Below are 66,740 nucleotides of genomic sequence, written 5' to 3'. Positions count from 1 at the left end.
GGTACCAGTTGCTTTACCCGTCTTACCGGTTTACAAATACTGACGCGCGTCAAGTTTGATCGAACCGCGAATATTACGCGTGACGTATATGGCGTTCGAGATATACACGCACGCACCGACACATACGCGGCAGAGGTGACGTACGCGCGCGGATGTCGTGAACGGAGTCCGCCACCAAGTGTACATCGAGCGACAGGTGGCCCCTCGATCCCTTCTACTCCAAACATTTTGCCAACCTCGTTCCTCCACCGTCAAATTCCTTCTCTCCAACAAAGAGAGGAAAGAAAGGGAGAGAGATAGATAACATGCCTAAAACCGAGGAAGCCACGGACAGAGAGACCGACACTTTTCCAGCAATTCGATTCGCCACCCTCTGCTCACGCTTACGCTCGGTACAATGCCATCGTTGACTTACATTTCTGCCACGCGAATGTCGCATTACGTGTAACGCGGTTTCGAGCTACGTACCTCCACCGTTTCGAAAGCTACGTGTGCCATGCCAGCAACTATCGTAATTCGCCTACGAGAGGCTAGCAGATCGTGGCAGGTAGCGGAGAGCGTGTGCGTGTGTAGATTAAACCGATTCCCGGGAAGGCATATAACCTAACCAACCACCTGCTGTTAGTCTGATGCCCCGTACGACGTATCTTTCTCTCCCTCTTCCCTTTCTTTTATTCCCTTTTCTACTCCTCTTCCCTTCCACGCTCCCTTGTCCTCCGTGCCGGAGGATCCCCATCGGCTCTTCCTTCTATTCAAACGTATTACGGCACCGTGCAGGACGAACCAGCGTTAGTTATGCAAGTCGAAAAACGACGCGGCAAGGCCGCCCAGAACCACGATAGCGACCCCTTTCTAAAGGATAAAACGTTTCGCCGAATTGCTCCGAAACTCTGTACTCGCGGAGGTGGAAAAGACGGAGTCGAACCGCACGCCGTCCCTCAACGCCGCGATAAACACCGTATTCGTAGCAGGACGTGGTAGCTAGACGTAAGCATAGAGAGCAGACAGGAAAGCAAAAGGAAACTAACGAACCACGTTCCGGCAGAAGGAAAGGCCGGAGCGTTAAATTAGCTACCGCCAGGCTCCGCGATTTTTACCGTTCGACGCGTTAGCCCCGCTCGATTTCCAAGAGAAAGATGATGCAACGTAATAACGCTGGCTTGGCTTGGCGTGGTTTCATTTTACCGAATTAATTAGAAACCACCCGTCCGAGGTGGCTAATCGCTCGTTACCTTCACCGACGCGACGTTTCCAGCTTTCGGATCACGGAACGGCAGATCGCCGCGATAAGAGGAGAAAGGAAAACGAGTGTAAACGGAACGAAACGGCGGGGACGGGAGGAAGATGGACGTAAAACGTTTCGACGATGTCTCTCTTACGTCGAAGCGAAACCCACCGATCGCTGCGGCCGCTGGAGAACGCGGAAATACACGGGGACCGAGCGAGAGGGAGTAAATAGCCAACGGTATAGTGGGAACGGTGTTGATTGAACGTCGATTCGATTAAAAATCGACCTCGCCCCTGGCATTCGGTTGCTCGCCTTTGTCTACCGGCAGATCGGACAAATTCGCGTTCCCCGATTATTACTTTTTCTTTTTCTTCAGCTAGGAACAATCCGGACGAAGATATAAAGGTGCGCGTCCTGGTGATTGATTCGCGAGCAACAGCGACGCGTCTACCAGCTCGGATAGCATTAAGCGCCTACCGCTCGTTCTCTCCGGTTGGAAATTTATCTGGCTGTTAAATTTATTACCGCAAACCAATTACAATGTACGCGTACATAGGTGTGCGAGTGTACACGCAGCTGGAACGCGTTACGTGATCGATACTTCGGTGGTTATTCGTTATCGAGCGAATAAATTCGCTAGGAAGGGAAAAAATTCGTCTCTCGATGTTTCTGGTTAGTCGATGCACGACGATCGGCGTCTGTATCGTCAGGCCGTGGATCGAGGCTGCGAACGGTCGCACGATATCTAGTTGATTGGTAGTCGGTCTAATTAAAAGTGTACCCCGAGAGTTCTCGGCTGTCCTCGTTCGGCGTTTACCTCGTCCCGCCTCGCCTCGCTCAGAGGCGATTTGAACCGTTCAAAGTGGTCACGGTACTCGGGTTGCTCTATCTAGCCACTAATGACATAATCAGAACGCCTTGGGCGCCTATAAATTAGCTATGCCGAGTTCGTGGATTACCCTTTTCACCGGCTGGAAAGCTTCTCGCATCTACCTACTGTACGGTGTGATCGAGAAAATCCACCGATAGGTACGCGCCTGTATCTGTCGTTGATTCGCTCACGTGCTTGTGTAGAGGAAAATAGTAACTGTGTAAAGGAGGGGAAGACGGCACCGAGTCAAAGCACCGCCGAGGAAGACTCGTCGTCGTAAACGCGAAACAGGAAACATATTCGCGCGGAGAGGAGGGATGGGTGAATCGATCATATATCGAGGATAATAGAGAATCGACCTGGTAATATCGAGGCGATTCGAGGGAATCTAACCGTACAATTATCCAGGTTGGTTTCACCGAAAGGAAATCCATCGCGTGTTACGGCTAACAACGCGAAGAATTCGCCACCTCTATACGGACGAGTTCCAGCGGAAATAAAAATTTGACGCGATACAGACCAGTTTCTGCGTAACCGTGTCAGCTGCTGCTTACGGTCCGTTTGAGCGGTTACCACGGAGAAATTGCAAAGGTTAGGTAAAAAGCGAGATGGCCGATCGAGGACGATTAAGAGCGAGGCCCTGTCGAACGAAAATGAACGGTGGAACGGAGGGAATAACGGATAAGTTACAAGGAGAGAATTTCCCAGGAATCGCCGTATATCGTATAAGTCGACTTATCGTTGATCGCATCGATCGAACAGCGTAACGACGAATTTCCGTCGGAGGGAAGAGAGATGATTAAAAAAGTCGGGGAAGAAGGAGGCAAGGGCGAGGGAGAGAAGGCGCGGAAAGATGATTGGTGGAGAGTGAGAAGAGAGGTGCGGATCCTATCGGAAAGTAATTACCGGGCCGGTGGTACGATCGTAATTAATCAAATTCCGCGTAGGGATGACGCGACGAAAACGAATCGGCCTCGGGCCAGGAGAATCCATTAGCGAAACACGCGTGTCTCGCGCGTATTATTTCACGCAGCTACGCGTTGCGGCGTGCGAGAAGGGAACGAACCCCGCCGAACCAACTCTCTCGGCGAGCGAGCGACCTATCGAACGCGTAGTTGCCGCTGCATTAGCCCGACATTAGCTTCCACGTGACGCACGATCCTCCGATCTTGCACCTTAGACGGATCGACGGGTCAATCGAGGTCGTCACTCGGCCCATCTCACCGACTGCCTCCTTCTCGCCAGCAATCTACGCTCGCGCCTTCCTTGCCATTTTCTCAAGCCTTTTCAAACACGGAAGAGCCAGCCGCCAAGCGGCCGCTTATCTAGCGGCTCCACTCGCTAATGTTTCGCCTTCCACACTCTCCGCCAACTCTCCACTTTTTCCGCAACCGAACTTTCCTCGCAGCTTTCCTAGCGACAGGTGTAGCAGAGCGACGCGAATCGAGATCGAGTCAAGCGGAGGAGGCACGTCGCGGCACGCGCACACTTTTCGAACGAGATCTGCGTGGTTCAGCACGGAGTATGCACTTTCCCGGTGCAACGGTCGCACCAAGTGCATTGGAAAGTGCAGCTCGCACGCAGTTCCCCCCTCTTTGGCCCGTTATCGGTTACCTGCCTTATAGCTGGCACCGATCTGCCTACCGAGCATTCGCTTTCTCTCCCGACGCCTCGATGCATGTACATAGGTGCCTACACACCTATAAGTGTACGCACTTAAGCTCGGCTTTAACTTCTTTCCACCGTCGCGATGCGTCGCGGAGGGGGACAAATTAGAACAGCAGTCTGGCAATCCTCGTTCGAGGAGAAAGTGGGGAGGAGGAGAAATTCCAGTTGCGTAGACGCGGTCGAGAGGCCAAAGAATTTCGATAACGATCCCCGAGTAAAGTTCAATCAGTCGTTCCTTATACGCCCAGCAAGGCTCTACACGCTTTGGCATGCAGCACGAAATCCAAGGTACAGAATCGTCGTCGCCGATATCGCTCTCTGAATCGACAATCAAAAGCTGCGTGTGCAGTTATGCGACGCGTACCTCCTCTCCCCCTTCTTCGGATAGTTCCGTAGGGGAAAAACCAGTCATCGCCGGAGAAAGCAACATTTCTCGCGACTCTAAAACGCTGCAAGATAACGTCCTATTAATTCGTCGGCTGGTTAAACGTTGCACGCGTATCACGCGGTATTATCGCGTCCTCTCCGAGACGAGAGAGCGGGCAGAAATAACGGGTTGGATTTGCGAAAATCCTCGAGTAGATGGAAAGTCGCGTTAATCGTCGTGGTAATCCAACGCGATGCGCAATAATTGCGGAGAGTGGAGACGACGATGGGAAAGGTGGCCCCGCATCTCGCCGATCGCGTGTGTACAGACGCTAACGTAACGTAAGCTTTCCCCGCTCGCACACAAACACGCGCGCGTACGTACGCACGCATGCCGACCTTTTTACAAATCGTCGCGTCTCCGTTGAAAGAATTTTCGAGTTAATCGTAGAGAATTAATCACGGCCGATGGCTCGAGAAAGAAAACTGCACGATCTCTTACCTACTCTTTAATTCCTTTGTTTTCTACGGTTACGCAATTTTGCGATCGCGTGCATCGAGGAACAGCGTACAAGCACGCGCATACCCGCGACACGGATCAGTCATCGCTCCTGCTGGCCTGGCCGTTCTTGTTAACCTAGGAAACACCGTAAGGTAGCTGCTGCTGCAGCCAAGGATCTGCCTACTTGACGGAAACGCGAGGACGAAGAGCCGCGCGATCGTCTCGTAGCTCACCACCCACTAACGGAGCGGAGAAGAGTACGGAGTGCGGAGTAATCCAGGGACACGGGAGAAACTTGATAACCGAGGTTTATTTCTCCCGCTCCGTTGGCTACGTGGAAATAACCAAGATTTCCCCGCCTCGTACGATACCGTTTCCCGTTATTACACAATTAACCTACGATTCCGTTCCTCTCCTATTGATCCCATTGAACCAACGCCGATTCTACGGAAGATAGGAACGTCGAGGACTTTCTAATGGTGGTCGGTGATCGGCGATCGGAGGAATGAACCATTTTCTCGATTATTCCAGAAACGGAGTTAAAGAACGCGTAGGTACGCAGCCCGGCGGTTGCACAATTTCGCGGGACGCTAGGCGGGAGAAAAATGGAAAGCCGGAGGAGAACGGCTCGGCGGGGACGAGCAGCCGGTTTTCCAGCGTATCTGCTAGCCGCGATTCCACGCGATACCGGATTTGCATTCTACAGCGAGTATGGTTCGCGTGCTCGCGCGTCGCACGGTGGAACGGCAATTAAAAGGAGAAGAGAGAGAGAGAGAGAGAGAGACGCTTATGACTTCTAGAACAGAGAAGAAAATGGATTACGAGAGGGCGAGAGAGTAAGGTGTTTATAGAGGAGCAGGAGCGTCGTACAGAGGAGAACCGCGATCGCAATGTAGCGCGCGGTGGCTGCAGCGACCGGTGCACGCGAATGCATATACATATATCTCTGCCTCGTCGTTGCACTCGGGAATGCGGTCTATAGCGCGTAGGATCGAGAGCGGACGAGCGAGGAGAGAAACAAGAAGAAAGACCACGGCCAGACGGAGAGGCGAAGGAAGAGCGAGGGAAGGAGCGAGAAGCAAGGTGGAGAGAGAAGAGGAGGAGAAGAGCGAGAGAAAAGAGGGAGGGTAGGAGGAGAGCGTGCACGGCAGTCGTAAACGGCAACAATTGCTGCGGGCGTTGCCACTCAAAAGCTCGAGTGCCTAATGCCAGATGTCAGACGGTGGTTAGAGTCATTACGGTCATCACTTTGTACCGCGATACACGATGTGTACCGGCCGGCCGAGCGATGCGCCGCCATGCCGCGCGCATCTTCCACCTCTAGAAACGCGATCCTTTCGATCGAGCTAGCCCCGATCCCATTTACAGACGCGAACCTCCCTTCCATCCGTCCATCCGTCCACCTATGCTCCTCTATACCTCCGACAAATTTTCCCTAGTGCCGTCGAAATTCGTACGAGGCGAGAGAGAGAAAAGATGGAACGAACGTGCCCTCCTTGTTCGTCGTTAGAGGCGGACGCACACAGTCGGACAAAAGGCTCCGGCGGCTTAATGATCCTCGGTTGCCAGTTAGGATGGATAATGGAAGGCTTGCGCGAGGATGAATCGGAACCCGTGTCCTGCCACGTAGAATAGAGAGACGGATACCCGGCTGATGGATACGAATAGTTTTGCGCACGGACGCGCACAGTCGCTCGTATGTACCAGTATGCAGCACGCGTACTCTATTCACGCGTGTACAAACGCGAAAGTAGAAGGTGCCGACCTCGCCGGACCCGATAGAGAAGAATAGCCGCGAGCACGATTCACCGTGCTAACCTAACATTTTTCACTACCGAATACCTGCCTCGTACGGTGTACCTGCATCAACGTGGTTAACCCATTCACCGTCGCGTCGTGTCAGCCATATTTGGGCGTCCGCAACAACGTCGTGCTTCGCTAATGGTTGACAGTTTCGTTCCATTACATCTACCTGCGGACGCTTTCACCGATACGGTTTATCTTTCCGACTTTTCCGTCCTGTCTATGCGAACGCAGGATGTTAGACGCGGTGGCGGGAAAGTTTCTATCGAGGTAGGCGAATTCCCCGAGAAGGTGAGGGAGAATTCGACTCGCGTCGCCCGCCGCGGTGGGACTTTCGAAACCCGTTTTCAAGGTACCTATACGCCGAACAACGCATATCTGGTCTCTCTGCTCGCCGCTCCAACTCACAGAGTAGAGAAACAAAACGGGGAGGGGTGAAGAGGAGAGGAGAGGAGAAAAGAAGACGAAGAATCAAAGGGGTGGAGCCGGTACGGAAAGGGGATGGAGCGAAAAAGAAGCGGCCGGTTCGGCTCGGAGAGGCCCGACGAAAAATCTGTAATTATAATAATTACAGCGGAGCGGGCAACAATTATAAATCATCATTGAACTAGGCAACGAAACGCCAATAAAATATATATCGTACGAAAGTTTCGGGGCAGTGATTAACTTCTGAGTCGTGGTGAACGCGAACACGTCCGGCCACCTACCGGATACGTGCGTCTGCGGCCCACCGGTCAATTGAAAATTTTATTCCTCTCAATTTCGGTGTGCACCGCTTCTCCCTTCGACGCGGATGACAATCCAATCGGAGAGAAAAGAAGGCACGCGTTTCGCTCGACCAGACGGACGGACCAGCGCTCCGCCGCGCACGGGCTCCACGGCCCACGGATCACCAGTGTTTACGAATCACGGACGCTTTTCACTTCTCCCTCTTCTCCCTCGTAACCAACCCTCCTCGATAACGCGAGTAACGGGGAAAGAAATGGGTTATTAGCAAGAACGCGTAACGACTTCGTTATCGTAAGCAAACGAGCGCACAAGTATAGTATTACTTTCGGCGATTACACGGCACACGCGTAAGACGATCGTCCTTAAAAGGGGACACAGGAGGTAACGCGCACGCGTAATCCCGTTCGCGGGTGCGTCTCAAATTTCAGAAACGCGCGACGCGCGACGCGCGACGCGTTCGCGCCTCGAGGATCGGCGATTTCTCGAATTAGTTGGCCAGCACCGGTGGTTTACCTCTCTCCGGGGTTGTTCGTCTCTCGACTTTACGGAGAGGAACGCGCGCGTTACGCCGGCTCGGGGGATCGGCAAATACGCTCGCGCGCCATAAAGGTCTGGCGATCGTGCGCGGCTCGTAAAGCAACGTCGGCGTCCAGAGCAACTTGTTCTCGCTCTAACACCGCTTCGGGGAAGAGCATCTCGCCGCTGCTACAAAGAAAACGTTCGCTAGCTCGCAACAGGTTTCCCTTCGCCGCGCCGGTGGAACGCACCCCGGCCACGTGTCTTTCGTTCCATTCGTGCGGTTTTCGGCTCGAGGTCACCGACTACGCGCCTCCGGAGCGACGCTTTTCTCATTCACCTTCTTGTGCGCGCACCGTACGCGCGTGCTCTCTCTCGAGAGAGAGAGAGACGGTAGCAATGAAACCCGCCTCGCATGCTAATCAACGCGTCAAGAGTTTATTTCGACACTGACAACGGGTCAATTGTGCTTCGACCGAGACGAGTAAGAAAGAACAATCGATCACGTCGAGAACGGACGATCGAAACTTCCATCCTTGGAAATACTCTCCGGTACTATTACACGGGTCTACTAATTGGTAGCGAGAGAAATAGCGGAGAAACGCGGCGGTAACGATCACGAGTTTCTCGGCGTAACGTGGATACGTGGCTCGCGGGCACCGCGGATGCCCTTTCGACCGGCTCGTGCATTTACCGCAAACCTTTAACAACAAGAACGACGAGGACAACGACGAGGACAACGACGAGGACAACGACGAGGGCAACGACGACCAAGAGGACGATTGCAGGCGCCGTGGGGAAGCGGTGGAAGCCCGCTCGCCTGGTTCGCGCTATTAATTCGCGTCGTATCTCTCGCGGGGATCCGTCGTCGATCGGTCTCGGCGATGACGGATCAATTAGGAGACTTCGCCTGTCGAAGATCGACGAACGTCAATCTGTCGTGGAATAGGGGGATTCGCGGTGGTATGTAGTTGGGAAAGACAGCGTCGCTGCAGGTTACGCAAGGACTGCATGCGAAGAGATAAGCGAAGATAATTATAATACCTTGAGAAAGCAGCGTCCAACGGGCATATCCTCAGGTACGGTAGCGTTGTAGAGCGGCTTCTCGAAGATGGGCTCGTTGTCGTTGAGATCGTGCACCGTAACGCGCACTGTCGCGCTACTACTCAGGGGCGGACGACCCGAGTCCGTCGCGATCACCACTAGAATCGGCGCGGGATCCGCCTCGCAGTCCACGTGAGTCCTGGTCGATATTAATCCGGAGGTATCGTCGATGGTGAACCAGGTGGAGTTGAGCAGAGAGTACTTGATGGCGGAGTTTGCGCCTTCGTCGAGATCTGTCGCGGTCACTTTGAGAACCGGGGTACCTGGCTCGGAGGCCTCCAACAGGTGGGCCTCGTACCTCTCTTGAGCAAATTTCGGAGCGTTGTCGTTCACGTCCGTGACGAGAAGGCGAAACGTTCGAACCGCTCGCAACGGAGGCGTGCCCGCGTCGGTCGCCTCGACCGACAGGTCGTAGACGGGCTTCTCTTCGCGATCCAGCGGTCTCTCGACCACCACCAAGTATATGATGTTGTCCCTGGTGGCCAGCCCGAAGTGGCCTTCGCCACCGGTCAACGTAACAGTCGCGTTCGAATACTCGGTCCTCGAGTCGGGATCGCTGACCGATATCCTCGCGACGAACTCGCCCGGCTGGGCGCTCTCGCTGATCTTGGGCGTCGCGTCGTCCGAAAGGAAGATCACCGTGATCGCAGGCTGATTGTCGTTCACGTCGGTTACGCGGACCGAGAGGAACGCGCTCGCCTCGAGAGGCTGCGCGCCCCGATCCCGAGCCACGATCACCAGCTCGTGCCTCTCCTTCGATTCAAAGTCCAACGCCTTGTTCACGTAGACCATCCCGGTCTCCGGATCGATGCGGAACATCTCCTCGCGGTCCGATTGTCGTCGATTGATCGAGTACTCTATGCGGCCGTTGTCGCCCGCGTCACTGTCCGTTGCGTTCACAGCTAGTACCGGCGTGCCGACGGTCGCGTTCTCCGGGATACTCGCGACGTACCTCGTCTGGTTGAAGATCGGCGGATTGTCGTTCACATCCTGTACCGTCACGTTCACGTGCAGCCTCGTGCGTAACGGTGGACCGCCACCGTCCAACGCCTCTATCACCAAGTGGTACTGGGAACGAGCCTCGCGATCCAACGAACCGGTGTTCTGCAGATCTAAATAGAGCACGCCGTCGCGGCCACGGTGCTGGGACAGTCTGAACGCGTCCCCGTGATTCCCGGACACGATTTCGTAACGTTGGGTCGAGTACTGGCCGAGATCTGGATCCTTGGCTGGCGGCAGAGCCCGCTTAGCGTCGCGGGGCGAATTTTCCGGGAACTCCACGTCCACGTGATCCACCGGGAAGGTAGGAGCGTTGTCGTTCTCGTCGAGCACCTTCACCACCACCTGAATGTTTTGCGGCAACGCGACGAGGCTGTAGGAGGGCCTGGTCTCGCGATCCAACGCCACCTTCGTCCTTATCTCTCCCGTCGCGTGATCCACCGTCAAGTCGGAGTCGACCGCGGACCCCGAGACGGACACTATCAAGTAGGGCGGGCTGTCGGCGTCGATGAAACCCACCCTGGTGCCCGGTCGAGCGTTCTCCGAGACCTCCAAGTATCTTACGAGTTCGGACCACGTGCCCGGGGCGAAAGTCGCTCCCAGGACGAGGAACAGTAGCAGGTGCGGCATCCTGGTGCCTCCACCGCCGTCGCCTCCTCCACCTCCACCGTCTCGCGCTATTATCTCGACCTTTCCATTCCTGTGCGATTCCTCCGAGTATTCCTCATGCGGCCACCAGGACGATCTCTCTCCCCCTCTCTCTCTCTCTCTCTCTCTCTCTCCCTTTCTCCTCCTCCGTTGCTCGATACGCGTTCCGTTCGACGTAGCGAAAAAAAAAACCGGCGGAAGAAAGCGCGATCAACCGGCACATTAATCACCCACTAGCAGCACCACCACCAACCACAATCACGTTTTACCCTGCTCGTTCCTCCCGTGTAAACACTTCCACCGCCCCCTTCTACTGTGCGTTCACGTGTGTACCGTTCGCGGAGGCTCGCGAAACGCCGTGGAAATTCCTCTCGACCCTCTTTCACGTTCCTCTACACTGTCCTCGCTATTGCTGGAATATCCTCGCCTCGTTAGATCCACGCCCGATAAACTGCACGATCAACACGACCGATCGCGAACCCGCCGCGATCGTCTCGCGTCTGGAACGGCCTTCATCTCTCGGCTCCCGTCGGATACGCTCAAAAAATTCACCCTCCGCGCCTTATCTTCGCTCCACCGCCGAGATCTACGCTTCCGTTCCCTTTCTCATCTTCCGCGTGGCTCGCCGTTTCTCGTGGCTTCACCGATCCTCCTCTGTGGGAAATGCGAACGACCCGTCACCACCGCACTACTGGTCCGAGCAGCGGCGCAGCATCCAGCTGTGTTGCATTCGTACCGAAACAGCCTCGAGTCCCTTCCTTCCAAACTGTCACACGCGACGCACACTGCCTGCCACGACGAACCGCGAACGCGACACGAGCATAAAACCAGCGAAAAAATCACTCGCCGCTTGCCCGACCTCGTCGACGAACCACAACGCACTTCCTTCCCGTCGCGCGTATCGTACGACGATTTACTCCGATCCACTCTCCTCTCCGACTTCTCCTTTCGCTCGCTCTCTCTCTCTCTCTCTCTCTCAATCTCTCTCTTTTTCTCACTCTCTCGCGCGCTCTCTCTCTCTCTCTCTCTCTCTCACTCTCTCTCCCCCTCCGCTCTCTATCTGTATTTCTCTTTCTCGATGTGTGTACGTGTGTTGTCGGTGCAAGGATCGCGGGGACATACGATGAATCGAGCGAAACGCACGGACTCTCGCGAGTAGTTTACGTGGTCCCCCGAACGTGGCTCTTACTCTTTCTCTCGGGGCCGAAAGAGCAACGGCGAGAAGCAAACGCACAACACGAGGTGTCGCGTTCTTAGGCCCAGCGTCCGTTCCGCGCGGCTTCGAGGTTAGGCATGCACTGACATGGCGGCACCTGCAAGGCCTACCCTTCCCCTGACTCGCTCGACTCGGCTGGCTCGGTCAGGGGGACCCGGCTGGACCCAAACGGCGGCCATCTTGGAGAGGGGAGCTGTCTCTCTCTCTGCCTGCCTGCCTGCCTGCCTGCTTGCCTGCTTGCTTGCTTGCTTGCCTGCCTGCTTGCCTGCCTGCCTGCCTGCTTGCCTGCCTGCCTGCCTGCTTGCTCGCTCGCTCGCATGCCCGCTTGCTTGGGCCTCCCCCTCCCCCCTCGCACTTCTTCGTCTTACTCCATCTCGAGCCCATTCCCCTCCGCTGCTATTTCCTCCTCTTTCTCTCGCCTCACAGATTTCTCGTTTCTTTCCTCGTTCAGCTCGTTCGCCGCCTTCCAACCTACCTGAGCGCCCGGTATGCGAAGAACTGACTTACCATCGGCGCTCATTCCGCGGTCAGCCCTACGAGCCTCTTCTACGCCCGTGCCAAAGGTCCTGGAATTTCGTAACGTGACGAGAGAGATTCGGGATAGTTTGCATGCTGGCTACGAATTTTCGCTTCTTGCCCCGAAATCGTTGAAATTCGACGGACAGACGAGACGAGCGTGTCGTTGAACCAAAGGAAAGGGAGAAAAAAGATTACGAGGGGTGGGCTTCTTATCGTGTCCTGCAAACGCAGTTAGGTTAAGCTGCGAATCGCAGCGACGCGACGACGGTGTCCACGGTACGCGAAGTTAGGGGAAATTTGCATCCTAACAGGAAGCGGCACATTAATTTGGACGATCTGTTAACACGTCCCCTGGGAGGGCACGAGATCGATGTTGGCTGCATGATGCATGAGATACCACGCGCGACTCGATACAGCGTCTGGAACTGTTCGGTTTCCGGAATAATCGCGCGGTTCGATAATATATTTAGCAACGGTCCGTGCATAGATCACCGTGTGATTTGCCCGCGGTAGAGCGTAAGTGATAAATTCGCGCGTTAATAATTGCGCGTATCGGCGATGACTCACGACGACTCGCGGCAACGGGTGCCACGAAGAATCTAAAAGCTCGAGCCGAAAAAAAAGCGAGGAACAAATTAACGAATTCCTTGTAGAGGCACGCGCTGGAATTTCATATGCGCGAAGAATTCAGATTAGCGCGCAGCTACTTGCTACGTCGATATCTGGCGCGTTGTGCATTCGCTTCTGTGTACCAGTTAGGCGTCGAACTCGCCGGAAACTCGGCTACCTGTTCCCGCCGCGCCGTAGAGAACTCGCTCAAGGTTCGACGGCATGGCACGATCAACGGAAATGTCAACGTTCCAGCGCGAAATCGAGCTGGAACGAAAGGAAGATCCATCGGTCCCGTCGGCTCGCGCGACGCGTCTCTCTCGGGTCGAGGACCCTTGGCTCCTCTACCTGACTCTACGAGTAGGCAGATAAATCCGCCGCCTACTACTACTCGCTACGGACAATGCGCTCGAGACGGTGCATCATCGTTCGTATTGTTTGCTCAGCCATCGGCCACACGGCCCGATCTTTCGCAGGTGCTGCAAGGAGAAAAGAGATCCCGAACGCGTTGCGCTGATCGCGATCCTGCTACTCTCCAACCGTTGCCAAATTCCGATTCGTGCACCGAATATTAGACCGGAATAAATTTGCGTCTCCCGGCCGCTTTTGTTCTCCGAATCGCATACGTTTTCTCAACATACGTACATACCTCGCATTGATCCAAGCTCGCCCGAAACCAAGATATCGACGACAGACTCTTCTTCTTCTCCTCTTTCTCCTCTTCCTCGTTGTCCTCGTCGTCGTCGTTGCCCCCTCCGTCTTCTTTGTAGTCAACATTTTTTCTGGATCTTTTTATTTTCTCCGTGATTGTCCTCCTCCTAATTCTCCTTGACTCTCGCGATTCTTCCTTCTTCTCCTCCTCCTCTCCCGTTCCATCGATACTTTTTCTTCTTCGCTTCGAGGGGAGAGAGAAAGAGATTCTGCAACAGAAGTGCCATTGTCACCGTTCAAACGCCTTCCCATTAAAGAACGTCGGGGATTTCTACGAAATCTTTCCGGTGTACACCAATTTCGGCGCGGCATGGTGGCACAGCCGCTAGGGGAAAATTACAGAGTTCGGAAATAAAGGGAGAAAGAAGAAGAAGAAGAAGGCGAGGAAGAAGTGGAAAGAAGCAAAGTGGTCTGTCGGATACGAGGAAAGAGCGGGCTGCGATAATCCGTGGTCGAAGGACCGACAAAGCTCTCGTCATTAAGCGAAATGATTGCGATGGCCACCTACACCCCAACTTTGCTTGCAAGGACTCTTCTCAAACAACGACCGTTTGTCCGAACGAAACAAACTACCCCCGTTCCTCCGCGAAGCAGTACAATAGGAAAAGCACTGTTCTTCTCCGCTGAAAAATGTCCAGTCGAGCCAGAAGAAGGAGGAGGAGGAGGAGGAGATGGCGGTGGAGGAGAAGAAGAAGAAGAAGAAGAAGAAGTAACTACGTTTCTTGCGAGCGAACGTGCAACGATGGTATAAGCCGGACCGAGCGCGATCGAGTTACCAGTTTCGAATGTCCGCAGTAGTCGTGAGTGGCTCTAGAGTTTCGCGCTCGAATTTCGTGAAAAACGTGATTTCGAGACGCGGACTACTCGCGGGGAGAGAACTCGATGGACAATTTCATATTCACGCGTTGTTCACCGGTCTTCACTTTCTCTCTCTCTCTCTCTCTCTCTCTCTCTCTCTCTCTCTCTCTCTCTCTCTCTCTCTCTCTATGTCAGCCGAAGCCCGCAATGCATCTGGACTCGACCTTTCTTTTTCCAGTTAACTGTAACGAACCGTACTAATGTAGAATAATAGAGTGGGAAAAAAGGATGACTGGGAGGAAGACGAAGCAAAAGGGAAGAAAAGGAGGCAAGAGATTTCGTCGAGGCGTAGTAGAGGGGCACTGAAAATTGGGAACTGGTGGGGGTGATGGAGACCAGCCGCATAATGACAGGGTGCCTCGCGCCAAGGCCCCGCTAACGAACCGGCCCACGGGACCCGAAAGGGTCCAGGCTAGGAGACGACACTGTATTATTTTACCATTCCGGGGGTCGGGGGCATCATCAGAAATCATCGCCGAATCCATATAATCAGTAGACGGTTACGTGCAGCCATGATTTTAAAAGCAGAAGGAAGGGGCCTGAGAGGGGTAGAAAGGACGGAGGGAGAGAGGATGAGGCCTAATAAGGCGAACGGTGGTAGGTACTTCGGTATCTTCGTCCTCGTCCTCGTCCTCGTCCTCGTCCTCATCCCCGTGCCGCATCCTCCTCGTCATCCTCGTCTCCCGAACATCTCTCGGACTTCTGAGTCCTTGATACGAACTTATAGTACTCGTTGCGGCCACTAATGACACGGACCCGATAAAAAGTAAACCCCTTCTCTTCCTTCCTTTCTTTCTTTCCTTCTTTCTTTCTTCCTTCCTTCCTTCCTTCCTTCCTTCCTTCCTCCCTCCCTCCAGCACTCACTTTCTTACTCTCTCCTTCTCGCCGCTGTCTTGACGCGTTGCACGAAAGTTAGGCCTTAAAGCGTTCCAATGAGGTCGCAAATGTTCCGCGGAATGATTCTGAAGCGCGGAGACCAACCGTCCAAATTACGCCACACTCGGCTGTATACCTCGGACTCTACCCGGAAATCGACTGCAGGCAGAAGAACCAGAGATCACCGCTCACCTTCCGTCTTATTTCCAGACCAACGTGGAAAACTTGCCTCGTTAGTTTCAATTAACGTCGGAAGACGTCGGAAACGTTCCTCGAAAATTGATCGTCGACGCGCGAAAAGTTTGACGAGCGTAGGGCAACGCGGTGGAATCGCGGAAAAGCGTCGCGGGAACGTCAAAAGCGAGGCAATAAAGAACGATATGCGAGTGTACCGTGAAAGTTGATCGATAAAGATCTAAATGAAAGTTGTTGCTGGATATAAAACGCCTCTTGTACGTACTGAGCCCACTTTGCGTAGGAACGACCGGTTTCTTGCAAATCGAGAAAAACATCCACGTGTCGATCGGTTACTTCAATCTTTGGGAAAAAATTCGTCGGTGAAAAATTACGAGTCTGTTCCCTTGACCTGTTTCACGAATCGCCACAGGAGAATGCTAAACGAATCGATAAATTTATTCCATATATCTGCAGCCTCGAAAAAGCTAGCAAATCATCCAAAAATCCCGTGGGAGTGTAGAAAAAGGTGGGGTTGCGATACGTAACCCGTATCGACACCGCGACACGCGTTATCTCGATAATTAGGGGCTTTCTCTGGACCGAAATATCGATGTTGGAACCTTTCGAACTGGTCCCAAAATTCCATGGACCGTGTCAGCGGATCGACCGTGAGATAACGTATTGACAGACTGACCAAACTCTTTCCTACGTCTTTTTCTAATCTATCTTCGATACACGACCAGGACGACCACCCTTCCCTATATCTGTTCGGCTGTCGCTCTTTACCAAAATCAATTCGCAACATCTACAACCTTCTCCGTTTATCATCCACCGTACACGACCAACTTTAATAATAATCCAACAATTACAAACATATGCTCTTCTATTGATCGTAACACGACTGTTCAATCAGCGCGAGTCTCGATTAATTTTCAAAGTTCTAGAATGTTGCTAGACCGCCTACGGTGACCTCGTGATCCCCTTTCCCATTCAGATACACAGAAAGGTTCTCGTACAGATAATGCTTTAGCGTAAACGTTGCATATGGATACGTTAGGTGTAGGTACTCGTAAGCGGGAGTTCATAGGCCTCTGACTATCTGTCTTGCGGCTCGATGCTTTCCTTTTTCCTTTACCTCTCCTCCGATACATATAGGCATCCAACGTAAAAATACAACGTAAGCATACTTTTTTAGATTCTACCTGCATAAACACTCGAAAGCCCTATTACTCTTCCAGGCTACCGATATCGATCCATCAGGCTATTTAAATCAGCGATTAATTGCTTCTCCTGATATATCTCGTAACAGAGCGACTCTAGCCACCATTTCGAGACCCTTAAGCGTTTTTCTATACCTGCATAAGTATGTATATACATATCTAAAATATAAACTATATCGATTCGATAAACAAAACATGTATTTTATATAAGCGAATGATATTTTTCGCAGTTTCTCAATTTTCCTACGCGCAGAAATATTCGAAATCCAAGCGGCGATATTTTAGTCGAGGATCCATAGATCGTATGCTGGCGCGCTCTGACGAGAAAGACGTAGATAGCGTCATCTCTCGCGAGTCGAATGCACGAGTGAAATAGCATCGGTGGATAAGCGATGGTACAAACAGCAATGGAGGGTATAACAAATATAAAACAATTTCTTTTATTTTTCTCTTCCTTACAAAATACATATTTAAATATATTTAAACTTAAATCGTCGTATCCTAGAATTTACGGTTTTAAAGGTATAATTGGCCAATACTGAGGTTTTGCCTTATCTTTGTGTCTGTCAACTGTTGTCTGAAGGGCAGTTTCCATCGCTAATATCGTAGGACTAGCTTCCCCGTACAATAATTTAGCGTTGCTGTTCCTTGCGTGTATCCACGTAGCTCCCCCTTGAATACACCCATCCTCGTCGTCCTCTTTTGCTTTTTCAATCACCAATTCAGATTCCCTTCTCTGTTTCAATTCAATTTTATGTCTCATGCTTTGCTCCAAAAAACTCATCATATCTTCGTTTACGTGAAATTCCAAATTTTCAGTTTCTTCGTTAGACGCTGTTTCTTCTTCCTCTCCTTCCACGTTTCGCTGCTGCTGCTTGTACCTTTTCTTTTTATCCACCTTTGAAGAGCTTCCTTGAGCATTCTGGCACACCAATGATTTCAAAACATCTCTTAATCGTTGATTCTCGTGTTCCAGTGCGATGCAACGTGTTCTCCACCACGTTACGCTGTGTCTAAAATATTATTCAACTGAAATATTCAAACTCGACAGGAAAAAACCTGGACCACCTTGTGCACAGTTGGTAATTCCATCGACTAACCTTTTTTGCCACTCTTGAGCAACGGTGTAATTTTCCCAGAAAGAATTAGCTTGCATCGTATTGCCGATAAATTTCTCCTTGGCGAGAGAAATATTGCTACGCTCTAAAACGAATTCTCGATGTTTCGCAAGCTTAACCTCAAATTTGATTTGTTCGCGACGTCGCTTTTTCAAATGTCCCCTCTTTTTCCGACTTTTGCCACGCTTTATGGCAGCGAATTCCATATCTTACAATTGTTCCGTCCAAAGGAAAAACAAATTATCTTTGTAGAAATATCATTGTTTACACTTTCACGAGAACCCGCAAAAAAACTACGATCGACGAGACATCAAACGAAGAATCTCGCAAACCAGGACTTTACTCTACTAATTATTTCTTCGCTGACAAAAAATATCCGCGATACTCTAGTAATGCGAATTTTTGACATCGTGTTCCGATGAGAAAGAAACACACTTTCCAGGGAATTTGCAATATCAAAGGTTAAACGAATGATTTTTATTAAAAATATACAGTACTGTCCTGTGATTTTATACAGATCTGGAAAAGACATTTGAAATTAAGTGAAAATGACACGAGCATAAACATCGGTTGAAGTTAAAATACGCTGTAAATCGTTTCTGTTCGTTTTTTTTTTTCCTTTTTTTTTTTCTTTTCAAATTCACGTGCATCAAAAGTATCGTTAAGAACATGCGCCTGTATGAAACTACCTTTTATTTAGTATAATTACGGCGCGCGATCGGTAATCTCTTCCTAATTATAGTGAATTTTATAAATATCTCAAAATTCAACGCTACTAACAATAATTTTCGCTGTAACTTTGTAAATTCAAGGTACTGCTTAACATGCACACAGTAGAATTCAGAGTTTCACGATCGAAATGTGTGTTTAGTATCGCACATTTCGTTCGAAATGATTCGTTTGATACAAAGGATACGAAACACTTTCGTAAACTAGCATATTTCGTAGAAAGCATCGTCAGTTTCGTACGATAAAGTTCGTTAAAAGCCGGAAAGGCATATTCGTTGCATTGTTGCAACAAATAATGCTTATATGTTCACTTTGACACAGTCAAAAAAAAAAATAATGAACCTTACAAAATTGACTGCGATGTAGTACAACACGTTCCTTAAATTATGATAAACGACCGATCCTGGTCTCACATGTACGATAAGTTCAATCCACGTTCGAACGCCACTTCGTTAGCCCCGAACTTAACATTGCCACTTTCTGTACTATTTCTCCTCGAATTACTATTATTTCCATCAGCTTGGGCGTTATGGCCGAAAGCTTCGTCGTTTTCTGCATCACCAGCTGCAGATTCTCTGTTCAAAGATTCAAGGCCAATTATTGTACGAACGTTATTAGGTAACTGGGCCGCAACCGACATTAGTTGATAATAAATGCCCTCTGCTTTGGATAATGTCCAAGGTAACTCGATATGGAGTGAAAGATCGTTTATGTGCTGTAAAGCACACATGTGTTAATTAAGAAGAAAACACTTTTTAATCGTACAATTTCACATGCTTACCTTTAATATCTCCGTAAAACCATACTTATTTTCCATAAGCGGAACTTTTTCCGTATCTAAAATGGCCACACACAAAAGCAGGTGGAAATTTGGACATGGTAAGTTAGTCCACAATATTTCCCATAATTTCATTATATCCAACGCGTGGAATTCCCTTTTAAATAATACCAAAAGCCAACGGAAACAAAAGAACATATTGCCTGAATCATGTTTATTCAGGTAATTTGCTAATTGTGGATCTACAGTACTCAAAAGAGTATATAATTGGCACAATTGGGCTTTCATTCCAGCTTGATCCATCTCGAAATTGGTACTCTGTTTTGTGCGTAACAATTTAACGTTGATTTTCACTTTTCATCGATTATTCTATCTGAAAATCTATTATGTAAACTTACCACTTTATCCATGAAACCAACGAAGCACCAAAACGCGTCAGCCTCACTTTCCATTAAACATAAAATAGGACTGAGAAGATCGCTCATACCCTGAACGTATCCCAAATCGAAATTGTACATTACATAGGTCATAAGAATATCATACAATTGTGCTAAATGTGGATTGTTATCACCCGCATAATATGGATGTGTTCTATCCGTTCTGTTCACATCTTTTTCTAAAATTTGTGTTATACGTTACAATTGTTAGTTTCTATAGAAAGAAATTTACCGAAATAGTTCCGTGCTACCTATCAAATTTTTTCGATCCCGGTAATCGGAGAAATTGCTTTCTTGTGCCGGGGTCATAGACCTCCATTGTAACTTCATCATAAAATATTCATCAATCTTCTTTTTTTTCAGTTCGAATCTTTCAACATGTGTCGAGTTCCACGGGTAATAATTTAATAAAAATTTCCACACCTCAAAACGTAACGATGGTACAATACCCTGCAAGTTTTAACGCCTTCTTTCACGATTTCTGCAGCCATTTCTAACTACTAACTTGCATTTAAATTATATCTGTACAAACCCCACGAAAAATAATATTTTTTACTTCTTCTGGATTTGAAACTCTTCCCTCTGGATCCTTATATTTGTTCCACTGTTCTTGCGACAGTGGTGTACCTAACACAATCGTGTACATTTATATATCTTTAAGAATGTGATTTAATCTAACACTATTTCCACCGTACCTCTTGGACAAGGTGGTCTTGGTGGTAATGTCACACCCAATGCATGTCCCCCAATCACTTCATATTCCTCTCCAGAACCTACAGATACCGGTGGGTGAGGAACATCGATGGTAAGAGAACTGTTTAACAAATCTGCCACTGCTTCCTCAACTGGCCGTTTAGCGGGTTCTTTGTATACTACAATTTAAAATGGACACATGATTTGTCAACCAGCTAACAACCATATACGCGATATTATTTTCGATCCTTTCCTACACTTACACCAAATATCTGCCAGTTTACTAAATGCTTCCAATGTTGTTTCATATGGACGGTTATGTAGATTTTTCACAAACTTCCAAACATAGTCCGAAGTATTCTCTTGAAATAAGTCTAATTCCGCGAACGATCTAGTCAGTACAGACTGCACTTCGTCCATTACAATGTACAAGTTTCTATTCGTTCGAGACTTAACAAATTTAATGAAACCTTTCAAGGAATTTACAAAGCTTTCAGCATTGGATAACTGAAAGAAGGCAACATAGGTGGTACCATCTTTTTGCATAAATATGAGCTGTTGCCCCCTATGGTTCACACGAAAGGAGTTCAAATCTGAGAATAAAATTCTAACAGTCCTCGTACGTCCAAGAGAATCTGGTCCTTCCGAAGAAGTATGAGTACGTCTGGTATGAGTATCTACCAAAGACCACTCTGGGTCTTGATCTTGATTCTCCGATACTACAGAATCCTCTATCGGTTTCCATTCTATACATTTCCCAAAACTCTGCAATTTCACAAACAGATAATACACGTTGCTTCGATTAACACGTTGTATCTTATAACAGAACTGCTTACATATTCAACAATATTCAACGTGCCTAAGCTGTGAACCTCGTCTTCCCTTGTATTTGCACCTCGAAGAACAATTCCCGTATGAATGCACAGATCCTAATAAAAATGAATTATAAAACACAGAATGAGTAGAACTATTCGACACACGTTTATCAATACACCTGTACTATTTATATACTACATTGAGAATAACCAATGTCAGAATGAGAGCAAATCTTAGGATCTCGCTGACAGTGTCACCATCGTATTACCGAAATACAAGAATTTAACCGAAACACGTGATGACAACAACGTATAACGAACGTAGAAATAAAGATGAACGACATTTAATAATTTACATTTGTACACAAAGCCTAGTGACTTCTTAATGACATATCGCAAGTATTGCATGTGGCACGAGTGTTTACGTCATATACGAATTTGACAGAGCATGACATTCGAAACGCATTTAACATCGAAAAACACAATTACACCACTAATACAAAAACACCAATAACTTACAAACGGTTCTCACCTTTCCCTGTTCCGTAGGCTCAAACATTTTCAACGTATTTCTATATAAATGAACAGCCTGAACGAATTACGGCTGATTTCGTCGCATCCCTTCTACCGTCCTATAAGGTTACCTTCGTTCTCTCTTCCTCCGTTATATTATCTTTACTCTCTTGGGCAATCATGTATCTGCAGGGTACTACTGCTTACGAGGATACCTGTCTCTTTCTAGCGTTATTCCGATCGTAATAAACGGGCGGGATATTTTATCGTTGACTTTGATATGCCTTCGATAACCGAAAATCGTGAAAGACTTTTTAATAATTAAAGGAACTTGTTGTGAACTACAGATTCTCGACGGACACGAACCTTGCACATCAAATGCTAAAAATTCGCAACATACTACGTATGAGTAAGCGTTTAATCGCGACCTCTGTCATGAAAGTAACTCTTTCTCTCTTGCATTTGCTCATTCATTTCAACCATATATCGCATACGGGTAATACAAACTTTGCAACCAATTGAATATTACGTCTATGTCGATAAAATAAACTTTCAAAGTATATAGTACATATATACGCATATAGTTCATCGAAACTTTTTACAAAATTGTCAATTATATTTCACATTAGTTGTAATCTAAAGGACATCTATACGATAGATTTCAAGCTTGATAATAATTTCAGATTACCTTGAAAACACCTGTAAAATTGCTATCTTTAATGCATACTTGTGCAGTTTGTTGAACAAACTTTGTTCACATGAATCGTTTCACTCGAAGGAAATACCATTGAAAGGAAGACTTCACCTATTCAGCGGGGGACACTTATCAATTAAGGTGCTTGGTGATGTGTTACTCGTTACCTGTGCTCAGGCAAAGCGGTTAATCGCGATACAATACAACAAAAGGGTGTTATAGCAAGAGGATTCTCCTCGTGATATTCTCCTAAAATAAAACGATTCATCTCGGTAGATCACGTACATATGGTAGTACGGCATAGAAATGCAGCTACTACATATTGCCATCTTCTGTGAAGAAAAGTAAGCTACTTTTACCGCTCTTATGGTTACAAGATGACCGTTTTTAATCTTTGCATGTACCTGCGTCGTTTAGTTCAGAGCGTCGACAAGTTACGATATTAAAACGATGCATCGTTTATTGTAAAACATATTTTCTTCTCAAGGCGGCAGAAACATATCGCATATATTAACCCTTTGCACTCCCCAGGCATTCGATCCACTAGGAAACTGTTGAAAATGAAAAGTTCGATTTCGAAAAGAAATTTATTTACTTATTTATATTTCTTTCTTTCGTTAATTTGCTTTATTTCGTCGTGAATAAAAGTCCATGTCAGCGAGAGTGCAAATAGGTTAAAATATAAAAGAAACGATAATAAAAGGCAATCAGGAGCAATTCTTTTTTATATTAAGGTCTTTGTCACGTAGCGATGCGTCTGTGACAGTGTGATGCAATTATTATTGTAACTTAAGATGCATCACCGAAACAATGCACTTAATCGTTAGTCATCGATAATCGACGCTTACGCGTACTTTGCCTCTAACGTTACACTCACAGCTATTTCATTGTACATCTCTGACGTGGTGTTCCAGTAACCCGCCCAGTGGGTATGCGCGTGAAAATTTTCACGAGTTCGATACAAAAAAAAAAGAAGAAATATGTTGAAGTTAGAACACTGGAAGATAAAGATTATATCGTATCCTTGAACGGATCTAAATAAACATCACTCCGGAGGCTCGATTCCTTTGTTCTAATGCATCTAGCGTTGAAGGAGATATTCGCCTCTCGCAAAACAGTTGCATCAAGTACAGTTGCACCGAACCTCCTGGCCTGATCAACGTACTGCGTAATCAGAGCGATACAACAGTCGCTTAAATCGCGATACATTGTGTACGTATGTACAATTTTAATCGAACTGATTATGAAAACATCGATCCTCCCAATACCAGAGGGGAACTCGATGGAATTTATACTTCTTGTGCTCGTAATTTGTCGCTTGGAAGTCGGGCTTGTATCTAGATACGGACTCGTACCTTCAGATCGACAAATTGCGTGACTCCGGACATTGAGAAAAAAAAGGAAGAAAAAGCGAATAACTCGCAGCTACAACGGAGTAACGAGTAGGTATATACGTATGTAATTATACGACCATAATCGAAGATGTGGAATGCGAGAACTCGAGGCTTTCTTCTCTAAGTATCCATAAACTTAACGTTCGAAGAACTGAAGATGACTCTACCGACAGTAGGTGTTCCACCTCGCGAAGTGGCCTACCGAAGGTGGACAGAAAACTCTGGTGAAAATAAACGATCGAGCATATTCGTCGAACATAAGTTGAAAGAAACGAAATGGTATCGACAACGGGATAAGTAAAAATCACGATATATGTACATACATATACATATGTATAATGTTGTAGCATCTGCAATTTTGTATCGTGCGCATGCGACCAGATACGAGAAATGTGTGTGACTCATACATTGTAGTCGGAACGAGTTCTTTGGAAATTACGGAAAGATCATAGTCCATAAAAGTACGTATGTACTCTGGTAATTCTAACATCGCGAGACTGATGAAAATCGATTAAAATTTCGGAAATTTTAAGGCAGACCTTGAAAACTCTACCTTCCCACGTCTACGAATACGTATATACATATGTGTGTAAAAAATTTGTAAAAGTTCACTCGAGGTTCTTATCGTTTGGTACATTTCGCTATTCTTGGCTGGCATAATCTGGTACGCGCATGTTCAGTATTTCAACAACAGTGTCGAACAAACCGTTCTCCCAAAATAGATAACTAAAGCAGTCTGGTCTCTATTACGCGAAATTTGGCTCGGCCCGGTGATTATATCGAAATTCTTTCCGTATGCAAACGGGGGAATCGATACACGCTTCGCCGCGTGTTCGCGAAAGAACAGATAAAGAAGAAGATTTCGTAATTTAATTTCCCATATACACAGTTATCTCATCAACATAAATATGTTATTTAGTTAAGTGCACATGCACTTTGCGTATACACATCGGTTTCCTTCTTGGCGAAACGGAAACGTGACTAAACGTCGCAGTAAACGGATGCTTTTGATGTGAACTTCGATCGTGACTACTGCAAATCGTAAACACACTAATAACGGTAAAACAGGAACTCTACTTTGCGCTTAATTCTATTCAAATCGTAGGTGTATCGTCGATGCACATTTACCGGGAATACTTTTCGAAACTTCCGAGAAAGAGTTACGCTTCACTTAGAAATCGCACATAAAAGTATAGAAAACAAAAAAAAAAAACACTTTCCAACCGTTCCGAACAGTTTCTTGGAAAACGTATACCTACGCATTCAACCCTTATCGAGGGTTCGAATTTTGATACATTCCCATTGTCGTCGATACGTTCTTGGTTCGCTCCTTAAACGAAAGACAATCTATCGTTGGAATTTTATCGACACGCAATTCAGAAAATATTCTCCCGGTACCATGAGCCCTCCCTCCGAAAATGGAAGAAAAAAATGGGGAAATTTCTAGGAAGAAGCATCTCCAGTTGCTGTCTCGATTGCGCGCAGATAAGTCAGTGTAGAAAGCAAAACATAAAGGAAACTCGAAGCGTTCTCCGCAAACGCGTGGCATCAGCAAAAACAAAGAATCGCGCGCAATAAAATTCCATCTGAGCCGATTCGCGCATTTTACAACGGGAGAAAATATGCGGTTCCCTAATTTCCCTGTCGATTCGCGGAAAAACGTGTATAAAGTGTAATCGTAGATACGACGAAAGTATATGTACGTGTAAATCGAGCGTATGTATGCACATCTAAAACAGAAATGGAAGTAACGGTAGAGCAAGAATATCTCGTTTGCTATATACAAGAATTCATTGGTACACTGTCAAAGAACCCTGCAGAAGGAGTCCGACGTGACGTATACCCAGGTGGCATGTAAAAGCACTCGACATGTACTTGGATAGATAGAAAGAGAGAGAGAGAACGGTAGAGGAAGGGAGAGAGCAGGTACAGAACCGAAGCTAAACTTCGATCTTCATTCACAAGTACACCAATCCTTGTCTACGATCGTCTGGTGCACTAGTCGTGTCTCTCTCTTTGCACTCGCGATGAGTCAAGCTCGGTTCGCAGGTGCAGGCGCACCCGTCGTAGGTACAACCGCACCTAGCGCGAAACGGGTGCTAGAGTATCGACCCACAGCATGTGGTAACTCATTCTCCTTTCTCCTTCGTCCGTTTCTTTCTTGCTTCCTCCTGAAACGTCGCGCCTCCTTCACCTATCCCTCGTCTCCATCCATCTAATACAATTTTACACCTTTCTCTTTCCGTTCGCCACGAGGTCGAAATTTACCCGAACGTCCACGGGAATTTCAACTCTACGGCGAGCAAGCACATTGTTGTGCATGCGCGAGGAAATGCAGGAACGTGCTACCACGCCGTTACGCCCCTGTTCGAACCGCTACAACTTTTGAAACTCCCGCAGAACTTGAGAACGCGCGCACCGAACCTCCGGCCAAGTCTATCGCTGCTCCTCCACGAAGAATCGTAATGCTTCACCTTCGAACCACGTTGCGCGTCGTGCACGCAAATTACAAACAGATATTCCATCCGTCGTATCATTAATAACGAGACCCCGACAACACGTCCACCAATAACAGAACATTCGAAAAACTTCCAAGTCATTGGTGTTTCCTCACGGCAAGAACTCTGTCTCTATGTAATTTTCACGTAAGACCTCGCGTACCTGTGTACGAATGAATCTCGGCAAAAAATGCCAAGCACGATTTTATCCGCACTCGAGAATCTTGTACCGAACGTACGTTCGTACAAATTCGCCGAGATAGTATCTGTAAATTTGCTCGTCGATAAATAAGTAAATCCATTAATCCTACGTCGTCGATCACTTGTACTCTCGGTGTTTTGGAATTTCGTATACGAGATCTCGTCTGAACGACTCTCGGTGATTTTCACGCGAGATAAACCAGAGGAAAGAATAAAAGAGAAACTGGGAGGAAATTGTGGTTGTTCCATATGGCGGTGAGCATCGTTGTGAGCATTTGAAAGGAACTAGAAGAAAATATCCTGAGTCATCGGTGATGAAAGGGTAACGCAAAGTGTTCTGGAGGTACGTACTACTGGATATAGAGGCAAGGAGAGCCGAAGAAACTGTGAAGCGAGAGAGGGCCCCAAGGTTTGCAGTCGTCCCTGGTTTCGACTCGGACAGCTCAGTTCATTTGGTTGGTAGAGGCGAACGGTGGTGCATAGCAGGGACAGCTGATTCCGGACGGTGATGCGTCGTCGTCCGATCGTTTCTCTCGGCTGTCAGTCGCAGTTGATACCGCGGATCGGTTAGTCGGTGGTACCGCGAGTCGATTCTCGCTTATGCGTGCACGCACAGCGGAGACTCGCACTTCTCAACCCGGATCCAGGTTCCACCTTTGTGCGACGAATGCAGCCCTGCGATTCGAAAAGCCTTTCATCGATCGTGGGAAAAACGAAGGCGAGGATTAAACGCGCAACCTAACGATTCGTCCACGGCCTATCGAGCTTCTTCTGTCTCCTGTGATCGCTGTGAACCGACACTGTGCGAACAGAATTTTCACGTAAACAGTAGCACTGCTGTGCACGGCGGAGGAGTGAGCGAAGAAAGGGCGGAGAGGCAGAGGATGCACAGCGTTGTCGTCGTCGGGGAATGATTTCGGACGCTGCTAGGATACTCAAATCTATCTTCGGCCGTTGGTGAGAGTTTATTTCTTCTTTCGCTTCGTTTCGTTCTGTGTGTGCTTGTTTCTTTTATCATCTAAACCTCGTCTATAATAATCCAACACCCCCTTTTTTTTCTTTCTCCCCCGTCCTGCCTGAGACCTGTCAGAGACCCACTTTTCTCTCCTTTTCTCTCTGTTTCGTTCGCTTGAAACGCGAACCTTTCCATACAAAACCGACAAAGCGAATTTTCTAACTGTGTCAAGATGAAAATTTATCAGGACAATTGGTCATTTTGTAACGACAGATAGTGTGCGTAGTGTCGGATCGTTTTACTCGCTTATTACAAGATGACCCATTTATTTTCACCGACCTTTTTTCAATCCGTTTCTTCATTCCGCTACTGTATTACGTTCGAACACATGTTCAGTACGCGTGAAATAGCGTTGAAACAGTTGGTAATTGCTCGGTTAATACAGATAACACGTAGAACGAGTGGAAAGGAGAGGCATAATTTTGTGGGAACACTCGGGTGAATCATTCGTTGCTTTCTGCATTGTCCGTCGCGTGAACAACCACGTTAACGAAGGAAAATAACGACGTTCGTTTCGATCTTGGCAGGCGGTGTACTCGATGCTTTCGATGCACAAGATTCAATTCTACGCTGGCCGCACACGGTTCCCTTTAGTCGAGCTTAAAAATCGATCCGACGAATTCGAGAGTGCCAGTGCACGTGGATACGAAAACTCGTTGAGAAGTTTTCGTGTAACGGAGAAATTTTACGCGGCAAACGTTTCACCGCAGAGGCTGAATCAATGCTCTAACGAGCATCACACGTGTCCATCAAGGCACATTTATTCGAATTGGAGCATGCTCGCAGTTCTGTCAGCTTCGTTTCAAACCCGCAGAAGAGCGCGGTACGCTGCAAATATGTAACGGGCATAGACCCTGCCTTACGTTTCGTGGCCGATTTACGCGTAAGAGATTTCTATACTATAACGCGTATGCGAGTTTGTTGGCCCCGTGACAAATACATAGTATATCGTACGATCTGGACTATTTGAACGAGTAGTATTTGTAGCGCTCGTGGCTCAATCGTTTTAGTTTTCTTCTACGCGAATCAGATCGCACGTTCCTCGCTAATACGAGTAGTTATCTCCGTACGAACGATAGAGGGTAACGTTAGACTTTAGATTTTGTTAATTCCTTCTTGGATCGATCGAGACCGATTGCCAATTGAAATTTCACCACCTGCAGATATTATTCCGGGAAAAGGCGCACCTGTATTTCTCGTAAGTCGCGCATTCGTACGTACGTATACACGGAACCACGTGTTTTGAAAGGGGGAGCGCAACTTCTGGCACGTGGCCGCGTCCAATAGCTACCGTCACCTCGTTAATTCCGTGTACAAATGTATTTTGCAAAGTGTATTCCTTCGAATAGACAATTGCCAGGCATTCGGATATATCTCACTATTGATCTGCGTGTTCCGCATTTTAATGCCGCCCGATAATTACAAGTGCGTTATCATATCTTTCAAAAGTAACACGCGTGTGTGAAATTTCTTTCTTTCTATCAGTGTGTATCGATCGTGAACAAAATAAAGAAATTACAGCTGGAACGAAGTTGAGAAGAGGATACATCACGTGCCCCGCTTTGTTCATCGATTCGAACGGGATTTATTCACCTCTCGGCAATATGACAGATAATATATCGTTTGGTTAATGCACGACAATAAAACTGAAAAGGAGAGAAAATGCTGGCTCTAGAGGCAGAAAGGAGAAAGCTCTTTGTAGACGAACCCGTTTTGACAGTTCCAAAGTCCTTGCTTTAGATGCGTGTGATTCACGGACGTTATCCCGAGAATACATACTTTCAAAGCGATGATTTTCCTTTTTCTACGCTCGTTTGACCACCTACCATATATACTCGCAACTCTTTCTACATTATCCATCGCGATAAATATGAACTGACACGACACTCTGTCTGTTTCGCGTTAAACAGGAATCGGTGGATTTCGACGAGAAGAGAGAAAAGAAAGATGGACCAAATCTGGTTTTCGCGCGATAATTTATCGAATTTCGATCGAACCGGGTAAAGTTTAATCGGATGCTTTATCGTTCTAGCATCAACAGATGATGGCAGATCTAAAGAATCTTACTCTGAGCAGTGGAGGAGGATCTAGATACAGCGGCGATGAACAGGTGCAGTTCATTCCGGGTGGAAGTCACCAGGTGACAATTAAATCTCCTCCACCTGCTCTACATTTGGAGAACCTGAATAACGCTGTCCTCAGGTAAATACACGATCGTCGATCGGGCGAACGACATATTTTCCGAACATTCCAATTCTCAACGATTTCAAGTTGCACACGGGGCGTGTAATACTACGTTAATACGTGGAAACTTTTCTTCCAAGTTGAAGAATTAACTTCTCTTTAACCTTGAATCGAGGTAACACTTTTCTCTTGACTGGCGTAGCCATCGTGTATCGATATTCTGCTTTTTAATATGCGTTTCAGAGATACCTTTTCCAACAGTTTGCAATAACGCTTGTCAGCGTATTCTTAGGTCGCAACTTTTCCATTATGATAAGCCTACAAATCAAGCAGAGCGATGTCATTCGCGAAGGAAGTCCTATGTATACGATCGTTTGCACTTTCATCTGCAGTTCGGTCTGGTACAGTCTGACCTTCAATCCGTATCTAGTTGAACGATCCTTTGTTCAGTTTTGGATGCGGGCTATCTGGTATGTTAGCCGCGTACAATCCTTGCGTATTACAATTATACGTACTCCGATCTCTCGGTACTAAGGACATTTTTTTTAAACGCGAACTAACAGCCAAAGTGGAATGGTCGAATTCATCGGATGCCCCTCTATTTCTGTGAATTATTTTTACTTTCGATTCACGTAGATAAATCGAATAAGATTTCTATTAAGCCCTTGCCGGCACTGATAATGGATGAGAGTGAACATCGAACACGCGACTAGTATACCCGAAATACTAACCAAGCAAACGGAACTCAAGGTCTTCCCATTGATCGCGTTAACACTCTAACAAACACTTCTCACGGATTATTGCTTCGTTCGGTAAAATTTTCCATCGACACGAATTAAATTTGCCGAAAGTTCTGATAAGCTACAATTAGATAGCCACTTTGTATCCGTATGGAAACCGTACTGGTGCGTTTAATTTTTTGCAGGTGTACACAGTTTGCAATAGTACACATTTGACCATTTGACAACTAAAGATAAGCAAAGATCCACGAAGGGTCTGGTTTTCTCGGTAATTATTATATATTCAACGTTTATCCTTACGGCTCGAGTTAATTTCACAGCCAGTAACGATCGCGATATCGATTAATCCTTACATTTACGGAAACCGTAGAACTAGAACTAAGCGAGAGATTAAATTACAGACGTGATGAACCTCGTGTGCTTAACTCGCATGGCTTCTCGAATTCATTTTACACCGGCGTGAGCCACGTTCGGCAAGCGAATCTTAAGATTCTGCCGAATCACGAATCACGAAATATTTGACAGATAAGAAGAAAGGAAGCAGCTGTAATCGGAGAATCCTCGCCGAAAATCCTCCTCGAATGCCGTTCCTCGCTAATTCCATTTGAACTTGTTTTGCCGCTTTCGTGGAAAGAAACAATCGATAATTATTATCTAAGAAATCACACCGAAAAGAAACACGTGACACTTAAAAAGTGACACTTAACAACTAAAAGATTACTCTTGACGTGTCTCGAACGAAAGCTGTTTTCCTATCTGGTACTGTAAAGGTGTCGTTCTGTTTGTATTCCAGCGACTCGCAGAACAATCTTCACTGCAGCTGCAATGGAAGCGCGGCGTCGAATGGTGCCGTGGTTGCGGTCTGTAGCAGCAGCATGTTCGCGAGGAAAGTGCCGAACCATAGTCCAGGACAGGATGGGAAAAGGCCGGCAGTGACATTGTCGCATTTACCGAAGAGGCCACCGGTTGACATTGAGTTCAAGAATCTGGCGTACAGCGTGTCCGAGGGGAGAAAAAGAGGTTGGTCGTGGTAACGTAACGCAAAACAGCGATACATTTTTGTCGAAGAACGTATGTGTGAACGACTTAGCCGAAAGAATCAATAGAGATGTGTATACAGGCTGGTTCCTGTTTCGGTCCCGATGCACCTTCGAGGTGCAACTGTACTCGCTCGTAAAGAGGTCGGCCAGAGAATCCAGCTCTATCCAGCTTAACGAAATTTCTATGCCGCGAGTATAGTCTCTCGGTGAACTTGGCAAGATCGCGCGTACTCTTTTGCCAATGCGAAATATTACGTAAACGGAGGGGGCGTAGCTTATCGGGAAGGAAGAGGAAAGGTGAAATAAATAAATTTCACGTTTGGTACGTTTCACGTTGCAGGATACAAGACGATATTAAAATGCATAAACGGAAAATTCCGGTCCGGAGAACTGACCGCCATCATGGGCCCGTCAGGAGCTGGAAAAAGCACACTGATGAACGTTCTAGCTGGTTACAAGTGAGTTACGTTACCGAACGATTTATACGAGATACGTCACGAGTGGCATATCACGATACCTCGTGCTTTCAGAACGTCCCACCTGAGTGGTTCCGTTTTGATCAACGGAAAGGATCGAAATCTCAGGAGATTTCGAAAAATGTCCTGTTACATAATGCAAGACGACCGTCTCCTGCCTCATCTGACGGTTTACGAAGCGATGACGGTCTCGGCGAACTTGAAATTGGGAAAAGATATCAGCGCGGGTGAAAAGAAAGTGGTGGTGCGTACGAAGCGTCCCAGATACGAACAAACACACGAATCACCCTGGATGGCTTTACTTAACCAAACTATATTTAACGCAGATCGAAGAAATCATCGAAACGCTCGGCCTAAGCGACGCGAGCAACACACAAACTCATTGCCTTAGCGGAGGACAAAGAAAGAGACTATCGATCGCATTGGAGCTCGTTAACAACCCTCCGGTCATGTTTTTCGACGAACCGACGTCCGGTTTGGACAGTTCAACGTGTTACCAATGCTTAAGTTTGCTCAAATCATTAAGTAGAGGAGGTGATTGTGACAACTTGAATCGCCCAAATATTCTTTCTCCTCGTATTCTGACACGCGATTTGTTACAGGGAGGACTATCATATGCACGATACATCAACCAAGCGCGCGACTCTTCGAGATGTTCGATCATTTGTACCTTCTGGCCGAGGGCCAGTGTATATATCAAGGAAACGTTGGCGGCCTCGTGCCCTTTTTATCGTCGATGGGCTTGGAATGTCCAGGTTATCACAATCCGGCGGATTACGGTAAGCGAGAGTTACGATAAGAGGGAAAATTGGAATGTTTCACCACCCACCGAGTGTTCCCTCTAAAAAGAAAATCTTTTCACATCCAGTGATGGAAGTGGCGTGCGGAGAACACGGCGAATGCGTGCATAAATTGGTGATGGCGGTGAATAACGGTAAATGTGCCAATTACCAGCACCATCAGGCCACGATAAACGCGGTACAGACTGTATCGAACGACATAGCGAAAGAATCGCCGCAGCAGGAAACGAAATCCGAGACTGCTCTGATACCGAACGGTGTAGCGAAGCAACCGAACGGTGGAACGGTAATTAACATGCCAATTTCTTGCACGACTTCTCTACTGGACAGCGCGGAGAGTATAGAACAGAGAGTTGGCTTTCCAACGAACAGCTGCACCCAGTTTTGGATCCTCCTTAAGAGAACATTCTTGTCGCAAATAAGAGACATGGTCAGTACTCCCGTCAAGTCTTGCTCGACGATCGCTCGTTCGTTTGCTTAAAAAAACATGTTGTTCCAGACATTAACGAGAGTAAGGCTGATTTCCCATATAATCGTCGGGTTTCTCATCGGTGCGATTTATTACGACATCGGCAACGACGCCTCGCAAGTAATGAGCAACGCAGGCTGCGTTTTCTTCACGGTGATGTTTCTCATGTTCACCGCTATGATGCCTACCATTCTAACGTGTAAGTATATTAATCAGGCGAATCGTGCATTTCTTACACCCATACACCCATATTTTTTTTTTCCTTTTCCCAAGATAGTCCCGTCAGAAATGGTCGTATTCGTGAGGGAACATTTGAATTACTGGTATTCGGTGAAGGCTTACTATCTTGCGAGGACTCTGGTCGATGTACCCTTTCAAGTATGTATCCCATATAAAAAAGCTTTCGATTGCTCGTTTCTACATTTCGTGTCGTTCTTTTATTCCAGATTGTGTATTCTATAGCATACGTCAACATTGTATATTTCATGACGTCGCAACCATTGGAAGCAAATAGATTCATGATGTATTTAACGATATGTATATTAACAGCGTTAGTTTCTCAATCGATCGGTTTAGTGATAGGAGCAGCGATGAGTGTGGAGGTAAGTACAAACCGCGCTGATATTTCAAGATATCTCGTCGATACTGGAGGAGAGAAAAAAAAAAAGGAAATGTTCCTTCTCCTTTCAGAGTGGAGTATTCATCGGTCCTGTGTCGTCGGTGCCGATCGTTCTCTTCTCCGGCTTCTTCGTCAATTTTGATGCCATTCCAAAGTATCTCAAGTTTCTCTCGTACGTGAGTTACGTCAGATATAGCTTCGAAGGCACCATGATTTCCGTGTACGGTTATAATCGTGCTAAGCTCAAGTGTTGCGACGCGTACTGCCACTTCAAGAGCCCGACAAAGTTCCTCGAAGAAATGTCGATGCAAAACGCCGTCTTCTGGGTGGACGCGGTTGCGTTGACAGGTTTTCTCGTTACGTTGAGGGTGATCGCCTACTTTGTACTGCGACTGAAGTTACGATCTCTTCGTTAAAAGCATGCCAGTGGCCGAGGGATGATCGATCATCGAGAGGTCACCGTGTGTCACCACCGATTTACATTCGTCTCATCGTTTCGATCACACACTGAAATCCGCGACTACCGTTTACTTTCCTCGCCGAAAAAATAGTTACGCTCGGAACGCTTCGGTATCGCGTTTACAGAGAAGTATAGAATGTACCTACACGTAGATACGCGTACGAAAGTGTGGTGTGCGATGCAATATTTTCATTCTTATTTCTTCCCGAAGACCACTATTTTCTGAACACGCTGACCAATGTCTTACGTCAGGTAAAAACGGTGTCAGATGTGTAGTAAATTCAGGACCGCCTTTAGAACGTTCTTTTACGGGGTGTACAGTGCTTCGACGCATCGAATTTTTCGTGATAAAGTGCCGAGAAGTTGGTGGAGAAGCCTGTATTCTTGATAACGCGTTCCGTATACCGATCGTAGTTTGCGTGATTTCCGCTATGTAAATACCGTTTACGATAATCGAACGAAACATTCGACGTTTATATTTCACGGCAACGTGTTTCACGATTGTCGAACGTGTCTTGAAAGCGAGACTAACGATACAAGAGACAAAGAGACACGAACGAATCGTCACGCGTAGAACGTTTAGGCATTTCTAATAAACTAGAGTTACGCAAGAATTAGTTAGGAATTGTAAATCATCGATAAAATAGACCGTGAAGAGACCACCGTTGGTACTACACATTCAATCGAAACGCAGACATTTATAGCCAATTATTACAAACTCGCCAGGAGCCTTAGGCCCATAAAAGACTCATGGTCCCTCCAACGAGCGCGTGTACGCCACGCGGACGATAGACTTTTTTCGATAGATAAGCAATAGAGTTTACGAATCAAAGATTAGAGCGGATCCTTTATTGTTCTCATCGATCGCTGCATTCACTTACGATTAGTGTACGAGAAGGTACCTCGAAGATATACCAAATACTCGTGAACGACCAATAATCGTTTGACATATCGGACAAAAAGAATTTTTAACACGATCAAGCACCAAGAAAATATTTCATTTACTTCGTGTCCGATGATGCTTCGCGTATATCCGCGAGATACCTCGCAATTTCTACTAAAAATCGTTTCTTACGAGATCGCGAGCAATCCTTACCCGTCATATCGTCATTCCATTTATAGATCATTCGAGAATTATAACGTTTAAGGGACAAAGAGGAAAAAAAAAAAAACTCACACCTGACCAATCACTAGCTGCCTGTGCGTTTGCTTCTATGTGGGAGTGCTGAACATTGTTACATTTATTACGATGTAGTCGTTTAATTAGAGGGGTGAAAGAAGCATATTATTAAAGAGAAAAAAACAAAACAAAAGAAAATAGGCATGCGAGCAAGTGCGTTAATGAATTTAACGAGATTATTCTGGTTTTGGAAACTTTTACAGGAATTTTGTTCACGGCCTATGCACTGTTTATATCGCCACGGGTTCATTTACTCAACGACTGAAAGAAAAAATGAAAAAAGAAAAAAAAAGCTCAACAAATGTTTCATAGACTTTTCCTTTGATTTGTGATCTCATGGCATAGCATTTTTGCAAAAGTTGTAAGCAAGGCCGGATACAGAATAATCTTACTGTTATAATTGACGAACTTTATTAATATTATCATCGTCATCGTCATCCTCGTCGTCGTTATCGTCCTCATCGTCGTCGTCGTAGTTATTAAATCGAAATATTTTTATATTCCAAACGTCAAATATATGTGAATTCAATTGATTACTTTGCTATCTTGCTTAAGATAAACTATTATCTTTCTCTCTGCCGTTCAGTTAGGTTTATTTGATTTTAGCGGATAAGGGAGCGAATTGTATTCGAATTATAATTATTACATGTCTGTTATCTTTGAACATAATTGCAACGTAAATGAATGCCAGTACTTATCGCGTACATAGTTAGGTATTATATATATATATATATATACATATATTTAGAAATTCCCGAGAAGCAGTCTTTCGAAGTTACTTGTTTATCTTCTTTACTTAATCGAATCGTTTTCAAGCAGGTTCGAACCAATTTAGTTGTTTAGAATTACATTCAATTATGTCGAATAACGGATTTACGACCAGCGAACGATTTTTTTTCTATGCTTTACGTATTACTAGCTGTATCTAGCGATAGAAAGGTAATACGAGGGAAGAAAAAGTAATCTATCACGAATCGTAGAAAGATGGTGGGGTGGGGTGGGAGGTTGTCGAAAAATTTCCATATTTTTAGACACGCTGTATAATTATTATCGTTTATATTTTTACTTATTGTGTAACGTGTAAGCGAGGAGATGTTAACGGAACATGTAGACAAGAAACAACGACACACCGCGCGCTATACGTACGACAATTATTTCTCTTCTTTTCCATTTCATTTTTCTACCGTTGTTGAGCAATTAACAGTAAACATACATATAGGTATCTACATACATATACAATATACGCTATACCGTGATCAAGTGGTCAATATTACAGTTGACTTTTACCGTAAATTCGAATATCGTACAATTTTTTTAAATGTCATTCCGAATGCGTTCTAACTAATGGTAACATGGAATGTCTGTGATTCAGTATCGGCAAACAATTGTTTGGCGTACGAGTAAAAAGAAAAATGATAAAAAAAAAAAAGAAGAAATTCTATAAAATGTACATACAGGATGGTGTATAACATAAGGATTAATGGAAATGACACAAGAGTACGGTGATATTGGATAGGTGCAATAAGTGCGTAACAAACAGTTTATTTGTTTTCTCCGTTTCAAGAAGAAAAAGAGTGTCCAAACTCGTTTAGATCTTGGTTCCCGTCACATCAATCACCAAACGAAAGTGAGATGTACAAAGTAATCGAAACGAAGTAATCATTTAATCCTGTTGTATTATAGTTAATGCTACATATTTAATAATAGTTGCTAATAAAGGTATCACGTAGAAAATGAGAGGAACACAGACGTACAGAGCCAAGGTCTAAACGCAACACCTGTACCAGTCGTTTGAAAACAAAATATGTACGAGATTCTCACTCGTTTCACCGTTCTTCGTTTGCGTTATTCCTTTACTATTATTATTATTCCTCACTCTCTCACAATTTCTCGGTCGTTTCCCTTCTCTTTTATAATGCTGCGCGATCATATTCGTAACCCCGGGGAGTTACCTACTATTCATAGCAGACTTCTAAGAAAAAAAAAACAGCAGTAAAAAAGCGTCAGATTTGATGGTACACACGAATCAGCGCGTATTGTGTTCAAGGCTCGCGAGAATTGAGACTGTAATAACGACAAGCAAACTTTTCATTACAACCTGTGAGACTATCCTTGCGAGCAGAACCCTCGAAATTACTGCTAGCTGAACAATTCGAATATAACGTAATATCAGATATTCGCATATGTACGACCCGTGGCATAGGAGAATTGATGAAAAATTTTTCCGCTTTTAGGACACATACTACATAAATCCACACGTCAATGTACAATGTATTGTATATTGTCCGACCATGTATCGCATACAGTACATGACACTTTTTTCAAGTATTGTAATTTTATATAAACAAAAAGAGTATACGTGTGTGAGGCTGTGCGAATGTGTGTGCGAACATCAAGAAAGAGGGAGAAAAAAATGCGCGAAAGAGGAGAATGGTTTAACGAACGACATTGTATACAAGCGGGGATAGAAGTGTCCTTGCGAAGTAAATTTTCAAATACATATTTCGTGTTCTGATTCGTGTTCCGAAGGAATGACACGTTTATACTAGAGCACAAATGAATAAAAACATCTGTATAATGTGTAAAAAAAAACAAAGAACAACGCTTTTACTTTTCTCTAAGATTTCATCGTTATTTTACAACAACGTTTCTTCCCACGAGTATCGCGTTCGAAACATAATACCGTTCGAAATTCGTCACAAGCACGCACGTGGCACATGAGCGACCAATCTAACGCTGGAATAGTTATTTTAAGCTTGTTTTTAGCAATGCTGCCAAAGTAAAGCTCCTTTAACTTTTTCAACTCTTCTGATCAAAGATTACGATCTTACCAAGTATAGTAAATTATTTGTTATGTTACAGCGTTCCAAAGTCTACAACGTTAACATCGTTCGAAAATCTTTTCCTTATAATTTTCATACAGTTGCACAGTCGCTTTAAGCGTTCATCGAGATTCACAATTGAGAATTCCGTTTGAAATAGTTTAATAAGTTGGCAGTGTAGTTTACGGAATTCGTCGAAACCAGTTACCACGGCTAATTGTGTAATAGTGCGAGAGAATTTAATAACTTTGAAACATGGAGAAGCCCATAGTACGTGCAAGGGTAGTGAAGGTTCTTGGTAGAACTGGTTCTCAAGGGCAATGTACGCAGGTCAAAGTGGAATTTTTGAACGAACAAAACAGACAGCTGATTCGAAATGTAAAAGGCCCTGTACGAGAAGGGGACATACTAACGCTCTTAGAATCCGAAAGGGAAGCCAGACGGCTTCGTTAGTATACACGAGGGTTCACATTCCCTCGTAAAGAAGACACCACAAAAGATATTCGAATCCCTTCCAGGTATTCATACCTATCGGCTCGCATATTTGCTACATTTCAAAAAGATCTACGAAAGGTTTCTCCTAATTGTTTGAAGGCAAAATTGCAAAACTCAAATTGTTCATTTTGTAGGTGCTATGACCAGAAGCTTATTCTTAATTATTATATTTTAAAGCTACAATCAAACTTCACTTTTTTATCTGCTCCCTTTTGTTTGTACAAAGAATGCTTTCATGTGTATCGTTAATGCAAACAAATTACAATGGAATCGTAGGTATTATTATTACACGAGTGTATTTGAAACATGTTCGTAAATAAAAATTAAGAAGTAAAAGTTGGAAGAAAAAGCATTTCTCCCGAAAATATTTTCGTATGATTCACGTTACTACGCGATACGTTATAATGCGACTTCACCTTTAAGACGAGTGAGATTAACGCATGAGAGAAGAAGTAACCTCTAAACCTGTAAACATCGCGAGAATTTCCAGGAACAAAGGAGTGGGCAAAAACTCTTCGTACTTCTACCGTTTTTTTTTTAAACAGCTACGACGGTTGCCTTCGGTTATTACACGAACTGCTTATAGATGTCACTTTCATCGGTCTTCGACCAATGAGAAGAAGGAATTTTCTGTAGGAATGGAAATAATTATTTCGATGTTCCAATTTATTAAACATTACACACGTATGTGTACAACGAATAATAAAATTAAAATATATTCCATACTTTGTTTCTTTAGTATTTGCTTCTATTTAATAGAAATATTAACGAACGATAAATATATCGAATATAGGTGGCTCCACAATCGCGCACTGCTTGCACGCAGCCAACGTTTCCACCACGCCATTTTAGTCTAGCTTGAACGGTCGCGGTGTTTGGTACGTAGCTTCTCTCTCTCTCCTTTCTGAAAACTTTTGTTTCAGTAAGGATTGTGTCTTGTTAACATTTTCATTATTTTTTCTTTTCGTTCTTATATTTCGTAACATATTGTTCAAGCTAGACCACGTGTGTTCGTTTCGTTCGATATGTTAGTTGGTTAAGTCGTGTCTTCCGCGTCTGCCGCGTCTGCCGCGTAGTGCATTTCAGTTCCGTTGTTCCTCCTGGACGATCGTAAGTCCCCTTTTCATTTTTCCTTTCCATCTGTTTATACGTCGGTAAGGTGAAAATTACATGCTTTACGATCGTGTCGTCGAGCGGAAATAATTGCTATTTGGCGGTTATTTTCTGCGACGTTACGATCGGGAGGATGTAATTTGTGCTGTGTCTGGAAGTAATCGAGTTCAAGGATTATTTCTTTGAATTCGAGGATGTCCGTGGCATGCAACGCCATTACACGACCCGGTTTTACACGATGATTAAACAGAAACGCGTTCTGTCGTTCCTTAATTGCCTCTTTAGTAATACGATTCTTGCGAATCGGGCTGGAGGAGATCATACGTATAAAATCGGTAACCCACTAGGGATCTAAGCGATTGTTGACGAATGGAAGTAAAAGAAACAACTAGTTTCTCTGCAACGCAAAGAGACGCCGTTTCTCAGCTTAGCTTCGTCAGCAAAACTCGCACGTAAATGGACTAGTAACGCAATTGATGTTCCTATCCCATTTACAATTACACCTTTTCCTCTATTATATCCTCGAGACGACGAATCGGACGAGATGCGCAATTGAACTGAATTTGCGCTGCTCCTTCGGAGGGAGCTTTGGTTTAGTTTCGCATCGTTGATCGTGTCCGTAGGCCCTCCTTACATTCAGGAGTACGCCATTTGATAACATATGAACTAAACGAATGCACAAGCCTGCTTAAGTAAAGATTAGATAGAAAATCGCCTGCCTAATTAGGGACGTTAGGGTTTGTTAGGGTTTTGTTAGGGTTTAGACTATATCCTAGCTTTAAGGAGGATAGAGGAGGGCGCTAGGCACCTCTTCCTTCTTTCGGGTAGGTCCTTTTTGTTTTTATATGATACCGCCTATTTATATATTAAATAGTCGGTTGATTCACGCTGCAATGATGTCTTGCTGCAGCTTAGAGTTTTCAAAGGAAGGGTGGATGGGCCGTAGGAGTTAGGGTGAGTCACTATTTGCAGCAACCTCCTCGTGGTGTGACTTGGGAAATTTGCGTTACCTGGATACGTTGGTAACACAAATTTGCAAATGGCTGCAACCGTTATACAGTTCTCCATATTTTTACATTGTTTGAAATAAAAACTGACGATACAGAGAATTTTGTGTAAACCTTCCTTTTTCACGTCTCCTTGAACTTCGTATGTAAGCTTAGTTATTCGTATTGCACAGTAACGATATAATCGAAATATTCGCGTAATTAATATGTCCGTAAGGTAAACAATCAAATAACACTCCTTTCTCGGATTCAACTAGCAACGTAGGCCATATTCGTTGTCAATATTAATAATGCGCATATCGCAACGTGGAAAAAGCATAATGGACAAAACATGGAAACAGGATGAAAAACAGCAGCAATATGGGTGGGAATTGAGAAGTAAGAAGGAAGACGTCAAAGATTTTCGATCCTACAATCTTATCGACGACCAATCCGCTGAGTGGACTTTAACATGGGGATATTGAATAATCGTCGATTAGACTAGCGTTATACGATTAGAACAGGCAACAGTTGTCGTCGACCGTTGATCGACACGATTTGTGGGGGAACGTCGTGCCGCGTGTTGGCAGGCGTAAAGCTGGTATGTTGTGTTTTCCTATATTGTACGGCCTAATCATTCGTGGTGAAGCAGATTCTTGTTAAACGTGTTAGTAATACTCATGTTTAGGAAACGTGTATTGTTCGCACAGCTACACGGGACGATACGCGAAAGCAACATTAAAGTGAGCATATAAACAGTTGAGTGTACAGATAGAATGTAAAACTAGTGGTCTCTCTTGTCGTGCATAACCTCGAATTCTTGCAATTAGGTAGTACGTACAGTACGTGTCGATTTTGACTATCGAAGCATCGTTTCATTTTTTCTTAGCTTTCATGCCAAGCTTTAAATATATATGTCCGTTGTGCATTTTTAAAAGTTTAACAATTAACTGCGAAACAATTGAACGAAATATAGGACGGAGAAACTTCACTGATAACAACGGAATATATTGATTATTCAGTTTCCCGCCATATTTAAACATTTCTTATACACTTTTTTTTCTTAGATCTCTTTAAAAACTTTTATTACTTATTAGTCGTCAATTTTCATTTAAGTATTTTACCGGTGATGTTTTTCTAATAAAATTACGAAGACACAAGTTCCAAATTCCCGTATCGTTAGGTAAATTTTCTGAATCACGACTTATTTCTATATTCTGCCGAGGCTGAGAGGTTGCTATTTAGTAGTCTTAACCAACAACTAAATGTTAATTAATTAAACGAACGTAACGAAAAGTTAGTAATTTTGTAAAACGACATTACCGATAGTTCTAACGCTTTTCAAATATAATACGCGATAATTAATCATTCTCCGTTAACATTGACCTATAAGATCGTTAATATATTCTACTCAAGTTTTGTCCAGTACAGCACAGAGAAGGATAAGTAGGAATTGTGTTGTATCTTGGCATTATGGCAAGCAGTTTTTTTGTACTTTCTTCCTTGCCGCTTAATTATGCGATTATCTCGCGTTGCAATTTTTTCTTCGGCTTAACGTTCCACCTGTGCGATTGAACAACCTATTTTCGTGATTTCAGAAGATCGAATCGTTATATCGACATCAAGATAAATCTGTCCAGAGAGATAAAAGGAATTAAACAATGGTGGAAAGTGGAAAGCAAAAGGGGCATGTCGAGTTAATTTTCAATGGAGTCGACCGGTGAGCAAAACAGAAATACATAAGTAGAACGAACATTTCTCGCAAAAATGATCTCTCAAGCTTCAGCGGTACAACAGTTTGGAATGTTTATGCGCACGGCAAAATAAATTTCTCTCGTCGCTTGAATTTTCTCATTGCACCTTTGATTTTGAAATATATAACGAATGTACAAAGCAAATTCTACGTTGCTCGATGTTGTTGGTGTTATTTAATACCTTCTTCCGACATTAGATCGCACGCAATCGATCGATGCATGCACGAACAAAACGTAAGTACGTTAAATACATCCACATCGCGCGGTTGATACGTGTCGCGTCGTCGGTATACCGCCAGGGCATGTTCGTGATAATATTTTAAACAAGTTTGCTGTGTTTCCTTCGCTTCTTCGAGATCTTAAACTTCGGACTGGAATATTCTACCGATCGCGGCACGATAGAATTCTAGAGAACACACGATATTTCTTATTTTTTTTTTTTTTCTTATCGCATTCCTTTATCGATATCGAGTTCGATCAAGACTTGGTCCAAAAGATTAACGCAGTACTCTCCTGTAATCGTTTCAGCTGTTGAAAGGTAGAGGTCTCGATAAAGATAAAGATATTGATCTTTGAACTTTGAAGATGTCACAACAAATCTCGAAGCATTGTTTTTGCACAAAGTATCGATTTGCATATTCTTACGCGACAGAATAAACGCGCATTCCCTCCGCGTCGTTCGGTTTGGAATCTAACGCCAAAGTATTTGCAGAACTATTCTAACTTCTATCGTAGCGAGGTGAAGTAACTTATATTATAATGGAAATAGGAGAATAGAAACGAGTGTAAAATTCTTCTCGCACGAATGTAGCAATTACGTTCTTATCGTAACTGCTAAATAACTGTAGGCTTGGACTTTGCACTTCTGGTTGTGTAAGTGACCTTTATTCCGGATAGATTCGTCAAGTATCGCCGCGATAGCTTTATCGATGGTGGAATACACGTATAAAAGTATGCGTATGTATATTTTTCTAATGCACTGCATTCACTTTGGCAATGAACTTCTGCATAGTCGCATCTACTTTTTATTGGCGTGAAAATTTCGACAACAGAAGCATGACGAAACAGCGATGCAGCGTTTTTGTGCTTGAACAGCACTTGTTGCGAGAAAAGTTGTGTGAAACGCACGTGACTGGTTTTTCAACTTCCTCCGGAATTCTTTCGCATTTTCCTCCTGACTTGCTTGCATTTATTAACCGAATAAATCCACCATCGCTCGATGAATATTAATTTTTCAAAGCAATCGTGTTGCTACAATAACGATACTTAGTATATTCATTTTTACGGTTGCTATCCTAATGAATGTCATCGTAATTAATATTCATCGACTTGGCAGGCCACATGGCAAAGCTATGAAATATACTAAATACCTGTATGAGCATGCGCTTATGATCACTTTGAGAACGGTATTACGAAGTTTGCCAGCGCAACGGTAATATTAGTTTAGCTACATAAACGAGATAAAAACGCGTCAATTTACAAGTTGCCCGTTAAGCGAAAATTCGAGTGTGGTGCAAAAGATCGACGGTCGTTAAAACGACACCTGGTTATTATTTTCCAATTGACGCAAACCGTATCCTAATGTGACCAATATTTATCGGGAATATTACGACCGATGAATATTCGTTTCTAGCCGGAGTATCGACGATGCGACAGCATTTAAGTTACGTGCACAGGTACTGTAAGTAGTAGAATTGAACGTGTCATGCGTCATCGATAGTTGCCCTATCCGTCGTGCAATTAGTAGGTTTTTTGTTCGATCAACAGAAACTCTTCCATCTTCCTATACGTAATTGCTTTTCGGAAGCATCTTCCTCGCGATAGAGAGAATACTCGGTTGACGAATGGATTTAGCATAGATCGGTATCAACGGAGCTTCTTTCTCTGTTTTCAAATTCAGCGCGTACAATTCGATGACGCCGATGAAACGTGACGCGCCAACTTCCGACGTCAAAGCGCCTTCCTTTCCGACTACCGTAATCATCTGTCGCGGTTTTCGAAAACGCGAGACAAATGTAAATGGAGTGGTCGACTATACGTGAATCAATAACGATCCCTTTATTATCGAACATTCGTTGTTACCTGTTAGAGCAGCAACGCAACGTTTCCCTTTGTAATCTTCGTTTCATCTTCATCGCGACATTCGCTAACGCCTCCAGATATGCTGTGACTCGACGCTGCGCGACGCGTTCTCTTCGAAAAGAAAAATAAGAAGTTGTCAAGGTCTGTCAGGATTTATCCTCGTTCGCGTAAGGAAATTACTGTCAATTTTTTCTAACATTTTTACAGACGATATTCCGTAAAACGATACACCTAACGATTGCAGGTAGTTTATTTTTTTTCTCTTAACAATCATCTTTCCGATTAAAATGTAATTAGACGAGTTGAAAAGAAAAAAATCAACGGGGTTGACCTCGCTTAAACGTTAAACCGTTCGGTACAAACAGGAACAGACTAAACTGATGAGAGCCAGGCAACTACTAATGGGACAATTACCGAAGAGCACAACTAAAAAGCTCGAGAGCACGATCTCGACTTTGATCTCGTTCATTCCCTCGATCATCTTCCTTTGTTCGATCAGCGTCCTTAAAAAGAGAGAGGTAGCGAGGGAAGCGGAGTGAGAAGGAGCAGTGTGGAAAGCAACGACGGTCAATGGTGATGGCCGCGGTGCAGCTAAATGGTGGTGGAGTTATACAGCCAGTCAGTCTCGAGACACCGAGGTTTAAGTATCGTCGGAGGGACTATCGGTGCTGGCTGTCTCCTCGAGAAAACCAGTATTCGGTTAACGTTATCGTCGTTACCGTTCTCGATCGTACAGTTCCGTCGTCCATTATCGTTCCGTCTGCGAATCGTTTCAACGACGTTCTAGTTGCTTTGCAGAACGTGCCCGAGTTAACGATATAAAACTCCCCGAGATGTACTCGTTTCTGACTCGAGGATAGAGTCGATGATCTACGCAGTTGTTACTTCTAAGCTCACGATCGCCTCTCTGTCAACCACTTGCTATGCGACTGGCTACTCCGACAATGTAAGAACGCGTTTATATTTCAAATCCAGTATTACCCGAGCTGTTGGTTCTTCAAATTCCCCCCTCTAATTCTCGCTCGGTTCGAACCTGTTTTCAAGTTCTTCCTCGATATCGCGGCCGAGTTAACGCCAACGAATAAAGAAACTGTGACATTTGAAAGTTCGCTTAAATTAAGCGTTTCGTCATACCGAATCATCATAAATAACGTCGATATCCCGTTTTGCATTTTTTCTTGTACAAAAAGGTTAATAAGAAACGTGACTTGACTGGCCGTTCGAGGAACGGCTGTCTTTTAACGCGTCGGTAAATGCCAGTAAGCTCGAACAAAAAGAAACCGCATCCTGTTTTTCCATTGAAGAAACAATTAATGAAAAAGTTCGATGCCCAAGTAAGTATATGTAGAAGATGCACGACCGTGTAACGTCGCGTTCGAGAACGTAATGCACGTATATGTACGTATGTATACATATAGTAGGTGTGATAAACTTGAGAGGTGAAATAATTTTGCAGGCGATGAGAGAAATCGTACGTTTATCTACTAACGAGAACATAAGGCTGTGGAAAGGCTGGTTCGTTTGAACGACAGTCGAGTGCGAGAAAAGAAAGGGAGGATACTTCATTTTTGCGTACGGTTCGAGATAAAACGATACAAGATGAAGCTTGAAGGGAATTGTTCGCGCGAAGATAACACCAATGAGATTCTGTTGCAACCTAGGAAGAATTCGGGGACGCGTTTGCAAATTGTACCTGCACAGCCGAAAACGATCACTCACCTGCCGAAGAGACCGCCGGTCGATCTAGCGTTCACCGATCTCACTTACAGAGTGCGGGAAGGCGGGAAAAATAGTAAGTACGATATAATTCTTATCGCGCCTTTATATTTCTAGAAACAGAAGAGGTCGCTATAGTTGACGAAAAAAAGTCGATAACTTTATGTTTTTAAACGTAAAGTAAACGTAATCTTTGTGAAAAGAAACACTTCTCTGGAGCAATGCACGTGTCGTATGCGATTTTGCGCGCATTTTCATCGAAAAAGAAAAAGAAACTTTCAACGTGGTTTGTGGAGCGCAGTTAGCTAAAACGAGTAAAGTTAGTGACCGAGATTTTGTAAGAAGACCGGTTGCGGCATAAGGCTTCAACCACGATTTCGAAAGTACATACTTGCCACTCGAAAGGAGCGTTCGTTATTTCCTACCAAATCTTCAGATCGAATAATAATCCAGCGCGGTGAGAGTAACAAACGCAACAATAATGCGAGCAACTTGAAAAGACCTGTCTTTGTTTCCACTTATCGTTCGTTTCTACATGGGACCAACTTACTGTTCCAGTTACACAGCAGCTGTGCGATAAAGCTTCGTTCGTCCGATATCGGGTTACCGTTTTCATTTCGCTTTGGCTATTATTTTCACTACTCTTCCCTTCCTTTTTTAAATTCCACAATCCGAACGCACGGTTGTACAAACAACGGAAATCTTCAAATTATTTTTCCTGTTATTCGTTTAAAGCGCGATTAAATGTAATCGCTTAACCGTAAAAAGCTGAAATTGCAATTTTATCGCGTTTATATTTTCGATAAGAATTGATTGCAGTTCAGGTGTAATGTTTAAACTTGTATTTAGATTGGAAAAATTACGCTGTTAATTTCACAATTTACGTTCGTACTATACATATTTATCGTGTTGTCTCGTTCGCGTGTCAATGACCAGAGATTTACAACGATACTCCGGCCATGTTAATGTTAATACACGTTCTATAAATAGGAGGATAGTCAAAGTTGAAACAGTTTAAAGTAAGTGGCAAAAAACGAAAGCATATCTGTGAATGAATTACAACGAGTACACGTAAGAAACGTATTGTTTCCGAATATAAAGTTCATTGTCGTAATTTTATTTGCGTTCACCTCTTTTTAGATATGACACAGATGCAAGTGGAGCGATCGGGGCAATGTATGACCACTGGTGGAAAGTGAACGTGTAACAAGATTTTTGCAACGAACGTTTCGCGCAACAAAGAGCAGCCTCTTAATAATTAGCTTTCCTTCGATATACATATAGAAGATTGTCCCTACCTATCGATACACAAGTATTTTTTGCGCTACATCATTTACTCAGCGGCACTGTCTATCCTTTTTATCGTTCGAGGGACGTTTAAGTGCTAATAAAAGTTTTCTGTCGCAAACGCGTTAGCAATTTGAAACTTTTTGTCGTCTTCGTAATATTTCATTAGAAAAAAGAAAAAAAAGTAATTTCTTAAACAAGTTACGCTATTGAACGATACTAATTGTAAGTAATACGTAGGTAATACTACAAGTATGTACTTATCAGAGATGAAATTCGCTACCTTGTTTCCTTCGTTTCATACCGAATAAAAATGGAATTTTTAATACTGGTAAACAAATTCTGATTTGTACTAGATAGACAGAGAGTCGTGTTACGTTTGCAGAAATAATCCGTAGTCACGCAATTTTCGATGTCGTGTTATACAACGACAGCAATAATATCATACTATTTCTTCCGACTTATCCGCTAATGTTGCATAATTAACAGTATCGACTAAAATCCAACGAGAAGATGAAGTTCAAACGATAATTATTGAACGTTTAAATTTCAAGATAGGTAAGATAGGCTTGGTCATTTTGCAGCGTCAACTCTCACATATTTCCTAGCGGGAAAGCCAAATTCATATCGACACTCTATTAAGAAACTGTTGGATTACCTTTCGTCACGAACGGAGTGAAATATGTATTTGGTTCATTTTCAGATGTAAAGACAATCCTGAAATCTGTGAGTGGAAGGCTCCGATCTGGACAACTGACGGCTATTATGGGGCCTTCCGGTGCAGGAAAGTCTACTCTTTTAAACATCCTCACCGGATACAAGTGAGTCATTATGTTTATGCAAGTCTCATAGCGTAGCTGCTCACTATTCATTGGAAAATCATTGTTCTCGTATATATCATTACTGGCCTCTTTTAAGGACAAAAGTTGAACGAGTCAGAATGACACGCGAGAAATCATTTTTCGGCCTCTTTCGATCTACATATCCTCTTTCACTTTCTTCGCCCACGTGTAATTTCACTTTCTTTCTGTGAATTCGCCGCTTCCTTTGTATACTCTCGGTTCTTACGCAATTCTTTCGCGGGAACTTCTACTTTCCAAATCGGGACAAATTAATCCCTCGACGAAACGCTGTTGTAACGGTAGAGAGAGAGAGAGAGAGAGAGAGAGAGAGAGAGAGAAAAGTTCATTTTCACGCGCGATACACGTGACAAGGACGATGCTCGTTAGCAATTCGTAAAGTAAAACTGGTTCTACCATCCTTGTATCGGGTGTGACCGAATTCGAGGCGAGACTGACATTTATTCACTCGTCCGGTATTATTCCGTTTCGTTTTCTGACGTCATACCAACTACGTGGATGAAATACAGCTGACGATAAAATTGATCCTTGCCCTTCGTTAATTAGACATCGTTCCCTCTAACCAGTCCATCCGAGACGTGAAACCATTGCAAATATGTGTTTAGGTCAACAGGTGTGGAGGGGAGTATCACAATGAACGGCCACGAAAGAAACCTTAGTGCCTTCAGAAAACTGTCCTGCTACATAATGCAAGATAATCAACTTCATGCGAATTTAACCGTGGCCGAAGCTATGAAGGTTGCTTCGAACCTTAAACTGGGATCGCACGTTAACAAGGCGGAAAAAGAAGAAGTGGTACGTTCTTGCTACGAAGAAATTTCTTCCAATGTTTTTCTTTGAATGAATTGGTTATTTCTGTCATTTAGATTCAGGAGATCCTCGAAACACTTGGTCTTTCCGAGCATCGCCGAACCATGACTTCGAACTTGAGCGGTGGCCAGAAGAAAAGGCTTTCCATCGCTCTCGAATTAGTCAATAATCCGCCTATAATGTTCTTCGACGAACCCACCAGGTGAGAACATCGTATATCGTTTAGCGATATGCTTCGATTGCATTAATTCATTCGGTACAAACTCGTGTCGGAGAAAGAGATGCTTTTGCCACTGTATATGCATACTTTCACTTTCACTACTATCAATACTAGAGAAACCTGTTTGCCCTTTATATAACGCTTTAACGAGAAAGCATGGTCAGTGTCAGTAAATAATCGTCCAAGTTCAATTTCAAAAGTTCCAATATGTTCCCGTTGAAACAGTGCCCTATATTACCTATAGTAGTTGTAATAAATATTACAATAATTATGCGCAGAGAAAATTATAGATGATAAAAATAAAAGGAGAAAGTGTGTAACCAGCAACTACGTTGTCGATTCTTTTCTTCCTCGCTTTCACTGAAATTACATAGAGTAGCATACACGTGTGTATTCCTTTTTGAGCCCTATATTAGCAACCAACAATTAGTCTCTTACTATTTCGATAAACTTTTCACCGCGATAGTCGAAAAGTTCAACTGTGCAAAACAGAAATGTGAATTCTTTCCTTACTCCAGTCGCCTGATGAAGACAATTCCAAAAAAATAACGCGTTTCATTTATTTACAGTGGTTTGGACTCGTCGTCTTGCTTTCAATGTATCTCGCTCTTGAAGACTTTAGCCGGAGGTGGAAGAACGATAATATGCACCATTCATCAGCCTAGCGCTAGGCTTTTCGAAATGTTCGATTCTTTGTACACATTGGCGGAAGGACAATGCGTGTATCAGGGATCCACGTCGCAATTAGTGCCTTTCCTTAGAAATATCGGGCTTAACTGTCCAAGTTACCACAATCCGGCCTCTTTCAGTAAGTCACATCTCGCCTTCATCCTCCGGTTCCCTCAATTTACGTAATTTCCTTTCCAGTTATCGAAGTATCTTGCGGGGAATACGGGGACAACATCAGAAGCTTGGTGAGTTCTATAAAAAATGGAAAATACGATATCCAAGAAGGATATCCGTTCCCTGATAATAAATCGGAGGGACTTAATAACGCGTCTAGCGAAGCATTCCCGAAAGATGCGGCCAGCGAAGAAAATGCCGAGATGAAAAATAAAAACGACGTGAGCAATTTGGAGGAAAAGTTTCACGATGATACCGTCAAGGAGATGAACAATAAGGGAATTATTCCATCTTACGCAACTAACGATATTGCGAAACAAGGTACATGGAAATCTTCTGATGTATTATTAAGTAGATTAATAATCATTCGCAGTTTCTGTATAATTTTGTTATACTTCACAGTAGAGGTAGCGATACCGATTAATATGGAAAAAAAGGATAACGCTCAAGTAGCCTTACTCGATGAATCAATTATAGTTACTACAGAAAGATATCCCACGTCCGAATGCCAGCAGTTTTGGATCGTCTTAAAGCGAACTTTACTTTTCAGCAGAAGAGATTGGGTACGTTCGTTCGATTCAAACTTGATCCGTCCATTTTTCCTATTTTTGCCACCAGCGATTTCACGATAATTCTTTCCTTTGCAGACACTTATGTATCTTCGACTGTTTGCCCATATTCTAGTAGGATTATTGATTGGCGCACTTTATTACGACATTGGAAACGACGGTGCTAAAGTACTTAGCAACCTTGGATTTTTGTTCTTCAACATGCTGTTTCTTATGTACACATCCATGACTATCACGATTTTATCTTGTAAGTTGCAAGCTTCTCCATGTTTTCCTCCTTCCGAACGTTCAATGTGACTCGAATTGCAAAAATTTTACTTGTTACAGTTCCGCTAGAATTACCAGTGCTTCTGAAAGAAAATTTTAACAGATGGTACTCCCTCAAGGCCTATTATTTAGCGATAACTGTGTCAGATATACCATTCCAGGTAAAAGACTTGGACCTGTTACAATAACATTCTCTTCCGAATGTGTGAAACTTTACTTGGAACGTTTCTTTACAGGCGGTATTCTGCATCATGTACGTGACAATTGTGTACTTTCTGACAAGTCAACCTACGGATGGTATGCGATTCAGTATGTTCTTGGGAACGTGTCTGCTAATTTCTTTTGTCGCGCAATCAGTTGGACTGGTGGTGGGAGCAGCGATGAATGTACAGAACGGTGTATTCTTAGCTCCGGTTATGTCTGTACCGTTCCTTCTGTTCTCTGGCTTTTTCGTTAGTTTCGACGCCATTCCTGTATACCTTAGATGGATCACTTATCTGAGTTATATCAGATACGGTTTCGAAGGAACTGCGCTAGCCACCTACTCGTTTGGTCGACAGAAATTGAAATGTTTTCAGGTACGGTATTCCTCGTATCTCTTTTCTCCTTGTTACGTTCTACGTCAACGTTTAATCACAACTTGTTGCTTTTCATTGGACGTCGACACACAGATTTACTGCCATTTTAAAAATCCGGAGACAACGTTAGAAGAACTGGATATGCTCGATGCTGATTTTACTCTCGATATTCTTGCCCTGCTTTTGATATTCGTCATTCTTCGAATCGCCGCCTACCTATTCCTTCGTTGGAAACTGAAGACTGCACGATAGATCACCAGTCTGCAGATTGTTGTTGTCAATTTAATAATGTTCAAGCGTATAACACTTTTCTAAACAAGCTCCGAAGAGCTCTACGGCGATAATTCCATTTTTTAAGCATCGTTGTATACGCGATTAACAACTTGGTGTTCCTTGGCTATCGAAAACTATTGTCCTCGGAATTTTGTCAACCGTCGAGAGAAGTTTACGATCGGTATACGTTGAATTTATAAGATTTAGGTTAATATCATTTATTCGTCTCTATTAGCTTTATAACGACAGTTTTACGGTAATCATTTCGAGGTGTTCGTTCAGGGCACTTTTCCGTCTTTTCAATTCATTTAATTACGCACAATAGAAGAAACTGCTAACAGTGCACGTAATTTACACACGATGATCTCGAATCGATCGCACAAGTGTGTGTATTGGAAATTTCAGGGGAGGTGGAAAACGGGGGGATGATAGTTAATAGAACGGAATAGTTTGGAGTGATTGGAATGCAATCGAGAAAAATCTTTGCAATTTTATTCTCCGTGAAAGAAATCAGAGGCCTTAATTGTCAACGTGTCGCGAGCGATCCACACTTTTTAACCACCTATGGCTGTGAGTTTGACGATGCACGCAGGAGTGTTACGGAAGGTAAAAGTGCGACGAATTTTATATTTTTCATCTTCAACGTGGATACGATGTTTGACCAATGTTGTTCTTCACGAAGAACGAAGATAAACAACGTAATCGTAACTATCTTGCCAGGCTTACCGTTTATATCTCGAATGTTCAATTTTATACACGACGTTGCGTACACGTAGTTTCGAGATTTTTTAGAATCTCTTTTACGCGTACCTCACACACCGACTTAACTTTATGTAAATAGTTGGGTAAACGAATAAAGGATCGACTAGTAGTACTTTAACGTAAAGAACAAGTTTGCTATCGCGTCAGACTGCTCGATGGGATTACAATTGTTAGAATTTCTCGGCGCGTGTTTGCCAGGGAACTATGTATGAATGATGTGTTAGCAATGATGGTTTTGAAACGAACTCGGCTGCTGAGGAAACGGACTTCTCTCAGCAGAACAATAGACGGTGACGCGTACATTTTCGGATAATTTCTAATTCTAATTTCTAAATCCCCGGATGGTGGGGATGTATCGGCAACAATCCCCAGTTTACAAACAAGTTTAGATGTATTTTCAGAGAAGGGGCAAAACCTGGCTTTTCCCAAAAATGTACGTCGCTGCCGTGGTGATGTTTCTGTCCTAACGGAAGTGAACTGTTTATACGTTACATTCGTGGCTTTACGACACGTCAATCGGTACTAGAAATATATTTCAAGGAAAATTCGGTACAAGGGGTTTAAGGATAAGAGACACCGAAAGCTAGGGTAGACGCGTCCGTGTCGTAAAACCAGAATCTTAATCTTACACATGTTTTTGAGGCTGTTTTGTGCTTGCGAACGATCGTGTTGGGGGCATTATGCGACCGGCTAGGCCGATCCGACACCGATAATTTAAGATACGAAGACACCGATTTAAGATACGCCTTCGTTAACCACTCAACAGACGAACTTACGTTTTATAGGAAGATTAATTGGAAATCTTAGGTTCGTCGTAACACCTCCAATTAACGTGTCTCTTGTACAAGTGTATAGAGGACATTTTTTAAGCGAGTTTACCACATGTAAAAGTGTAAGTCGCATAGGAATAAAGTACCTTTGAAAAATTGATTTTAAAGTTCTTGGAGAGGTTGAGGTGTTTAGTTTTAACAACAGAGACTCGAGCCATAAGACGTAACAGCAAACCTTCAGATGTCCCGATACAATATTCGACAGTAGCCGTATTAGAAATGTGATAATCCTTACGCTCGAAGGATGTTTAACACGACTCTCTCCAGGCAATATCGAGTGTTAACGAAGAACGGGGAATCGAAACGTTCGATTTCTCTGTTTCCTTCTTTTTTTTTACTAATATCGACTAACTCGACGAATGTACTTTAATGGGAAATACGTTTGTATCTATTTACAAAGATGGGATAAATTATACATGTTTATATGTGAAACGTTCGCGTGATCGCTTCCGATCAATATATACGTATACTTTTGTAAAATATAGTGGATGCGACTGCACGTACCTGTGCTGCATTGCCATAATATTCGTTGTATTTTATAGCGTACGTTTATTATGAATAAAACTATGCTTTTCATAATATCGTTTGGTTGATTTTCAAACTATCGTGCATAATGCTGCGGGCAGTAAATAGAGCAAAAAGTAACTCGTGTCTCGAATATACATAGTAATTAAGTGAATGATTATTACGTTAATGAAACGAATAGCGTTACGATGAATGCATAGGTCATGCCACGCGCTACGATATTAAACACGTTCATTAATTTTTTCCCCGACGATAAGTTGATAGATTCCGCGAAATATAGCGATCAACGTTTCCTACGCATAGCGCAAAAAGTAAACTGGGCGTAGGACATTTACTCCGATGTCTGATGTAGTAATTTCACGGGTACACAAAAAATACGCTCGCGTACCTTTGTGCACGCGCGCAGAACGTATGTGTATAAGTACGTGTATTTTTATGCGACGGAAGATCGCGTCACAATGAATACGTGAAACGTAACGTGCGCACACTTTTCTATTTAGTAGGAAAGTTCAACGGACTCGTATTCCACACCGACACAGTAGATAGCATCCTTGAACTTTGTTATGTTTTATTTTCTGCTCTTGCTGGGGCCAAATAAATGGCGAACCAATGCTGGAGAGGTATTTATATGCGCGGAACAAAGAAAACGCGCGTTTACCGATGCAATAGTTCTTTCACGACCGGTTTCGACAAACGATACACATGTACGCTACGGTAAAACTTAATTTACCACTTTTTTTTTTAAGAGAAAAGAAAAGATGACTGAAAGTTAACGTGGAAGGAGAACAAGTTTATAAGGAACATCAAGGGTATCGTCTTTTCCACGAGAAGGTTGGGAAAATGTGTCCACGGCCGGAGCATGCGTGTAACTTCTGCGTACTCCTACGTAAATGCGTCTATCTATGTAGTTGGTTCATAAAGGCGAACCATTGTAAATCGGTGTTGCAGTCAGTCTGTTATCGCTTCCAAACTTAACGTGCCTATCGTTTTAATTTGGTTTGAACAGAAGTGCGGAACAATCACGATGAAAGTGTACGGATATGTTTCTGTTTAAGAAATCTCTCTGTGTCCAGAGTCCAGTTGTTTTCTAACAAAGATGATTTCATTCTCGGCAAAGCAGTATAAACAAATGTTACCGCGTTCACGAGCGGGAAATAAATTGAAAAGCTCAACTAGGTGTTACACGTTATCTCGCGGGAATTGGAACTGATCGATGATGTTAAATTGGTCACACAGTATCTCGATGCGTAATATATCGTATCCGTATATGCATATGCACAAGTACGCGCGAGTTCTGCGCGTGATTCACAGCGGACCTTGCGTGGTTTTTACGGTTCCTTTGTTACGCTGCATCATTGTACATAATGGTTTAAGCGAATGTGGAAAAAGTAGCAATTTGTCGTGACTCGAACAGAGAAGAATTTCCATCGTGACGGGACACAGCGATCGGAGATACAGAGCGATGCACGATATGTATTATACGGGTGGCGTAAAACACGCGTGAGCAATGTAACACTGTATCGTGTATGTGTAGTAGCGGCGTTAAGAATAGGGAGCTGCTCCGTAAAGCTACTTGAACGTCAGTCTTCGACCGCGATCTACCGTGTGCTGAGCTTTCAGCTCTTCCTATGTGCTGTGTTTTCTCAGTGAGTTCTTTTATCGCGGTATCTTACCGAGAAATTCGCATCCCATTCACCGCCGTACGCTCGTCAACTCGTTCTCGATTAATCCAGCCTTTAACTACCCTAGATTACTCGTGACTGATAGTATCTGCTCGACGACTACTCGCCGTACTATACTCGGTTTACTTGGACCGTGTGATTCCGAGAGAAAAGAAATCTATCGCCGCTGTTACATACATGATTAATGGTTTGTATACGTCCTTGAGAATTCACCGGGAACTAAAGATAAAAAATCTGGTTGCAACGGCCTCTGCAGATCGACCATGTCCGGAAGATCGGAGTTCAAGGCAGAGGAGAAGAACGATGGAACGCACGATGCCCCTGTATCGTTATCGCATCTTAAAAAGATGGCCCCCATTGACATCGAATTCAACGACTTGACCTATAAGATACCTTATGGTAAAAAAGGTACGATAATGTAAACGCATCGATGTATCGTTTGAATACAATGAAAAACGTATCGATGCTTTATTCTACAGTTGGAATACAATAATAACGATAGACTTAAAGAAAAAAAGAGTACTATCGTCATTATCTCCTTCGACAAATGATCATGGGAATTAGTATCGCCTGCGTAACATTCCTACCGTGGAGACGCGTAATTACATGCAAATACCGATCCACACGGTGCGGAATATAAAAAAGTTGAGTAGCAACGAGGATATCAACAATACTGATTTATTTCATTCACCGTTGCAATTTATTAACATGCCTAGTACCTACGTCTAATTTTTCCTCGAGTCTCGTTTCATCGAGTATCTGTTACGTTCCCTAGAATTGCAAATCAATTTTTTAGACAAGTCTCTGGCTAGTATTCTATCGGCAAAAAAAAAGCAATGGAAATTTTTGCAAGCATTACGTTACAGAGCGAAAAGTGTCACGTAAATTGAGAAAAGCAAAAGTCTTTTGTTTCTGGTTTCAAGTCAGGTCCTGCCTCGTTGCTCAACACGCGAACGTGTTCGGATAACGTTCGAAAGAAAATCGTGACTGATTTCCCCTCGAACGCAAAACAAATGTGTCTTGAACATAAACGGAAAACTAAAAGGGGAAAGTTTGAGCAGGCGAATTCGTGGGAGGTCTTCGCGTGGCTATCCAGCAGTCGAACGTTTCGCAAAAACTTGCAGTTTTACTTTGATCGACTTTGATCGTTTTTCTCCCGTTGAAGTTCTCGGTGTCTCACTTTCTATAGTTCGACGATGCTTCCAACCTTTCTCCTTACAGACAACTAGAAGACAATTACCCGTTTCGTCTGTATTCTAGCCGATTAGAGGCTTTGTACGTTCCTCTGAACGCGATCGAGAAGAAAATAGAACGAAACTGTTTTGCATACGACAGTCACGGCCTTATAAGGCGGATGACATAAATCGCGTTAAACGGAGAAATTCCTTCATGGATCATTAATCGCGGCGATAATCGAGCCTTTGCGTTGTCACTTACACCGACACGAACGATTGCGTTGGTAAAGATAGGATTCTGTCGTGGTGGATATCACACTTGGACCCACCTACCAAAACTGCTAATACGTTCACAAATGAGTGACAACAGTGCGTAAAATAAAATAAGAGTTCGTTTTATCGTTTGTATTAGATGGACAACGAATTGGTGGGGAAAGCCCGATCGAAATATTTCACGTGTGCAAACGATCGGATTGCCCGGCGTGAAAGGCAATCCCTTTATAATATATGTATGCCTGAACGCACACACTCGTATACGAAACTCGTACAATTTTTTACAATCACGCGATTCGCATTTATCGTCGAAAGATGATCGGTATATTTAGACAGGTGGGACGTTCGTCTGTTCTTTTTTTCTTTACCAGCATGACAAAGTATGCTCCGAGCGTACTTTATTACGTCATGGAATAATACAATTTCTTGTTCGTGTGTCGTAGGTTCAAAAGTAATATTGAGGGGGATTTGTGGACAATTCAAGTCTGGAGAATTAACCGGGATACTGGGTCCCTCAGGTGCCGGAAAGTCCACCTTGTTAAACGTCCTCGCGGGATACAAGTAATGTTAATTGGAACGAACATGCATGTATTCTAGATGAGATAAATCATCGTGCAATTAAAAGAGCATTAATCGCGGTTAGGTAATTCTAGTACTTGCGAAATTACGCGGCGCTTACATAGTTATCGTTACACTGCTAGCTCGTATTTACGCCTGCGATCGAATCCAAAAGCTAAAAGCGCGACTATCAAGTCGAAGATCACTGACCCCGCGACCTGTTGCAAACACAAGTGGAATCTTTGACCAAGTTGGTGTCGGCACGAATCCTAACGTCGCGTCGCGCCGCGTCTACTCGATCGATAGGCGACTGTAGTTATTCAAGCGCTACGCAGCTGTCCCAATTCCACCCTTTGCAACGGCAAAGGTTGTTTCTTTGTGAAAATCGAGGATGATATTTCCAGGACAACCGGCTGCAGCGTTGCAGGACACATAAATATCAATGGAAAGCCGCGGAAAGATTTCAAAAAAATGACCTGCTACATTATGCAAGCAGATCTTCTTCAACCGTGGCTCACGGTATTCGAAGCGATGCATTTTGAGGGCTTGGAATATTCAAACTGCATCGTGTCTCACTTTACGCATTCTAGTCGCGCGCTCTACGATAGAGAGTTGGTGAATATTTCTCTAATTTTAGATAGAAGAAATTCTGAATGTTTTACGGTTAAACCGTGCAAAGAACACCACCACCGAACGCCTATCCGGCGGTGAGAAGAAAAGACTTTCGATCGCTTTGGAACTGGTGAACAATCCACCGGTTATATTCCTCGACGAACCAACTACGTGAGTCGTTTATCTCTGCCGAGATAGAAGAAATTCCTATCAATCGAACGATTTAACGATTCCAGAGGATTAGACGAGATATCAGCCTCGCAATGTGTCGAACTTTTGAAACAATTGGCGCAATTAGGAAGAACCGTGATCTGTTCCCTTCATACTCCAAGTGCGAGCATCTTCGGGAAATTCGATCATATTTACGTATTATCCAGCGGACAATGTGTCTACAGAAGCACCGTGAATAACTTGATAGACTTTGTCCGACAAGTTGGCATCGACTGTCCGAAACATTACAATCCTGCTGATTTCGGTGAGTAAAGGATCGTACTCTGTTAATTTGAATTGGTTGTGTCGCTGGAGAGAGAAGTACAACGTTATCGTTACAGTGATAGAAGTATCTGCGGGCGAATACGGTTCCGAATGGATAAGTCGAATGATAAATTCCGTGTCCACGGAATTTCCTATCGTTCCCATTTCTCAACCAACGAGCATCGAGTTTCAGCTTGCGGAGAAGATGTCGAAATTATCCTGGACCGACCAATTCGTCGCTCTGTCGAAACGAATGTTGCTGCAGTTGTACAGAAATAAGGTGGAAAATTCTGAAACTATCGTGCAAATTCTACGAGTGAAATCGTCACGGTGGAGAACGTAACGAACGAACGCTTAATGTTCCACAGAATCACGTATACCTAAAAATAGGCTTACACGTATTTCTCGGCTTCATCATCGGGGGCTTGTTTTTAAACGTCGGAAATGACGGATCGAAAACTCTCTTCAACTTTGGTTTCTGCTTCGCCTGTTTGATAGTTTTCCTCTACGTGCCTATGTTGCCGGTCTTGATGAACTGTAAGAAGACGATAATCACGGGAGGAAAATCGACGATGTCGCGAAACATCATCCTCGATTATCCTCCGTGGTTTTACCAAGTTCGGGCCGCCGTTCTTTTCCAACCAATCTTTAAATTACAGTTCCCTCGGAAGTGCAGCTGGTTAAACGAGAATATTTCAACAGGTGGTACGATTTGAGTCCCTATTATTGTGCTTTCTCCGTAGTCAATATACCTGTCCAGGTTAGTCAACAGAGCTAATATGTTAAAACAACGTTCCAACTTGTTCGTACAAATTTACAGATACTGGTATCGTCGATTTACCTTTTCATCGTATATTCGATCACAGACCAACCGTTGGAATTCTTCAGATGTGCAATGTTTTTCAGTACTTGCTTGATGTGCGTGCTCATAGCAGAAAGCATGGCTTTGGCTATAGCCAGCATATTGAATATCGTGGTACGTTTCCTGCGCCCTTTCTTCTCAAATAACAGCGGCGATTTTAATTGTCCCGATAATTCCTTGGACGTAAATGCACTTTTTAGAATGGTACATTCGTCGGGCCCGCAATTTCCGTTCCCCTAATGCTAGTCGCTGTGCAAGGATTAGGTGAATCGGAAACGCTACCTATTTATCGCAGGCTGATAATGTATCTGAGCTACATTCGGTACGGTTTGGAGAACCTTATAACTGCACTGTACGGTTTCAACAGGGAAAATTTGTACTGTCCGCCCACGGAAATATTCTGCGAATTCAGGGCACCCCGGCAAATTTTACACACGATGCGTAAGACTTGCGAGATATTACCAACGCTCGAAATTCGAAATTATCAGGTCGTGCCGTAAGTTCGTTCCGAGAGCGAAAGGTATTGTAATAGAAGATCGAAGAAAATTGTGTTATTTCGTCAAATTTCCAAATATGGCAGGAACTTGTGGGACGACCTGGTAGACGAACCTTTGCTAAAATATAATATGCCCAATTGTCGTTTCAGAAATGGAACATGTGGTTTTCTGGCTGGACTTCCTTGCCTTGACCATCATCCTTGTCCTCATGAAGGTTCTCACTTTTTATTTATTGAGGCAGCGACTTAAACCGAACAAAACATTCCAGGCGCTTCATCTCATCGGGACGTTGGTGAAGAGTCACTTTAACATGGACAATTGAAACATAGTCTTGGGTTGTGAAAGAGAACAGAGTAGAAAATAATTATGTATCTCGAAAAGGTAATCGATCTTTTACGACTATATTTCCAATGCGATATAAACGGCCAAATAATTCGATCGAAATGGGAAATTCGATCGTTTAAGAGGACTTGGCTTTCTAAAAAAAAAAACATTTATCTTCGATAATTCACATGGTACCGATGTGTAATGGTACAAATTTTTATATTTCACTTACGTATACGGACGATCCAACGAAACTCTTCTTTCAGTTATTCCTATGGTAACGTAGGCTCTACAGCGATCTGAAAAAATTCCAAGCATTAGTACACGTATTATAATAGCGAAAGATATGCTCATTGTACGAAATTTTGTCCATATATATTTCAAATTAAGGAGTGCCATTTGTAAAACCAATATTATAGATCGAGATCGATTAATAAATTAACAGAATGAAATTCTGTCCACTGAATCTTTCCGTTACATTGTACATTGCACGATTGAGAATCACAGAAGATAGCTTAAATCCAAAAGATGTTAATAGTTGTTGATGTATTACCGTGTTGGAATTTTTGCAAAAATACAAATTATTGCATCACTACGCGTTAAATATATAAAAATACTGTACAATTCTCATGTGTACACGCACTCCGATCTACTTACTAACAGTTGCATCGAATTAGCAATATCGAATCGATTTAGAACTCTCAAACTTTCAATTTCGATTATCGAATGGCAGCAGTGGCGACGCTGCACGTCGCTAGATTCAACTACAATGGAGGTTCAATTATGCAGATTAAGTTGCATACGTAAAGAATGAATAGACGTTACAAACGGTTACGATATACCAAAACAGTCTTGCGTCCAACGTTCTGAAATGTCGATCGTGTAAAAAAACAGGATTTGTTTTACTCTCTACGATCTGCAACCGTTAGTTTAGGAATCGTATACAATATAACCACCAATGATACTAAAGTCGACAGATGTAGAAAATCCTCTGTTGTTCAATCTGCGTATAAAGATAGATACATATGTATAGATATACGTGGTTCGAATTGTTCACGATCTTCTGTCGGCGGTAGAACACGCGATGAATCATTTATTAATACACAATTCCGTTACGTTCTTACTTATTGTAATTTCATAGTTACGTTTAATTCTAATTCCAACCACTAGGAATGTTGTAATCTTATTCTATGCTGAATCGATAACATTGGGAGCGACAGAAAAATGGTAAGGGCTCTCGCAGCTCCTATGTCGCGGACACAAAGTTCAATAAGATGTTACCTAAAGTGAAGCCTCTGACGTCACAACCCAGCAAAATGAAGGCAAAATAGGCCGTTCAGGTCATCTCCACTACTCTTGGATCTAATAAAAGTTATAAACAATTTATAACTAATCTACTGAATGTAATGATTAATTCATTGTAAAATTGAGATATTAAGCCGTTTTCTTAAATTAAATCGTAAAATAATTTTATTTAAGACTTCCAATAGTTATAAACAATCATCTAAATTATTATTTAACAGGAATTACTAATTATTCTGCAATTGAAGTGCTTGCAGATGAGTTAGAAACTATATTTTACTATCTACTTACATGCATATTAGTAATGTTGAAGCAATTCAAAATTGATTATAAGTGCTTAGTATCTATTACACATAATAGGGATAACGAGGATAGCACTAGAGAAATGAGTTAGACAAGGAAAGGAATAGTGGTAGACAAAGAGGGCAATAGTGAGCAGTATTAGACAAGGAAAGCAATAGGGATAGACAAGGACAGAACTAGAGACCGCCGCCATCTTGGATTTGGTGACGGGAACTACGACTTTTTAATAGGAACACAGAGTATCGACAGAGGTATTAGACAAGGAACGCGCTAGTGTGCGAGAAGGATAGAGAGAAAACGTTTCCTATTGGCTGGGGGCCGCCATAGCTCTACCTTCTGAAGGCGACATCATGTCGGCCAGGGAAAAGTCATTAATAACTCGATAATTACGACGATATTGCGAACTTTTAGAATTGAAGAATGAAGTGTGGGCCTTCGGTAACTTTCACATATAGTTTTTAATGCACCAAACCCTTTCGATAATTAATTATTAACAATTTCAGTACGTGATGTCGAGAACAATACCGCGTTCCTTTACGGTTTCTCAATAACTACATAGCTTTCTGCTCAATTCTCATGCAAGTAACTATATGCGTGTGAAAGGCAACTCCCTTAGCTACATTCTTCTATAATTTTCATTAACATATCCCTTGTAGTTTGACAGTTATTGAACATTCTTTCTGCGAGTGTTACAGCCTTCTCATTCCATCGTAACACATTTTCGTTATTTCCATAGAAATGCCTAACTAATTATGCACTTTGAAGCATGCAGAATGTAGAATGGACTTTTGTCTATATTCTGCAAATAGTTTTATAGCCGTAAGTGGTGTGGTTTTTTAGATATTGGCAATTACTTATAACAGTTGACAATATACGAGTACGATGAATAGGAGACTCTCCCCTATAATGTTTAATAACTCTTAAACTAGACCGAATATGTTGATACGAATTATACAAGAAAGTAGATAACCGAGTTGCCTTTCAGATGCATACAGTTAGTTGCATGACAATTTAGTAGAAAGCTATGAAATTATTGAAAAACCGTAATAGTATGCGGTATCGTTCCGACATCGCGTACTAAAATTGTTAATATTTAATTATAGGGTTAGTGCGCTAAAAGCAATATGAGAAAGTTACCGAAGGTCCATACTTTATTCTTCAATTCTACAAGTTCACAAAATTGTGGGATTCGAGAAGTTTCAGCGACAGGTCGAGACGTGTCGAGACAGGTCGAGACAGGTCGAGACGAGTCGAGACAGGTCGAGACAGGTCGAGGCGAGTCGAGACAGGTCGAGACAGGTCGAGACGAGTCGAGACAGGTCGAGACAGGTCGAGACGCGTTCTGTTGCGCGCGGCGCAGAAGGGAAGGGAGCGTGGATGTGGGAAGGGCGGGGGAAGAAACGCAGTGAGTCAGTCGAAGTAAAAATTGAGACGTAGACGGATGTGCATTCTAATAAACCTTTCTGTATGATATTATTTTTCTTTCTTTATCCTACAAAATTATCGTAATTATTGAGTTATTAATGAAAATTACGGAAAAGTGTTACGCTTGAATGCGACGTGTGTAGTACTTACCCAAATAATGTTTAATATCTCGAAAACTATGACAGATATGTTAATGAAAATTAATGGAGAAACTAACCTAAGAGAATAGCCTTTTGAACGCGTACATGAAACTGCATAAATTATCTGTGCAAGGCTACGGGAACGATGTGCGATGTACTAAAATTGTTTATAACTAATTATCGAAAGGGTCTAGTGTATTAAAATTTATGTGAGAAAGTTGCCAAAGGTCCACACTTCATTCTTCAAATCTAAAAGTTCACAAATTCAAGCCCACTTGATTGAACCCGTGGGAGGTGGAGCGTGGGTGCCCGCCAGCCAATAGGAAACGGTTTCTCTCTGTCCTTCTCGCACACTATTGCGTTCCTTGTCTAATATCTCTGTTTATATTCTGTATTCCTATTAAAAAGTCGTATTTCGCGACACCAAACACGACATGACATTAGGTTCGCCCACCATTTTCTCTCTCCATATCTACCCCTTTTCTTTTCCTTGTGTCTTACTCATTTCTGTATTGCTGAATACTACGACGAGATATCTTCTGTGGTAGGCATGACTTCTAATGGTACTTTACCATATTCCAGTGAGAATTACACCAAAATTAATCACACAGATCAACCAAAAAATTCTGCATTAATCACTCTACTACACATTGAATTAGGAAAAATTTTTTTTAATAATCAAAATTATGAATTTTCAATATCTTACAACTTACAATGGAATCACAGACAACGTACAGGATAGACCTAACATCTTATGGGACTTTATGTCCGCGGCACGAGGGCCGGGAAGACCCTTACCACTTTCTTGTCGTTTCCAACGTTACCGATTCAGCATAGAATAAGATTACAACAGTAGTAGTGGTTGGAATTACAATTAAACGCGACTACGGAACTACTAATAAAAAGGTAACGTAATTGTTTATTAGTAGATGAATCATTGCATCCGGGTGTTCTACTGCTGACAACAGAAAAGATTGTAAACAGTTCTAACCAGGCAATCCGATAAATGTATGTATCTTTACATGTAGATTTAACAAACCAAGTCTTTTTACATCTGTCGACTTTACCATCATCGATGGTTGGATTGTCTATAAATCCTAAGCTCACAGCTTTATATCATACAGATAAATAAGTATGTAGACGTGATAGCAATAAAATCCCATAAGATAATAGGTCTACTCTGTATCTCGTCTGTGATCTAATTTAAAACATTATCTACATTGATAAGATATTTCTTTAAATTAATACACATACTTGGACATTAAACAAAGTATATAATGTTCTGTTTATCAAATAAAAGCAGATAAGCAACATGAAATGTACTCGGTGAAAGTAACGAAGCTTATGCAATATGAAACACATCAGGTGTCGAGGTATTCAAGTATAAACTTTATTTATAGATAAACATAAAATCCTAACCAATACTAAAAAGTATAAGAATAAAAATGTTATATTTTTCTATAGAATAAAGGAAATGTTTGAAAGTTCGTGTTCATTGCCGCCTAACAGTACGCTACAGTAAATAGGAAGTACATTTCCAAGAATAGAAATGAAAGATGAAAACTATTACTGTTGTTAATTGCCTCGTAAAGATATGCTGTGAAACATATGTACGCAGCGGAAAAATCGAAGATTACCGATGCACTTTATGCTCTACTTCTTTATCTTACGTAACTATCAATAGAGATAATTGTCGATACCATATCATTAATAAAGGCAATTCAAACTTTTTATTGTTAATAGTTTAGTAAAAGCTACAGATGTTCAAATAATTTAATACATGCTGAGAAGGCAAAAAAGTAGGTATGGTGGGGTGACACTGATAAAAGCAAGCGCGAGGAAGAAGGTCCGTTGAAACGAGTGGCAGTCATTGAACGTGCTCCAATTCAGATTTTCTTTGTCTACAAAAGTTTGAATTTTCCAAACATGTTCAATCGTGCGATAATTATTCATACTTTACTTTTCTTTGTGATCGCAAATGTGAATGGGTGAATAATAAATTTGTTACATGTATCTTCACGATATACTCTTAAGAATTACATCGATATAAAGAATCGTTTTTATAGGGAAGAAGATTACTGGAGACGCGGGTCGGCATCGAAGGACTTCGACGTCTTAATTTTCACACAAAGCTGGCCTAAAACTGTTTGCTTCACGTGGAAAGAAAGTTCGACAGCGCATACATGTTCATTTCCAAAAGACCGCGATGAGTGGACGATCCATGGTATTTGGCCGTCCCAGTACCATAAACTGGGTCCACAATTTTGTGATAAGTCGAGACCGTTTGACCCGAAAGCTTTAAACACAATACAATCCGAATTACAAGAAAAATGGATAGATGTAGAATACGGAAGGCAATCGTACTCCCTTTGGGAACATGAATGGAACAAACACGGTACTTGTGCGGCACAGCTGAAACAATTAGACACGGAAGTGAAATATTTCAGCGAAGGTATTAATTTGCTGGTAAAGTACGACATGAAGAACGTATTAGCGAAAGCTAATATTTTACCTGGCCGAAAATATGATGCGACGACTCTTCTGAACGCCATTGAACAAGTATTAGGCAAAAGGGGTGTAGTGATATGTAGGAAAAATCATGTAAGGATTTCTTTACTTATCTTATCATATTAATATTTATATTCTAATAAATTTAACGTCGAAATTATTTTAGAATACTGGAGAATCGTATATACTCGAGGTACGAATATGTTTGGATAAAACATTAGGATTAATCAATTGTGACGGAGTTTACGGATATCCGACGAATTGCGATACCTCGGAACGTGTAACATATCCAGGTGAAGTACCGCAATTGTACAATGTAGTACAAGTATGACGATGGTAT

General features: G+C 43.4%; 8 protein-coding genes across 8 annotated transcripts in view; 5 read left to right on the top strand and 3 right to left on the bottom strand.

Annotated features, from left to right (window-relative positions):
- Nucleotides 1–8,718: 8,718 nt before the first annotated feature.
- On the bottom strand, nucleotides 8,719–10,416 carry LOC108579131 (protein dachsous-like). The gene has a single exon (XM_017942582.1). It carries the CDS (start codon nucleotides 10,414–10,416, stop codon nucleotides 8,719–8,721), a length of 1,698 nt encoding a protein of 565 aa, XP_017798071.1.
- Nucleotides 10,417–17,077: 6,661 nt separating this feature from the next.
- On the bottom strand, nucleotides 17,078–18,075 carry LOC108579231 (gem-associated protein 8-like). The gene is made up of 2 exons (XM_017942714.1): nucleotides 17,721–18,075; nucleotides 17,078–17,633 (listed from the first exon to the last, which is right to left on the bottom strand). The coding sequence occupies exons 1-2, from the start codon at nucleotides 17,942–17,944 to the stop codon at nucleotides 17,129–17,131; spliced, it is 729 nt and encodes a 242-aa protein (XP_017798203.1). The 5' UTR covers nucleotides 17,945–18,075; the 3' UTR covers nucleotides 17,078–17,128.
- Nucleotides 18,076–18,851: 776 nt separating this feature from the next.
- LOC108579202 (TBC1 domain family member 15) lies at nucleotides 18,852–22,113 on the bottom strand. The gene is made up of 9 exons (XM_017942674.1): nucleotides 21,723–22,113; nucleotides 21,212–21,304; nucleotides 20,639–21,140; nucleotides 20,378–20,554; nucleotides 20,215–20,309; nucleotides 19,934–20,132; nucleotides 19,644–19,861; nucleotides 19,249–19,563; nucleotides 18,852–19,182 (listed from the first exon to the last, which is right to left on the bottom strand). The coding sequence occupies exons 1-9, from the start codon at nucleotides 21,747–21,749 to the stop codon at nucleotides 18,877–18,879; spliced, it is 1,932 nt and encodes a 643-aa protein (XP_017798163.1). The 5' UTR covers nucleotides 21,750–22,113; the 3' UTR covers nucleotides 18,852–18,876.
- A 4,935-nt stretch (nucleotides 22,114–27,048) lies between these two features.
- LOC108579159 (ATP-binding cassette sub-family G member 4) lies at nucleotides 27,049–34,387 on the top strand. The gene is made up of 12 exons (XM_017942611.1): nucleotides 27,049–27,447; nucleotides 29,538–29,707; nucleotides 31,223–31,449; nucleotides 31,810–31,927; nucleotides 32,000–32,189; nucleotides 32,272–32,479; nucleotides 32,548–32,724; nucleotides 32,814–33,175; nucleotides 33,245–33,413; nucleotides 33,492–33,592; nucleotides 33,661–33,816; nucleotides 33,905–34,387. The coding sequence occupies exons 2-12, from the start codon at nucleotides 29,547–29,549 to the stop codon at nucleotides 34,247–34,249; spliced, it is 2,214 nt and encodes a 737-aa protein (XP_017798100.1). The 5' UTR covers nucleotides 27,049–27,447; nucleotides 29,538–29,546; the 3' UTR covers nucleotides 34,250–34,387.
- A 4,032-nt stretch (nucleotides 34,388–38,419) lies between these two features.
- Nucleotides 38,420–38,784, top strand: LOC108579238 (40S ribosomal protein S28-like). Its single transcript, XM_017942720.1, has one exon. It carries the CDS (start codon nucleotides 38,551–38,553, stop codon nucleotides 38,746–38,748), a length of 198 nt encoding a protein of 65 aa, XP_017798209.1. The 5' UTR covers nucleotides 38,420–38,550; the 3' UTR covers nucleotides 38,749–38,784.
- A 6,574-nt stretch (nucleotides 38,785–45,358) lies between these two features.
- Nucleotides 45,359–54,140, top strand: LOC108579286 (ATP-binding cassette sub-family G member 4). Its single transcript, XM_017942795.1, has 12 exons — nucleotides 45,359–46,059; nucleotides 46,182–46,517; nucleotides 48,432–48,549; nucleotides 49,194–49,383; nucleotides 49,455–49,600; nucleotides 50,188–50,426; nucleotides 50,486–50,782; nucleotides 50,864–51,024; nucleotides 51,109–51,277; nucleotides 51,358–51,458; nucleotides 51,534–51,875; nucleotides 51,969–54,140. The coding sequence occupies exons 2-12, from the start codon at nucleotides 46,325–46,327 to the stop codon at nucleotides 52,125–52,127; spliced, it is 2,115 nt and encodes a 704-aa protein (XP_017798284.1). The 5' UTR covers nucleotides 45,359–46,059; nucleotides 46,182–46,324; the 3' UTR covers nucleotides 52,128–54,140.
- A 1,657-nt stretch (nucleotides 54,141–55,797) lies between these two features.
- On the top strand, nucleotides 55,798–61,111 carry LOC108579182 (ATP-binding cassette sub-family G member 1-like). The gene is made up of 12 exons (XM_017942648.1): nucleotides 55,798–55,911; nucleotides 56,015–56,355; nucleotides 57,839–57,956; nucleotides 58,358–58,547; nucleotides 58,591–58,736; nucleotides 58,802–59,040; nucleotides 59,117–59,319; nucleotides 59,408–59,576; nucleotides 59,699–59,799; nucleotides 59,860–60,015; nucleotides 60,102–60,342; nucleotides 60,548–61,111. The coding sequence occupies exons 2-12, from the start codon at nucleotides 56,211–56,213 to the stop codon at nucleotides 60,718–60,720; spliced, it is 1,881 nt and encodes a 626-aa protein (XP_017798137.1). The 5' UTR covers nucleotides 55,798–55,911; nucleotides 56,015–56,210; the 3' UTR covers nucleotides 60,721–61,111.
- Nucleotides 61,112–65,655: 4,544 nt separating this feature from the next.
- LOC108579177 (ribonuclease Oy) overlaps nucleotides 65,656–66,740 on the top strand; it is a 1,139-nt gene continuing 54 nt past the window's right edge. Inside the window, exons 1-3 of the mRNA XM_017942642.1 lie at nucleotides 65,656–65,880; nucleotides 65,959–66,493; nucleotides 66,567–66,740. The exon at nucleotides 66,567–66,740 is cut by the window's right edge and continues 54 nt beyond it. Of these exons, the coding sequence (XP_017798131.1) occupies nucleotides 65,819–65,880; nucleotides 65,959–66,493; nucleotides 66,567–66,731 (762 nt within the window). The 5' untranslated portion in view covers nucleotides 65,656–65,818 and the 3' untranslated portion in view covers nucleotides 66,732–66,740. The remainder of the gene's footprint in view (nucleotides 65,881–65,958; nucleotides 66,494–66,566) is intronic.

Source organism: Habropoda laboriosa, unplaced genomic scaffold, assembly GCF_001263275.1.
Source record: "Habropoda laboriosa isolate 0110345459 unplaced genomic scaffold, ASM126327v1 scaffold64, whole genome shotgun sequence".
Classification (NCBI taxonomy): Eukaryota; Metazoa; Arthropoda; class Insecta; order Hymenoptera; family Apidae; genus Habropoda; species Habropoda laboriosa.
The sequence above is the reverse complement of the archived record's forward strand: the minus strand, read 5'-3'. Positions and strand labels throughout refer to the sequence as shown.

Excerpts from the sequence above, each read along its gene's own strand:
- LOC108579202 (XM_017942674.1), bottom strand. The coding sequence starts at position 21,749 with ATGTTTGAGCCTACGGAACAGGGAAAG. Across the intron at positions 21,141-21,211 it reads CGTTGAATATTGTTGAATAT|AGTTTTGGGAAATGTATAGA; the intron begins GTAAGCAGTTCT and ends GTGAAATTGCAG. Across the intron at positions 19,183-19,248 it reads GTTTTACGGAGATATTAAAG|CACATAAACGATCTTTCACT; the intron begins GTAAGCATGTGA and ends TGTGCTTTACAG.
- LOC108579231 (XM_017942714.1), bottom strand. The coding sequence starts at position 17,944 with ATGGAATTCGCTGCCATAAAGCGTGGCAAAAGTCGGAAAAAGAGGGGA. Across the intron at positions 17,634-17,720 it reads GCTCAAGAGTGGCAAAAAAG|ACACAGCGTAACGTGGTGGA; the intron begins GTTAGTCGATGG and ends ATAATATTTTAG.
- LOC108579286 (XM_017942795.1), top strand. The coding sequence starts at position 46,325 with ATGAAGCTTGAAGGGAATTGTTCGCGCGAAGATAACACCAATGAGATT. Across the intron at positions 49,384-49,454 it reads AGGCGGAAAAAGAAGAAGTG|ATTCAGGAGATCCTCGAAAC; the intron begins GTACGTTCTTGC and ends TCTGTCATTTAG. Across the intron at positions 51,278-51,357 it reads GACTATCACGATTTTATCTT|TTCCGCTAGAATTACCAGTG; the intron begins GTAAGTTGCAAG and ends TACTTGTTACAG.
- LOC108579131 (XM_017942582.1), bottom strand. The coding sequence starts at position 10,416 with ATGCCGCACCTGCTACTGTTCCTCGTCCTGGGAGCGACTTTCGCCCCG.
- LOC108579159 (XM_017942611.1), top strand. The coding sequence starts at position 29,547 with ATGATGGCAGATCTAAAGAATCTTACTCTGAGCAGTGGAGGAGGATCT. Across the intron at positions 32,725-32,813 it reads TCACAATCCGGCGGATTACG|TGATGGAAGTGGCGTGCGGA; the intron begins GTAAGCGAGAGT and ends TTTCACATCCAG. Across the intron at positions 33,414-33,491 it reads GATGCCTACCATTCTAACGT|TCCCGTCAGAAATGGTCGTA; the intron begins GTAAGTATATTA and ends TTCCCAAGATAG.
- LOC108579182 (XM_017942648.1), top strand. The coding sequence starts at position 56,211 with ATGTCCGGAAGATCGGAGTTCAAGGCAGAGGAGAAGAACGATGGAACG. Across the intron at positions 60,016-60,101 it reads CCAGCATATTGAATATCGTG|AATGGTACATTCGTCGGGCC; the intron begins GTACGTTTCCTG and ends TGCACTTTTTAG. Across the intron at positions 60,343-60,547 it reads GCAAATTTTACACACGATGC|AAATGGAACATGTGGTTTTC; the intron begins GTAAGACTTGCG and ends TTGTCGTTTCAG.
- LOC108579238 (XM_017942720.1), top strand. The coding sequence starts at position 38,551 with ATGGAGAAGCCCATAGTACGTGCAAGGGTAGTGAAGGTTCTTGGTAGA.